This window comes from Canis lupus, chromosome 17, assembly GCF_048164855.1.
Source record: "Canis lupus baileyi chromosome 17, mCanLup2.hap1, whole genome shotgun sequence".
NCBI classification, from domain to species: domain Eukaryota; kingdom Metazoa; phylum Chordata; class Mammalia; order Carnivora; family Canidae; genus Canis; species Canis lupus.
In genome coordinates, this window is record NC_132854.1 from 3444486 (window position 1) to 3516574 (window position 72089).

At 42.4% G+C, this 72089-nt stretch overlaps 1 long non-coding RNA gene across 1 annotated transcript; it reads left to right on the top strand.

The window, feature by feature from the left end:
- Positions 1-19786: 19786 nt before the first annotated feature.
- LOC140608276 (uncharacterized) lies at positions 19787-57154 on the top strand. The gene is made up of 3 exons (XR_012010300.1): positions 19787-20345; positions 51266-51340; positions 55571-57154. It is a non-coding gene; the product is annotated as an uncharacterized lncRNA (long non-coding RNA).
- The last annotated feature ends 14935 nt before the right edge of the window (positions 57155-72089 follow it).

Sequence of the window (72089 nt, forward strand, 5' to 3'; positions counted from 1 at the left end):
AGTTTATAGCTGCGATCACATTTATTAGACAAAAAAAAAAGAGCGATCAGCATGCAAATCAAGAAGCTAGAAAAAATAATAAGAACAAGCACAAAGAAACAAGAAGAGCATAAAAGTGTGCAAAATCAATAAAACTCAGAAACAGTTGGTAACATAAATATGAACAAAATTTGCTCCTCTGAAATATTAGTAAAAAAATTTGCTCTGGCAAAAGAAAATTTAAAAATACTGTTCAAAGAAAAAGAGGAAATGATAGCAGATATAATTGATTTTAAAATAAACAGAGTATTAGGGATAATACATTTTAAATCTAATTGAAAGGGAAATTTCTGGGAAAAAATCATAAAAGGTCAAGTGGTCGGAAGCAATAGAGAAGTTGAGTAGACAGATAACCCTTGAAGACATTAAAATGATAATCAAAGCCTCTCCCAGCAAAAATAGGGCCACGAATAAAGTGAGTTTCATTCAAGTCTCCAGAACAGCTCCTGTCCTCCCAAGGGGACCCCCAATGTTCAGAAGGTCAGGAGAGCTGAGAGCAAGGGCACCCACGGGAAAGGAGACTAGGAGGTGTCTTACACCCCTGGCACTGATCTCGACCCCGTCTTGCCGCGGACCTTGATCCTTAAGGTCAAAATCTACCTTCGTCATTGTCAAGAAATGCCATTCCACCTTCTTCTCAAGCCTGCGCCTGCTACCCTCTGACCACCACCTTCCCTCTTTCCAGACCCTCCCCACTGATTCCCTAAGCCCCAAGTGGTTCTTGGGTTCCACCTGCCGCCACACTCCACTGGTCTCATTTTCACCATCCCTCCATCCACTGGGGCCCCCTGTCTCCTTGTTATCCCACCTAAGTTCCACGGCCGACCATTAACCACCATGCCTTTGAGTACATTTCAGCCCCTTGCCCCTTTCTTGCTTCAAGATACTCATCAAGGGATCCCTGGGTGGTGCAGCGGTTTAGCGCCTGGTTTTGCCCAGGGCGCAATACTGGAGACCCGGGATCGAGTCCCACGTCTGGCTCCTGGTGCATGGAGCCTGCTTCTCCCTCTGCCTGTGTCTCTGTCTCTCTCTCTCTCTCTCTCTGTGGGACTATCATAAATAAAAAAAATAAAAAATAAAAAAAAAATAAAGATATTCATCAAAATCACAGATGAACCGGAACTTTCTGCCTATTCCTTGCTGGCATCAATTCAGCCTAAATTTGGATGAAGAAAAGCCAACCGCCACTCTGGTCCTATGTCAAAGGCATGGACTTCAAGGGCACCCTTAGTGCTTCTGGGGTTCATACTATATTTCTGTGGTTCATTTGCTTGTTCACCCACATGAATGACTATGTCTCACTCTGTCCTTACTCCTGAAAGGCAGCAGGTGTCCACTTCTCCTCTCAGGCTTGAAGTGATTAAACAAGTATGTTCATATACTTCCACGAATTGCTTCTACCCATATGCCAAGGTCTGTATGAAGTCCTCTGTCTTCTTACCTGCTCCCAGAGGTGACTCGTTCATGCCCCACCTAGGGCCACACTCCGTGCAGGTGCTAGTCTAGATCTCCCAGATACCGTCCCAGAGGACCCTCCTCCTTTTCATGCTCTTGAGCTTTCCTTCCCTGAGCCAGTTCCATCACCACATTGATGTCATAAGTTTCACTACTTAAAAAATAACATACAAAACACCGGGATCTCTCAGTCCTTGTAGACATGGCTTTAAAAGTAAAACTTCTCGGGGACTACTGGGTGGCTCAGCGGTTTGGCACCTGCCTTTGGCCCAGGGTGTGATCCTGGAGTCCCAGGATCGAGTCCCACGTCGGGCTCCCGGTGCATGGAGCCTGCTTCTCCCTCTGCCTTTGTCTCTGCCTCTCTCTCTCTCTATGTCTATCATAAATAAATAAATAAATCTTAAAAAAAAAGTAAAACTCCTTGAAAACAGGGTCTAAATTCATTCCCATTTTCACTGGAGCCCAATCCTACAATATAGATGCTTAGTACCCCTTCCAACTCCCCTCCCCCCAGTCACTGACAGCCGCTGGCCTCCTTCCTGCTATTTCGGTCATCAGGGGTCTTCATTCTCTTACTTTGTCTTCCAAATGTATTCAGCAAAGCACATTCCTCCACCCTCCTTGATAGATGTTATTCTTTTGTCTTCCAGGGCGGTGTACTCCATTGGCTCTCCTTCAGTCTCATTGCAGTTCCTACTCAGATCCTTTGCTAATTCCTTCTGCATTCCCAGCCTCATCTTCCTCCCCACTTCTAGTCCTCATGCACTGGTCGCATCTCCAACAATTCCAGGGACTCAGTTTCAGTTCCTTGGAGTTTCCCTATTCTCCTCTCTCACACCCCAAATTGGGTCCACCAGAAAATCTTTTGAGGTCCACTTTCAAAATATATCCGTAATCTTGTTTCTTACCACTTTAAGGCTAGTGTGTGGTCCAAACCTGATCCCTAGTCCTTCAACTAGTTACAAAACATCAAGTGGGCACCCTGCTTCCTTAGAAGGAGAGGACTCAGTTTCACTCATCCTAGAGAGCTTTCTGCGGCATTCATTAAAGGCAAGCATGCACGAATCACGAATTAGAGAAGCTCATGCAGGTCCATGTGGAGATGTGTGCAGAGTTTGTGGGAGGAGGGTTTGGAAGAAATACGGATGCCCATTACTAGGTGAACAAGTAAGCACTATGAAAACCTACGGTTGCATTTTATGTCACAGTGTGAAACAAAATTTAGCAACACGGAGAGATCTTGAAAACAAAGGATTGAGCAGGAAAGCAAAACAGGCTCTGTACCACACAATTATTTGTATGGTTTAAGATCACATTTATACTGTATGTCTTTCATAGATACATTTGTATCCAAGGACATTTAATAAACACAATGGAGTTAGTGCCTTGGTATGGAAATGATTGTGTCTGTGATGAACAATGAAACAAAATGAATAGGAGGGTCCTTGGATGGACCAGTGATTTTAGAGTGCTGTCACCTGTATCTCTTCCCTGGTGGAAGAGAGAGGAAATTAGCAAAAAGTCTTCTCAATTATCTTAACCCAGTCTCTGCTTTAAGTACACATGTATATTCATACCTGATGCTAACTGGGCTTCAGACATTCTATAGAAACTAGACACTTAAGGGAATCCAGTTGTCAAAACACCTCTTTTACAAAAAAGCAGGTTTTCTCAAATGTCCTCACCCTGAATAAGTTACAAAAAAAATACCCATTGGTCACCGCACACATAAAAACACACACACATACTCCAGAACTCTTTAAGGGCTAGGGAAAAAACCTCTGAATAAAAGGAAGCCAGAGCTGAGTGAGGTAAGCATAGGAGTCAATGTGACAAAGTCTGGTGACAAAAGCCAATGGTGACATCCTAGTTCTGGGGATTAATGGAGTCACTTGGTGGGAAGAGATTGGGCTTTGAGTATGCTTGCAAAGTGGCCTTATTGAATTCAAGCCACTACACAGAGCTAGGGCAATTGAAGGAACTGCAGCTTCAGAGAAATGGTGGAGGAGAAAAACCTGCCTACCCACCTGCAAGGAAATCCGAAGGAACATCTCTAACTCTATTCTTCTCCAAGAGGAAACAGTCTTCTCTGAGAATATGGGGTCATGAGCTCCATCTCATGTGGATCCGGAGTTTAACGGGACACAACTCTGTGTTCAAGGAACCTCCAGGCTAAGGCATCATATGAACATTCTCCAGGCAGGTGACGTCAATATATTTCAGGGGAAGCCCCCTCTGAAGCAAATAACCTTCAATCTTGTTCGGTAGGGATTTCTATACATTACATTTGGCCAAGTATTAGTTCACAATAAAAAAGAAATTACTACACCGTAAGGAAACAAGTCTCTACAAGGGAGAAGAAGCAGAAGGTACAAGTGACTTATTGCAATTCTCAAACACTTCACATACTGTAAGAATCAGACTCAAGATGTAAAATGACCAAGAAAATAGAATATGAGGGAGAGAATAAAGAAAGTCTGATAACTGAAAATTTTTCTGAACTGATTAAAATCAATGAAATCAGAAGAAAGTAGAATGATATCTTTAAAGGAATGAGAAAGGGATGCCTGGATGGCTCAGTGGTTTAACGCCTCCCTTTGGCCCAGGGTGTGATCCTGGAGTCCCAGGATCAAGTCCCACAACGGGATCTTTGCAGGGAGCCTGCTTCTCCCTCTGCCTATGTCTTTGCCTCTCTCTGTGTGTCATGAATAAATGAATAAAATCTTTGAAAAGAATAAAGGAATGAAAAAAAAAAACCCGTCAGTCTACAGTCCTATAAATGACAAAATTATCTCTCAAGATCAAGAGTGAAATAAAGAGATTTTCTGGGACAGCTTCAGAGAGAATCAAAAGCACCTCTAAAATAGTGTGCTGAGCAAGTGGCCTGGGAGCAGGTGGGCAAGTTTAGCCAATATTGGCTTATAGGACAGTAACTGAAATGTTTAATTTACTGGGATAAAATTAATACTGAGATCATATGGCAAGCAATAGCAAGTGAGCCTTGTGAGGGGTGATAGGAGAGATCCTGGGTCCTTGCCTTGTTCATGAGAAGAGTAGATATACTGAATTAACATTAGACTTGCTATTTTAAATGGAAATGTATAAAATATATATAAATAATATATATAAAATAAAATATTTGTCATGTATATGAAATAAGTGAAAGGAGAATAATAAAAAAAAAGTGATACAGAAAACAGAAGACCAAATAGAAAGCACACAGTGCAGTGGTGGAAATAATTTCAAGTATATTAGTAATCGCAAGGAATACATTTGGGAAGTAAGAGATAGAGCTTTCCAGATGGGACTTTGAAAATCAAATTATATGCCTTTTACAAGAGATAATCCTAAAGCACAAGAACATAGAAATTGCTTAGGTAATTAACCGAAAACCATGTACCAGGCAAATAACAACCAAAAGAAATCTGACACAGTCATACTAATATCAGAAAACAAAAGGTTAGGGATCCCTGGGTGGCGCAGTGGTTTAGCGCCTGCCTTTGGCCCAGGGCGCAATCCTGGAGACCCAGGATCAAATCCCACGTCGGGCTCCCGGTGCATGGAGCCTGCTTCTCCCTCTGCCTGTGTCTCTGCCTCTCTCTCTCTCTCTCTGTGTGTGACTATCATAAATAAATAAAAATTAAAAAAAAAAAAAAGAAAACAAAAGGTTAAATGGTAAAAACTATTATTACAGATGAAGAGGGTCATTATATCTTAACTTAGGTTTAAATTGCCCAGGAGGGTATAAAAATTTGAAATATTTATGAATGTAATAAAATAGCTGCAAATATAAAAACAAACAATTGATAGAGTTCCAAGGAGATGTGAGCAAAGTCGTTGACAGCCTGGGATGCACTCGCATAACTTGGTTAGCTACTGACAGGTCAGGCAGAAAATGTGTAGCTCAGACAGGGGGATTTCAACAGCACAATTAACAAGCTGGATATAATGGCCATATAATGAAAACTCTGCTCAACAATTTGAGGATGCTATTATTTTCATTACTCAAGGAACATTCACATCAATCTCGTGCACTGCGTGTGCCACAAGGTAAGTCTAAATGAATTCCAAGGAGTCAAAATAAAGCAGGCCACATTCTTGGACTTCAGTGCAACCCACTTGTAAATCAGAAAGAGGACAGGAATGTGAAGAAACAGAATATATTGAGAGGCTTTGAAAACTTCTAATTTATAGGTCAAACATCAGTTCAAGAGAAGCCAAAATGCAAAGGGAAAGGATGCAAGAAAACACTAACTAGAATAGCAGGTGTCTGGGCACACGGAGTAGCAGCAGAAGAGCTCACGGATAACTTCAGGACATTATAGTAGAAGAGAAAATTAATGAATTATTAATAAGCCAAGCTCCTTTCAAGAATTTAAGAAAAGCAAAACAATAGAAAGTAGAAGGGAAGACAAGACAAATTAAGAAGAAAGAAATGAAATAGGCAGAGTCAACGATGTCAAAAACTGGTTGTCAGAAACAATGGCAAATAAACTTCCCGCAAGATTGATCGAGATCAAATGGGGGTGGAGAGAGGCTCAAATAGTCAACAATAGGGCTGCAAAGAGGAGCATAAGTAGAGATTGGAAATGTTTTTCAAAATTATAAAAATCTAAACAGGGATACGTTCCTAGAAATATACTAAAATTGGCTTTTGAAAAATCTGAGATGATCTCTATTTGAATTAGAAGGTTTAAACAATCTCATAAGCATTAGACAAATTGAGTAAGTATTTAAAAGTCTTTCCTCAAAGAAAATCATCAGCCTCATGCAATTTTACTGATGAACTCTTCCAGATTTTCAGGGAAAATGCAATTACAGACATTTACAAACCCTTCTTGAGAATTAAAAAAAAGAGAGAGAGAGAGAATAATGTCCTCTACTCATTCTTGATATGAAAATGAAACATAAGGATAAATCTCTTCTGGGAACCGAGGTGAAGTTCCTGGACATGACGGTGGTAGTAATGGCGGCACTGGTAGTTAGACCCCACTCTTCCTCCTTGTCCTGGCCAGTCTGCTTCACATCTGCGCCTCCAGGCTTCTCCACCATCACCTTTCTCCTCACTTTTCACGGTGAAGGGATGAGATCCTGGAAGATATGGAGCATCCTAATGATTGACAGTGGGAAGCTTGAAGAAGGAAGGCAGGCAGTGCCAGATCCTGTGGATAATGAGGATTTACTCACGCTCTGCTTTCCTGTCTTTGTCCTGGATTCCCTGAAGTTTTGCTGAGAACCAGCTGAAGGAGGATTGTTTTGCCTCAATCCTAACAAGGAGCAAAACAGTGTTGGTTCTTGTCTTCATGGAGCTTCTGGTCTCCTCAAAAAGACAGACAAAAATCAAGTAACCACACAAATAAATACAAATACAAGCGTGAAATGTGTGGGAAGAAGGGAAAAAATGCAGTGGCAGGGTGCTAGAAGACTACATAACAGGGAGCCTGGCTCTGCCTGGTGGCTAGTGAGGGCCACACCAAGGTTGATATTTGATTGGAAATGTAAAGAAGTGTGAAGAGTTAGCCATCAAAGTAAGGAAGAGAGGACGTATATAGGCAGAGGGAACATCTGACCCTGTGCCCTCACGTGGGTGGGAACAGGTGATCTGAAGATTCAGAGTCTAGTGAAGGAGAAGGGAGCAGCCAGGCTCAGTCAACCAAGGCTAGCAACCCCGAAACAAGAGTGGGCTTGAGCTCAGGACTTAATCCTGTTAATCACCCTAAGGGAAGGAGGACACAACCGAGTTAGTCTTTTTCTAACTCCATTTCTGACTGTGGCATAAAGACAAGAAGCATGGAGAAGCAATTAGGAGACCATTGCATTAATCCAGAGGAGAGGTGGCTGCAGCCTGGCCAAGGTCCATGGGGTTGGAGACAGGCGGAGCAAGGGGGACAGCGCTGGGATTTGGAAGATAAGCACCCAATTTGATGGGTAGGTTTGGGGAGTGAGGAAAACAAAGGCCTAAGGAGTCAGCAGATGGAGGGTGGAGGGGCCATTCACTGGTAGGAAACAGCAGAGAAGGACCAAGTAGGCGTGAGGCATGGAGAGGGTAAGACTTTGTTCAGTTGACATGCTTTTGAGACAGCCAGGTGGGGACTTCAAGTGGGAAGCCCAAGTCTGCAACCCAGAGATGAGCTCTGGGTGGAGATTGGAAGTTACTAGGCATCCATGGGCAGATGGGAGTTTGGACCCATGGGCTGTCGATGACAAGCAGTGAGAGACTACACAGAGAAGAGGACAGAGTTCAGGATCGAGGAATGCCCACACGTGGGATTTGGACCGAAGATGAAGAAGGAGCCCCAAAGAAATAGAGGGAAAAGCGTGAAGATGCAGCATCATGGAGAGCACAGAGAAGCACGCTCCAGGAAGGAAGTTATCATCAGTGGGGTTAAAGCTGCACTGGATAGTCACTAAAGAGCTGAAGGATTCGTGCTGGACCAGGCACACATGCCGTGGACATTGTGGGGCTGTTCTCAGCCCAGCTCAAGTGGTGTAGGTAAAGGTGGAAGATGAGAAATTGGAGAAGCCTGATGCCAATCCAGCCATTCTCATTCCAAATTGGTGCTTTGGATGCCATGAGGCCGTTGCCTACTCCCTGTGCCATTCATTTTCTGCTTCTTTCCCACATAGCCTTTTTGGTAACCAGTTGAGAAGAGAATTGAACATCAAAGAGAAAATATGTGATCAATATGTGATCAGAGTGACACCATGCTACAGAGCACCACCAATGTGCCAGTCAATACACTGGGGGGCTTTGCACCTGGATTTTACAATAACAAAAAAAGCATTACACCATCACTTTACTACTCGCCACCATGATCAGGAGTGGGTTCTAAGTCACGGAACTCATGTCCTACACCACAATTGCTGTGGCTTTGGTGTAGACGCCTACTCGTTATACTGTGGTTCCCTCGTACTGTTCTTTCCTTATGCTATAGGAGCATATGCTCACGCTGCTGTATGACATGTAGCCACTTGTCCAGTGCATCAGAGTTACCAGGGATTTATTAAAATGGAGTCCTTATCCCCACAAATTCTGATGTAGTGCTTTTTAGGGAACTCTGAAATCTCTCTCCAGTGTTGATGTCGTTGACCTAGGGATTACACTTAGAGAGAGCCCGCCCTGCATGTTATACTGTCATATGTGAGGTTCAAAATAACTACACTCTTTGTATGATAATTCATCATTAAACAGAGGCTAAAGGATGCCATAAGTCTTTGCTTACTAAGATCTATTCTAGAGAGGTTTACCATCAAGGATTGAAGGTGGAGCAAGATCTCGCGGCATTTGAATGGACCAGCAAACACGTTTCTCTCCTCTGTGTCCTGGAGAGCTCCTTGTCCCACCAGTGGCAGTCACAAAGGGATAAGTGGCATCCCTTGGGGAGCAGGGTGTCCGTGCTCCTCCCTTCTGCAGAGGGCCGGCAAAGGCTGCCCCTTGCCATTGGGCACCACCCCTAAGCCAGGGTGGGCCAGAACAGAGTCTATACTATAAAGAGACAAAGAAGAGATAAAATCTAAGATATAAACTGTTTTGTAATTTAGATTTTTTTTTTTTTACTTTTCTCAAATCTTTGAGGCTTCAGGCCAAATGATAGCTGAGAGAAATGAAAAGGAAAAAAAAAATGGGCATGTATGTTCAAACTCCTATTTTTAAATTGTTCATAATTTGATTATTTCTGCTAGTTCTATTAATCTTCAGAAGAGTAGCTAAATGCAAATGTAAGCATTTTAAGGCATTAAAAATTATGCAGAAAAATCTGAGTGAAATTCCAAGAATATGTATGTATATGCAACATATAAATTATAATTTAAAGGCCTTTCCAAGAACATTTGCTTAATAAATAGGAACGAGGATAGGAATTTTTGCAATGCTAATTATTACACTACTTTCTCTTTCCAGATCTCACAAGATGCTAGGACATATGTTACAGGTATTCATTTGGACAGAAAGTAATCTTTCACGTCTATTTCATGAGAAAAATGGAAGGTTCAGGAAAGTCAAAGCGTGTGGTTCAGAAAGGGTGTTCCAGAATACTGTAAATATTAAGTGGCATTTGTGTAGTAATGGAAGGAAGTCATATTTACTCAAGGATAACAAAGATCATCACAGCCCCAATCTGGGAAACAGGTTGCAGTATGTCCACATATCGTTTCAAAAATAGAATACGTAGAGGCCTGGTTTTGACCAAGATTGCTTCAACTACTGTTTCATTAGAGAAGGGGGCATCATAATAGAAGAACAAGTGTACTCAGTTACCTCTAAAGTATTTGCACTAACAGACCAATAAAGTTCTCAGCTGAAATTCGGCACGCACGGGTCGCAGGTCGGGTCTGTGGAATGTGGAGGTCACCCAGGAATCCAGACTTGTGAGCAAGCTCACATTTTTCCCACCCCTGGCACACTCTGTACCTCCTGCAGCTCTCCTCCAGTTACCTTCTCCAGAGAGGGGCAGATTTCAGCCACTTCCACAGTCCTGAGTTCAGAGACAGAGGACCGCCTACGATGGTTCAGGAAAGGTGGTAAGGAACAACCTGGTGAGCAGTGCTGGGTGCTGCTCCTTGATCAAAAAGCTTATCCCAGATCTGAGCCTGCTCGTCACTGTGACTCTTGGATGCTGGACTTCGATTTTCACAACGCGGAACACAGGGCGGTGCCGGGTGAGTTCTAACTCGAATAGGAGCCACGAAAAACCCAGAACGTGGACGTAATGTGGCCGTTGGGCAGCCCTGCTCTCTGCCCCTCAAACCCTGTGCAGGTAGATGGTGGAAAGCACCCGCTTCTCCACTGGGGTTACTGGAAAGTGCTGTGCCTGGCCAACACCTGGCTCCCGGGAGCCCACGGCCAAACGCGTTCCCACCGGGAAGCCTGCTGAGATTCTGGCTGCGAGGCCGAGCTTGTCCCAAGTTCAACCCTGGGAGCAAACATGTAAACACAAACCGATCATTGCTCCCATCTGAGAAGTCTTGTTTTCCCTTTCGAGGCGGGAGACGATGTCGAGCTTTGTTACAAATGGGAACTGCAATCCCAAGAGATTATTTAGGCACCTGACCCGACTGCCACAGGCAAGCTGAAGAGCCACCGCGTCAGGTACAGCTGGAAGTGTCCCCAGCCTCTGTGTCAGCTTCTCAGACACCTTTGTAGCCTCCCAGGGGTACTACTCGGGGAATGAGCAGGTGTAGGCTCAGCCTGAGCCCGGTCTCTGGCATGACGATAAAAGTGGAAAGTGGCTCAAGCTCCCTGGAAGGTGCTACGGTTCTCATTGTATGAAGCTCTGAGATGTGGACAGAACTGCACATTGTGAGGGGATGTGCACCCCTGGGTGCCATTATTATTTTTTAAGATTTTATTTATTTATTCATGAGAGACACAGAGAGAAGCAGAGACCCAGGCAGAGGGAGAAGCAGGCTCCATGCTGGGAGCCCAATGTGGGACTCGATCCTGGGACTCCAGGATCACGCCCTGGGCCTAAGGCAGGAGCTAAACCACTGAGCCAGCCTGGGTGCTATTGAAGTGGCGCAGGTTGATACTGGATCACAAAGTAGCCTATTTATGGGACGCCCAGGTGATTGAGCATCTGCCTTCCACTCAGGGCGTGATCCCAGATTCCTGGATCGAGCCCGCATCAGGTTCCCCACATGGAGCCTGCACCTCCCTCTGCCTGTGTCTCTGCCTCTCTCTCATGAATAAATAAATAAAATCCTTTTTTTAAAAAGTAGCCTATTTATATGTTATTTTATTTTTCTTTCTTACCTAATAGGAAAAACTATTCCTTCCCTCCCTCCTTGCTTTCCGCTTCCCCACGCTCCCTGTGCCCCCCACCCCCACCACACACACACACTCCCATTCATTGCCGCTGCTGTCACCCTGGAATACTGCAGTAGGAGGACAGAACTGTCGTCTTGCCGTGTGTTCCAGAGTGAGGCTGAAAGTGCATCCTGGCTTCTCCACTCCTCTGCTTCTCATTTTTGGAGTGCGGCGGGGGAATGGACGTCCTCCCCAAAATGATGACTCAGGAGACAGGATGGGCGAATTCTACTTGGAAGATGAGTTTCTAGGATTCCAGGCAGCAAAACAGACTTCTTCGATTTTTATATTTGTTTTTCTCTTCTGTGTTATCAATTCTGATTTCTTTTTTTTTTTTTAAGATTTTATTTATTTATTCATGAGAGATAGCGAGGCAGAGACATAGGCAGAGGGAGAAGCAAGTTCTCTGAAGGGAGCCTGATGTGGGACTCCATCCTGGGACCCTGGGATCACAACCTGAGCTGGTGGTAGATGCTCAACCACTGAGCCGCCCAGGCGTCCCTCAATTCTGATTTCTAAAAAAAATAAATAAATAACAGAATTATGTATTTGCTTTACTGTACATTATATCATAATTCTTGTCAGCAAAATAATAGCAATATTATTATTAATAATATGATTTTGAAAGGAAATTTGTGTTTTCATGTTTTGTTTTTAGTTGTTGGTTCTTTTGTCCTTACATTTCTGACACTGAGAAGGCACAGTGAAATTACTGCTTTAAAAACTCCTTGAAATAACTCTTCCATGTGTGATTACGTATGCCACCACCTCAATACACAGGCTCATCCTCTACCCACTGTACTTTAGTTTTCAGGCACTGCTTTGTAAAATTATGTATAATTAGTAAAAAAACATTTACATAGTTCCAAATTAAATCTACAAAATACAGTGTAGAGAGAAGTTCAGCTCTAGTCCTCTTGACCTTATTCTATTTTCTCTCTGTATACACACACATAGGTGTCTCACATGCACACATAAATCTAACATGTTCTGTTTGGTTATTTATTGGTTAAATTTGGTTTGATTAATTGTATTTGTTTGGTTAATAATATTTGGTTAATAATATTTATTTGGTTAATAATCCGGAATTATTGGTTATTCCTGTCAGAAGACTGAGTGAGTTGAAAGTAACGTCAATCATTTGAGAGCCTCACTTTCTGTGGTTCAGAAATTTTGTGGACCAGCTGGAGGGTGTTGCTGGACAACTGGACCGAGAGTCACTGGTGGTTATGGGCAGGGGCCACTTGGCACCACAGCAGGGGGTGGGGGGAGGTCACTGGGGGTACTGGAGCAGTTATCAAAGATCACTAGGGTCATGGAGGAAGTTGCAGGGGTCCACCCAAAGTCACCCCCACTGGCCAATGGACAATATGAGCATCAGTGATAGTAATGGCATTGAAATGTATCACATATGTTCCAATCTCTTAGTTCATAATGATCTAAAAAAAAAATAACCTCATTAACCTTCCTGCTTGTTTAGAAGATGCTAGAGAAACAGCTAGCTATTTGGAAAATTGGCAAATAGAGGAGAAAAACTCCACCATTGATGGATTCAGAACATCACCATTTCACCACCCTGAATGGAATAACGAGTTAACATTATTAGTTGACATCACAGGTACCATCAGTTTCTAGCAAATATGAGTGACAGGAAAACACATTACACAAAATTAAAGAATTCAATCAGCAAGATTCTTCAGGAAACTAATTGCAACAAACAAACAAAAAAGGGGGAAATAATATAAAAGTTAAGAGTCTTAAAAGACATAGTCAATCATTGCCGTGTGTGTTTTGTCTTGAATTCTGATTTAAGAAAACAGATAATTGGGAAAATTAAAATATTGACATTTAATAAAATTAAGAAATTAGTATTTCTATTTTTATATTATATTAATCATATTTTTATTATTTGATTTTTAAAGTCGTTAGTTTTGAGCCATTTATAATAAAGTATTTACAAATTATGTGATCTGATGACTGATGTGATCAGCTGGTGTCCGTAGGGGTGGGGAGTGTAATGGTGATCTAAATGGAGCAAAACCGGCTGAGCTAACATCACGAAGCACAGTGAATGGGCACAATGGAATGTATTATGTTATTCTCTCCACTTGGTGTATAGTATGGATTTCCCGAAATAAAAAATTTTGAATATATTACACATGTTTCTTTTCTTTTTCTATCCACACATACATATAGATATGTGTTCTTTATATAATAGGAATTATATTGTTTTATTATTTATTCTCCTAAAAATAGTCTCATTTTTTTTCCTGTTACTAAATGCAACAGGACTTTTAATGGTAGCAAATGGATACACCACCATTCTTGGATATTTATATCCATTTTTTTCATTTTCTGCCCTGCTTACCATCGTAGTTAAATCTTTGTGCACATTCTTCCATTTTCTTTCTTTTCTTTTTAAGATTTTATTTATTTTTATTCATGAGAAACACAGAGAGGAGAGAGAGAGAGGCAGAGACACAGGCAGAGAGAGAAGCAGGCTCCCTGCAGGGAGCCTGACAGGATCCAGGGTCTCCAGGATCACGCCCTGGGCTGAAGGCGGCGCTAAACCACTGAGCCCCCCCGGCTGCCCACATTCTTCCATTTTCTGAAGTCCACTTGCTGGATATGATATATACTCATTTTTAGTGTTTTTGCTACTGGTTGCGGCCTGCCCTCCCACAAAGTCTCAATATTGTTAATAGCTGGTTCAAGGTGCACTTTAGTCAATAGATTACATAATTTTTTTTTTCTTTTTGTCATTTTGATAGACAAAAATCAGTACCTCTTGTTTTGTTGCATCTCTCATGGCTTATGGTCAAAGGCATGGAGGGAAAAGGCTCAAGACTATAATACAGTTAGAATCTTTCTAGGCAAATTAGGATTGAATGCATATTTTAAAAGAAAAGGTCTATGTTTGATATTGATCACCACTAAAATCTCATGGCATAAGGAGTCATGTCACTTTCACATCTATAAGACCGTATTTCTTTCAATATCATTTCCTCAAGAGCGGCCTGTATTCAAATTAGACAATTGACTTAATTTATGAAATTTTGAAAAAGGTAAAAAAGCTAAACTATAAACATATGAAAAAGAAACATAATTCGTTGATTTTTTTCTTGTTGACTCCTCTGTATACTGATACTTGAAAATCATGCTCCTGTCCTGTGATATATGTGGATTCCAATGAGGGAGCTATTCATAATTCTTTTTCTAGAAGCAAAGGCTTTGATTTTCCTCCACGTGACAAATCCAAGTCAGCCTCCTCCAGGCAGCTAAGAAAGCCCAGGAAAATTGGGCACACCTTGTCTTTTCTCAGCAGCCCCTCCCCTGGTGACCACTGGCCCGCAGGAAAGGACCTATCTGTCATGTACTACTCAACACCTGGCTCATGTTCAGGAGCATCTTGTCACACCTGTGGCCTGCCACACACCCCACATGAAACAGCTGCCTTCTTTGGTACGTCCGTAGGAATCCTACAGAAATGAAGTGTGCTTGCCTGGCCTTAAGAAGATACCCTCTCATTTCTCTTATTTTGGTGTTGGTTTGACCTCACTTTGAGTAAGAAAACACCAATGCATTATCTTAGAAGACTGAGCTAAGAATATTGGCATGGTTCTCATCTGATCCTTGCAATGATGGGGAGTTGTCACCTCTCAAGCAGGCTGCCCTGGTGAGCAACAAGTGGTTCTATCTAAAGTCTAGCACAACTATTCCACCTTACTTTCCACCCAGAAAACACACACAAAAAATGTCTGTTAATTTTTTTTCTCACGAGACAATCATTCTTTCATGAAAATATTTCAAATTAATTAACTTTTTTCGGTCTTTAGGAGAAAATACCCCCAGTCTTCCAATTGTGACTTACACTGTGTAGTTTCAAGTTCTTTCTCCATGCTGACAATTGGGGCTATATTCTCCTTGTCTTTTGATCTATATCAAACTCACATCAGTTCCTATAGCCTAGGACACAGCCCCTGTAAACTGGCCTTAGTTGACTGTCCATGAAACCCCTGGGCTGTTTTCATGCCAACTGCTGCTAAGCTGGGCCATTCTTTCTTGGGTACATAAGGTTTTTAAAGACCCAAGTGAAGACTTAAATTTCATTTTGTTAGAGTTGACCACTGCTGCAGCCCTGTCAAATCTTCTTTACATCTTGGTTCTGACATCCATTGAAGCATCTCTAAGAACTAGTAGTGTCCAGACTGATTGGGCAGTTTAAGCCTTTCCAAGTATCATATATTAAGCACAGATAAGATGCTCCAAAGTCTGGGGCCTGGGAAGTTTCACATCTCACTCTCCAGCATCCCCCTATGGTATACTGCCTGCCCACACAGTATGGACAGGGCAGGGTGTCACTGTGCCTACCTCTGAGAAGTACCAGCTCTAACTCACCAGGTCATGGGCCACTATTCTGGGACATTCATGAACCCCAACCTTCCTGATATTAAGGTAGAATATGGACTATATACTACTTAAAGTGGAATGCTAGGTTGTAAACTCAGTAAGTGTAGATATTCTGTTTATCTTCTGTTAGCTCCTGTAGCACCTCCTAAATGAGTAGGAGCACTGTAGGCATTTAGTTACTATTTCAAGAATAATGAACAAGTGATCCAAAATTTTCACGTTCTTTGACTTTTGCAAGGAGATGTTCTACTAAAATTAGGTGAATCTTGCTGAAATTATTTTTCTTCATTATTCCAATTTGCTTCCTTCACCAATGAACTGAGGTTATTTGACACCGAGGAATATTGAGTGTGATTCCATCCAACCACAAGACTTCCTGATTGTCCATTTTTATAAATGAAAACAAGCTCTCTCAACTGCAGTATGGCCATTCCCAGGCATTGATGAGCTTTGTCTATTAGGTACATGACTCATGTACAGGAAATGCTCCTCATTCACAGATTCTGTATTTGCAAATTAGCTTATGTATTAGAGTTTTTGTGTGACACCCCCCCCCCTCAATTCAAATGCAATGGATCTCGTGTGGTCATTTGCAGACATGCACTGAGTGGCCAAATGTTTGATTTGCTCATGTTGCATGTTCCCAGCTGAGGCTGAGCAGATGGTGCTCTGCCTTCCTGTTTCAGCTCTCATGGAGTGAACAAGCATATTTTTTGCTGTCTATTTAGTGCCATGCTTTTCACATTTTTGTGCTTTTCTGTGTGTGATTGCGGTGTTTTACAATGGCCCCGGCATACTGCCGAAGTGCTGTCTATGAGGGGAAAAAAATGCAGGTGATAGATGAGCTTCTTCAGGCATGAGCTAGAGTGCTGTTGGCTCTGAGTTCAGTGTTAATGAATCAATAATATATACTAAATAAAGCATCTTTAAAGAGAAAAACACATAAGTCAAGTCTATGTATTGATCAGTTGATGAAAATATGGTGACCAGGGGCTTATAGGAACCTAACACTGTATTTCCCTTAGGAGCAGTACAACTCAAGCTAGGCCAGAACTGCCACAAATAATCGACTCTACTCCAGCCACACACCAGTATTTGTCTCCCTCTGATTCTTCCATTCCTCACATGGCCTTTTTGGGGATGTAATTATGTTCCTAGATTAAAATAACCTTCAATGGGACAACAGAGATAAATTCACAGCTGCCAATATCCAACCTAGAAGGGTAGGAAGCTGTGCCTTACACCAGAGAAGTGGAAACACAAAATAATCTGCAATTGATTGAGTGGGTGCTGTGTGACAGGCCCTGCAGAGAGCACACAGGTGCATTATCTCCTTACATGATCACATAAACCACCCTATCAGGTGGGAATCACCATCTTCAGTTTGACAATGTCAACACTTTGACGGGTTAGATAGAATTCCAGGGTGACAGGGGACATCACAATAAGATTTTAAACTCCAGATTGTCTAATTCCAAAATACATGCACTAAAGCACCCACATCCTCTGCAACGTCTGAAGAATGTACAGCAATTTTCTTCCTGGGGACAACCCCTCCCATAGGCTAATACCAGCATGTGACTAGCCTCCAGTTTGAAAGCCTAAAAATATTTTCATATAGTAATTATTTGAACATTTCAGCTTGCTTAATGGCCTGAAGTCTGTGAAGTCATATGTATGTGTGTGTGTGAATGTACGCACACGTGTATATGTGTGTGCTTGCTCTGAGTGGAACAGAACTCTAGATGCAGTATATTTGGAATGAATGATTATCATAAACAAATATGTGTCTGGTAGAACAAACACATTGAGGAGACAGCCTGCTTTAGTGCGTACCTTGAAAGAGAAAATGGAGTCAAACTTGCCCATCAACTTGCTGTTGAGCTGCCATCACTTGATCAATTTCAGCCTCAGATGGTCTGGCTGTAGACTAACCCATTTAATAATTCAGTCCTAAATATCTTAAAAGTGTGAAAAAATGTTTCATTGCTCTGGTATCTTACCTATAGAAACCTCAGTTCATTTGTGGTAGTTAGTGGCAGACGTAAGGAATTCCAGAATATTGGTGGATAATGTTATACCAATTTTCCTATGATAAATTCAGACCCACATGTAGGTATGACTTTCATGAAAAAAGAACAATATCATCTTCTCTCTTATCATCAGATAATAATCTCGTGCAGAAATATGAGGAAAAATCAATTATCTATATATTGCATCTGTAGAATAAGCAAGTAGCATAATGAATGAGAAGCAGTGACTTCCTTAGAAAAGAATAACATTATTCTGCCCATTGTGACTTTGTCATTGCCATGAGGAGATACTCTTTTAAAATAAATCATATATTAAATCATTACATAAGGATCTGTCATTAAAATGAGGAGTATTTATTACATTCAAACATAGGTAATACTATTCTCCTTTGTAATGAATGTATCTGGGACATTGCCTCCTTTCTCTACAGCATGAGTCCAGAGAAATGGAAGAGCTAAAATAAAATAACATATCAGATCCTGTACTTTATCCTTCACCCCATAGGACAAGTCCCAGATCCTACAATGAAAAAGTGTAAGATAATGTGGCCTTGTTTTTCACAAGATAGGTAAACATCACTAATGCACTAACATCCTCTTGGCAGCACGTTAGCTTTATGCTGGCTTTTAATGTTTGTGGCTAAAATCAAGTTTATATTTCTGCACAAATACAGCACTTTATGTCATCAGCTTTATACGGTAACTGACGTCAATCTGTAGCTGATTAATAGCCAGTGATTAAAAATAAATTGTTGTCAAATGGCATGCCATTAAAATAACATCTAAAATATCTCCAGAAATCATAAACAGGGTCAGCTGGTGCCAGTATCTGTCTGTGTTTGCGATGAGGCATCCCTTCGTCACCTTCCTGATCCCTAAAACCTTCTAGAAAACACAATTTCTGTGAAATCTAGGTTGTCAGCATGAAGAGAAAGTTGGCAGAACACAGAGTTCTGTTGCTAAGCGATCCCTGGCAAATGTGATACGTGTACATTATGGCATTTGATGACATCTTCAGGAGAGGAGAGAGTCCGACCTGATGGGAACGCATCATTTCCTGGAGATGGGCAAACGCCACAGGAGCCAAGGGTGGGGGTCTGTCCTGCTGCCCAGGACCCCAAGCCATCTCTATTGGGAAATAAAATTAAGTTCTATTGAATATTTAGAGTCTAAGTATTTTCTGCCTGTATCTACCCTTGCTTCACCTTTGAAAGGGAGGGAGTGATGATTCTGTTGTGTTTCCATTTATCACTGTGTCAGAAGGGGTGTTAGTCATAGCCATATGCCCAGGTGAGCACTGATTTATAGGGCTTCTTGAGTGCAAAAGAGAAGGGAAGAAATTTAATACTACTACATGTACTATGTGAAGACATCGGGTAAAATCCCAGGGGCCTGGTGATTTTAAATACAAGTTCTATCCAGTTGGACTGGAAAAGGATCAGAGATCAGCTGATTCAAGCCCCTATTCTACATCCAGAGACCAAGGTGTGGAGATGGTAAATGGAGAGCTCTCTGCAAATAAAACCTTGGCGGGGCATCCCTCAATACATGGAACTGCAGGATAAAATACAGATGCTGATCTTTGAGAATCATAGGACTTTACTTTATTATCTCTTTAATTCTAATGAAAGTTACCCTTGAAGATCCAGCAAACACATGTTCCACATTTCGAGAAGCACAAAGGAGAGATCTGATGAGAGTACTGCCAGTTTGCTTACTAGGGTTTCCACAAGTGTTCTGTTCTCTCAGTTGGCTTGGCTGTGATATTTTCTCCTGCTTTTAAGTAAATAAGTCACATTTTCTGGGCCTGTTGTTCTCAGTGAGAACTGACATCTTCATCCAGATATTCCCGATGCTTCAACCTGACAGATAAGCCCATAATAACAATATGGCTCTTGCTGAACCTTTGGTATTAACATTACATTCTGAGTTACATCTTCCCTTAAAGTGTTAGCACACTCAGGTTGTGTGATGTTCACTAGGATGATCAGGAATCAGGAAACGTGATAAGTCATCAGAAATTTGCAACCCTGATGGAAGAAAACATTTGAGAACAGTATGTTATTCTGAAGTTGAGACATTCTCTAGAACAACATGGGCCTGATGGTTAAAAATGGCTTGATGAAATGTACGTTCATACTCCACTTCATTTCAGTCGGGGCTGTTTGACCAGAAGTAAACGAATAGCATAACTAAAACTTCCTGTGTTTCTTAATCCTTCAGGAGCACCACTTGTTGAATTGTATTGTTAACAACAAGGGAGATGCCGGTGCAAGGATTTTCAAAGGCTGCATCAGAGTTGAATTCAGGAGCTTGAAGCTTGCGAGTCTGTTCTCTGGGAGCCTGAGATCTGAGTTGGAAGCCTGGCTGTTACAAGTCTGTTGGGCTAGTGACAGTCTCCACGTTTCAACCTCATCTCTGTAAAATGTGGAAGATAGAATGAATGACCTGCCTCTCAGGGTTGTTATAAGAATTAAAGGAGTTAGTGCATATAAAGTGCTTCACTCAAAAAATACTTGCTTCATTTCCGCATCTGTAGAATGAGGACAACAAAAATGCCCACCTCGGAGGGGACGCTGTGAGAACTACAGGAAGTGTTTAAGGTAAGTGCTGGAATAGGCTCAATAACCATTAGCTAAAATAGTGATGTTAATGGGCCTCCATTTTAGTGATTTGAAAAGATGATGGAGTCCACACCAATATCATAGACGTGCACCTATCATCCTCATCCTCCCTACCTAGGCTTCTGTTGATCCAGATCACGGCTTTTGTAAGAAGCCTTAAATAATAGATTTCTAGAAGAGAGATATATCTAGCTTGAAAATAAATATTCAGCAGAGTCTACCTTGTGGGGCTCCTGAGCCTTCCTAAGGCCCCAAGATCTGTTCCCCCTATACTGCCACCTGACCAAATCTAGGTGGCCGGGTTGCATAAGTATCCATTTCATATCAACAAAAAGTGTGTCGTATCTTAAGAGCATGTTGGGTCTCCTGTGGGCAGGTCAAAAGAAATTATACTGTGATATCGTTTCCATGTCAAATAGTTGACCTTCACAAAAAAAAAAAAAAAAACTGTCATTGGAATTAATTCGTTCGCCACTGCTTTCAATTCACACGTGCTATGCATTATCAAAAAGTAGAAAGATGATTTAGCTGGATTCACAGTCATCAAATGAGAAAAAGATTCTGTCTTCACAGAGATCATTTGTTTGGTGTCCTTATACACAGGGAAACAACTGTGAGGTTAGGGCTCGTTATTGCTGCTGATTTAAAATTTCACAACCAAAATCAGTAAATCCATCAGATTTGAAATCTAGTAAAATTATCATTTTTTTGCATTTTGTACAGACATTTCAAACTAGAGGTTACTCTGTTTTAAAGTACCAAAGGCTGGAATGAAGAATTATTTACATGTTTACTTAGGAGAGGTGAAGAGATAAGTCAGAAAAAGGGGCATGCGGGCTTAGGACAGGGACTCCTGTTTGTCATGAACTGTTTCCAGAGCTGGCGGGGGCAGGTTTGTATTACTGTCCTAGCCTCAAAGAATGAAATCACAAATTACTTTTAGAGGTAGGAAACAATAAAACACTGCTGTCTATAATTACCAATATTTATGCCCCCTCAAAAAAACAATTTAAACTCTAGGATAAAAATCAAAACTCAAACTGCATAATCCATAGGAAATAATGATAATAAAATGCAATCTATGGAAATCTGTGCCACACATCTGAAATAATACTCAAAGGATAATTGATAGGCCTCACTATTTATTTGTATTGATAAACAAGGTGTGCAAATCACATAGATAAACACAAAATTCAACAAATTAGAACACTACAGCTCACCTAATGCAGCATACGGAGAACAAGAATAAATATACAAATAGAAATGCATGAGTCAGAAAAAAAAAAACTAGTTGAAGCAATTGTTCAAAAACAAGAATTTCAAAAAGATTTAATACTGGATTCACCCATAACTAATTTATACATGAGGAAAAAAGGGCTAAAACACAAAGACACACATTTTTCAAGGGTCATGTCAATTATAAGAGACTACTTTGATCCAATCTATGCACACAACCTTGAGAATCAGGATAAATTGATGATTTGGAAACACTAGCAGAACTGATCCCAGATGATGAGAATAAACAGAACAGACTATCAAAAAAGAAATAACCACAGTTGACAAATCATATCTCTTAAGATGTAGCAGAGAGATTCATTGGGGATTTCTGGCAATCTTTCAATACTCCGATGACCTCCATACCCTTTGAACTGCTTCAGAGCATAGACAATAGCTTTGCATTCTTCTTTTAAGATGAGCATGGAGAGCAAAAAGAAAAAGAAAGAGAAGCCACAGATCAGTCTCACTGAGGAATAATGAAGTGGAAATACTAAACCAAATATTAGCTTACAAAATACAAATTTATATTAAAAACCACCCCATGAAGAAGTAAGGGTGTCTATTTTAAGAGATATGATTCAATATTAGAAAACCTATCAATGCAAGTTTTATATGAAAGTAGTGAAAGAAAACAACCACAAACATCTCCACTGAAGATGAAAAAGTGTTTATTAAAATTTAGCATCTATTCTTAATTGAACAGAATATCTTATCAAAATAGTAATAAACAGGTAATAACTAGGTATGAATATTTCTGTATATCAATCCAAAAGGCAGCACAGTATCATGCTTAAAAGGAAAACCTAGAAGCACTCCCATTAACACCAGCCTGATGTTCACTGTCACCAACCTGTGTAGCCCTGGTTTGGAAAAACTTGTTGTGTCATTAGATAAGAGGAAGAAATGAGAAGTGCAAATTTAGGAAAGAATAGATGAAAGAAAATAAATTCATAAACAGATTCAATATATACATGAATTTAATAAATAATAAAGATGGTATTTATACTCCTTTGGGAAAAAAAACCGATTTGATTATTTAACAAATGGTGTTGGAACAATTGGATCTCCATCTGCAGGAAAAGATAATGAAGTGAGATTCCCTTCCTCATTGGCAACACCAATATAACTTTCAGTTCCATTCAACGTTTGCTAAAATCAATAACAAAAGTAACCCATATAAACATACAAATAAAACAGGTTCCCATGAAGACTTCTGTCACAATTATTTGGGAAGGAGAAAGCTTTTTGAAGAATAAAAACTTAGGGCAACGCGGGTGGCTCAGTGGTTTAGCGCTGCCTTCAGTCCAGGGCGTGATCCTGGAGACCCGGGATCGAATCCCACATCGGGCTCCCTGCATGGAGCCTGCTTCTCCCTCTGCCTGTGTCTCTGCCTCTCTCTCTCTGTGTGTGTCTCTCATGAATAAATAAATAAATAAATAAAATCTTAAAAAAAAAAAAAGAATAAAAACTCAGAAAACTCGAAGAATGGGCTGATATACTTACTACATTATACTTTTTGAACCCTTCATTAATTTAAAAAAAATTTAAAAATAGAGCAATGACACCTTTAGAAAAAAATAACACAAATTCCAGGGCTATAAATTGAAAACATCTAGCTGACCTCTCAATTCTGTCCAGCTTTCAATTTCCACTAAACTTATTGCATTTAATATAATTCACAGGTATTATGGGCTTATCCCAGCACATAAAACCAAAGACTTGTGTTGAGGTCCTTACCCCTAAAAATATCAAGAATGCCATTGAAGTAGCAAGATAAGTACACAATATAATTAAAAGACTTTGAAAGAATGACTAACAGCCATGGTGTTGATGGTGCCAACATAGCTTTGAATTTCCCCAAGTGCCTAGGCTACAAATAGCCATTAAGTGATCAAAGAAAAAGCATCCATTGACAATTTTTATAATAAAATGAAATAACAAGGTGTGACCACCAACCTGAACACAAGTTGCTGAAACAAGCAGTCAACACCATCAAGGCCCGGATGCTCTCTACATCCATGTGGGAAGTGGTGTCAGCAGCAATAAGGACTGTGACCAGAAGAAGTACCCAACCTGCCAATAGAGGAAGTAAGGGCTGTTTGTCCTTAGTATGAAGCATCTGTGGTCAGACCTAGAGACAAGATCTAGATTCTAAGAAGCCTTGGAAATGAATTTTTGGACTGACTTTCAGGGCAAGCTCCATATTGAGGAGCAACTAGAGAAAAAAACAGAATTGAGGGCCATAATAACAATAGAGAAGAAAGAAGGAGGAGGTCCAAACGGAGGTGGGGGAGAGGACAGAGGACATGGGAGGCCAGAATGCAAGCTGCCATATTCTATAAAACTATATAGATTAGCACAAGAAGGGGCTCTTTATAAGTTGACAGACTTATCAATATATAAGTGTTATGAATAGAATATTGATAAATCTAGAGAATTTCCTTCCCTGATCCTACAGAATCTACTAAAGAACAAGCTTCAGGCAACCAAAGTGACTCCAGAAAAATTGATGTAAGACCCAGTAAAGACAATTGAGTATGAAATCACTGAGGGGTATCAGACTAAGTGAGCATTCAGAGAGCCTGGCTTGGAATGCTTAAGGTCATGATAAGACAGAGCAAAGGACGAGAAAGGACAGGGCAAAAATTGGAGGGAGAATCTGGATATATATATAAATTTTAATTATGTTTAATCATCAAAATTGGGACTGGTAGGGGCACCTGGGTGGCTCAGTTAGTGAAACATCTGCCTTCAGCTCAGGTCATGATCTCAGGGTCCTGGGATCGAGTCCCATGTTGGGGTCCCTACTCGATGGGGAGCCTGCTTCTCCCTTTTTCTCTGCCCCTCCCTTCACTGCTCATGCTCTTGCTCATGCTCTCTCTTTCTCTCTCTCTCCCTTAAATGAATAAATAAGTCTTTTTAAAAAGTCCTTTAAAAAATTGGGACTGATCTTATTGCTATTCTGAGACTCTTATTTCTGTGACATGGGAAAGCCATGAATAGTTATAGGACGATATAAGTTTTTCATCATCTGCATCTTTTAGAGCCAGGATCCTTGGCCTGAAAGAGGTAAACAGATATTTAACATAGAATAGGTAAAATATAAGCTCTTTTAGCCTGAATTTAAATTGTAAACATTGATAACATACTCAAGAAATATTTTATGATTAAGTAGATCATTAAATCATCTATCAAGTGTTTAGCTTTAAACTCCTTCTGCTGAAAAGGCCTAAAAACAATGACTTGTCAGGTAGCAATGAACACTCCTAATGCCAAGACTGTGGTCTTGTGTTGCCATTTCTCACCAAAGAAAACCAAGCTAAAAAACAACAACAACAACAACAACAACAACAACAAAAACAAAACAAAACAAAACAAAACAAAACAAAACAAGCTTCCTGGAGAAGTGGCTGATCCCAGATCTGCAGTAGGAGACTTCAGCGTCGGCTTGGAGCACCTTGCAGTACCAGACAGCAAAGAAGCTATGAACATCAGTAGGATCAGGTCAAAAGACTCAAGAGCCAATTTCAAAAGGCTTCTGCTGAGTGAAAGAGAAAAATCTGAGTTTCAAAAAGGATCAAAATTCAATTTCAATGATTTGAAACCATCAAATAGATATAAATTCTTAAGTTTGTAATGATGTTAAAAAATAATAATCAATTGAATTTTGGAGATGTCTTTGAAACTGGAGGAGTGTAAGAGGAGAACCAGAGAGGAAAGAATATTTCTTGCTTTAAAATTATTCCAAAAAAATTTTTTTTAAGATTTTATTTATTTATGAGAGACAGAGAGAGAGAGAGGCAGAGACACAGGCAGAGGGAGAAGCAGGTTCCGTGCAGGGAGCCCAATGTGGGACTTGATCCCGGGACTCCAGGATAACGCTCTGGACTGAAGGTGGTGCTAAACCACTGAGCCACCGGGACTGCCCCAAAATATTTTTTAAATGATAGAAGTGAAATATCAACATTTTGCTACTCCATTGAAGGAATGGACTTGGGCTCTGAGTATAAATGAAAGCTACCCTCTCTGATTTTTCCAGAGACGGTGACAGAACATGAGAGACTCTTAACTCTGGGAAATGAACAAAGGGTAGTGGAAGGTAAGGTGGATGGGGGGATGGGGTGACTGGGTGACAGGCACTGAGGGGGGTACCTGACGGGATGAGCGCTGGGTGTTATACTATATGTTGGCAAATTGAACTCCAATAAAAAAATATACAAAAAAAAATGATAGCTACCAGCAGAAATGAAAGACATTTCAAATATTCTGTGCCTTCTGATGAAACAGTTTGACATCACCCATGTTCCTGCCAAAGGCATCAGATGAGATTCCACCGTCAATCTGGAAAAACAAAGGACAGAGGAGCCTGTTGAGCTGCACAAAGAGAATGCAATTGTCCGAATCCAGACGGTGGGACTCTCTTGGGGCTGAATAATGTATCCCAGATCTTTGGAACAGTTTAATTTAAGGGAACTGAAGGATGGGCAAGGTAATGTGACTAGAAAGAGACTTGTGAAAAAAGAGAAGTTTGTTTTTTTGGTGGGTAAACCTCAATAACAGCATGTGGGGATGCCAGTTGGATGAGCAAACCGTAAGGAAATGCAAGGAAGTAGTTATGACAAAAGTTGAGAAGAGCGAGTCTTTCAGGGGGACAGGCCCATGGAAGGGCTTCTGCAGGGTCTGACAAAAGTCTGTTCTGTTCATGAATGGTAGTATGTGCCTTATAAATAGTTCACTAAATTGTATCTTTGTTCTGGGTGTTCTTCTGTATATAGGCTTTAATTTACAGTAATTTTTTTTTTTAAATCTACACTGCAAAACTAAAGGGAAATTTACTAGGAATCATAAACTACATTCATCCCTGTGTTTATTCGGCGAACACATGAAGAACACTTCGAATGTGCTGGCCACTGGCTCTACTCTGAATTTTGTCCAAAGGAAGCCAGAGGGGGATGGAAATGTGCAAGCCTGGGAAGTTTCAGAAATCCACGATCACATCCAGTGACATGGTTTTCTGAATCTTGCTCAGAATTCCAACCCATGTGAAAGTAAGAGGTAAAACCCTTGAAGATGTGTATCTCTGAAGTGAAGACCTGAAAGAAAGGATCGTCATTAGCAGGCTAATGAAACTAACTCCAAACCCATCCTCTGCGGAGGCCTGGCACATGAAGGGGGTGCCGTTCCAATTCCATCTCCCACTGGTCTCTAACTGGTCAAATCTCAAATTAAAAAGTAGCAGAAGATGTAAAATGGTCACAAGTCCAGCCAGAACGTTTCCTAAGAGCATTGGCAAAAAGAAAACTTTATAGGAGAGCCTCGAATCAAATCTAGATTCCTTAAACTTCTATTATGAATTAGAAAGTAGAATGCTTTGGAGACAAATCACAAAAGTAAAATCTGCCCCATTTCAGCTTGTATCCATGACATAAGACAAAAGACTGTCTTTGCAAACAGATATTAAAGGATATGTCACCTTTGGCAAAGGATTTGGTCATTGGGAAGATATCTTTATTTAGCAACACTTGATTTCTTTGTTGGAAGCTATTTCCTGTTGCATTTGTGTGCGAAAAAGGAAAGTTTCTAAGCAACCGTATTGTATGCTGACTGTCTAATCCCAGTAAAAAACGAGTTTTTTTTTTCTAGAGAAAGGCTATGTATCTATTTCATATAAACTGAATCCTTCAAGTCTATGCTGCTTGGTTATCAGAACTGTTTGGAAATTGATAATATTTTTGACATCAAAGTTTCCAGGTGAGAGAAAAGATAAAGATAAAGCCAAAGGGATAACAGACAGAGCCTAGATTGTTTTCCTCTGCCCACAAATAAGATACCTACAGCTTATTTCCATTTAATCCCTTATCTTTGCCAATAAATAGAAAAATCAAATGAGTTTTCTTTTCTACCCAGCAAACCCACTGGTGGTAAACTGATGGCGTGCATGCCATCCAGAGGGAATAATGGTTTTGAACTTTGCAACCTGCGTTCCGCCAGGAGAGAGGTTTACTCAAAGCAAAGAAATATGGCCAATTTCTGTCTACATTTGTTAATGAACAAAGCATTTTTTTAACCTAAGCCTTCCAGTGAAGCTGGGTTTATCCCTTAGCTGGGGGAGTTTATTTAGATGATTGTCTTTGCCTTTTCATACACTTTCTTCCTGATAGATAGTATCTGGTTATTTCTGACATAATAACGTTCAGCTCATTATATCATGCTTATAAAGCACCATTATAGGACAATAATTATGGACCAATAATAAACAGGGGCTCTTTTCTTAGCTCCCTAGAGTGGAGTGTTAAATGCTGAGAGGCTATATTTTTGTCGGTAAGCATGCAGACTGGCAGGATGAACTGGGTTTGTATCTTAGATCTTCCGCTCACTATGTGTGCTTCCAGGAAGGTTAGTTGGCCTCTCATTTCTTCTTTACACAACAGAGCTAATTGCATCTCTCTCAGGTTGGGACATAAATGCTCAGTTAAGTTTACCTGTTATGAGACATTCTATGTTCAGCATCACAATTTCTCCACAAAATGGATACTTACGTAGAATCAAGTGTGTTGAGGGTTTTGTTTTCTAGAATGTACTTATATTTATGGAAGGGATGGCCCATTTGAGTCTGTCTAACTTCTACTTGAGAATCAGTCTTTGATCTTATTAACATGTTCTTTGAACCACCTACTTTGAGAAAAATTTGGGAAGTGAAAAATCCTGGACCCTATTTCTGGCTTAGAGAGGGTGTGGCCGGCTTAATACGATTTTTGTATTTGGTGTGAACAAAAAAAAAAAATCTCTACTTGCATTTGCACATTTTGAGGGAGAGCGGTTTGGTTCTGGCAAGATCATACAGGGAAGTATCTCTGCTTGTCAGCATCCTTTCCACGGTGTCCCTGTCTCTCCCAGCTTCTCTTTCACTGGGACCTTCCCCACCAAGAGCAGAATAGCCAGGGAGAGAAGCAGGATGGAATACTAACTAGAGAATGGCCAGAGTGTCCAACCTGGGTTCACTGCCAGGTCAGCTGGAAGCAGGGGAGGGAAAAAAGAAGCCAAGAGAATAACGAAGCTGGAAAGTGTGGAACTTGGAACATGCGCAGCCTTGAGTGGATGCATGCCAGGGAGTGTCTGAGTGTGCACTGTGCATGCATGTGCCCCTAAGGAGGAGGAGGAAAGAAATCTCACCATGCAGTGTCCCCTGCAGAGCACTTGGGCTGCAACGGATTTCCCAGGATGCTTTGTTTACCTCTGAGTACATTCATTTCTTTAACTTGGGTGGACCCTCAGTAAGGTAGGAAATGCCCCCCCTCCTTGAGTTCCTAGCCTGTACCTCTAAGTGCAGTGTGGACATGGCCTGCCTTCTAGGGAACAGCAGGGCATGGGCAAGAGGGCGGGAGTGAGCAGGAAGCAGACACCCTCCAGACCCAGAAGAGCAGACAGAGAAGCTCCTCATGGTCAACACCACACACGTTTCCTCTGTCTCTGGGTCAGGTCCGGGGAGGACTATGGGCTTTTCCGACTTTTGCCTGTGGCATGGGGAGAGGTACACAGTCACAAATCAGTGGTGTGCTCTTAAGGCAGAGTGGAATTGGGAGGGGGTTGGGAAGGGGCAGGAAGCATGTTCTGACTGTTCCTCTGTTTCCACAACCTCCCAGGTACCCTGGGCCCTGCCTTCCTCAGCTGTCCCCTCGGCTACAATCACTCCATCCTGGGGTAATCAATGATGGCAGGAGAGAAGGCCCAATTCCACAGCTCCAGTTAATGCCTAGGGAATAAAATGGAGGCCCCGTACGGGAGAGAATCTTGAGGTGGAGGTCCCTGGATCTCCCTTTCCTCAGCTGAAGCGCTGGGGCTGGGTCCACGGGGAGCCGGCTCCTTCCCTGACCTAGAACAACTCATCGCCTGACCTCCCCTCCTCGCCCCCATCTAAGACCTACAGTTCCTGGAACAGAGAGCCCACTGCTGGGGCCCTCGGTGCCGCCAAGCCTCCTGCTCCTCCAGGACGAGCCCCCTCGCCCAGCTCTGGGTAAAAGCCACCCGAGGGCGGTGTCCATAGGCTGCTGGCCTCCCTCACGTGGGCACCCGTGTCTGCTGCTGCTCAAACACAAGTCTGCCAGGCTGTGGAGTCATTTTAGTTGGTCATGATCTTTATGGTTCCAACTGAATAAAATGGAGAAAGAGCCAGCGTCCATCACCTCTAGTGAAGATGGGCTTCACTTCCCTCCCAGGGGTGTGTGTGCTGGGGTGGGGGGATGTACACATGCACGTGGTTCTGCAGTAGGAGACGCATTCCCACGGTGCAGGAATCAAGGTGCAGTGATGAAAGGTCACGTCCAGCCTGGCACCTGTGCACACTGGTGTGGACACACGGGGGCTGGCCCATCCAGGTGCTGCAAATGAACTTGGGTTACAGCCCTCAGATCTCTTCTGGAGCACTCACTGGGAGCTTCAGGCATGTTTTCAATCCTCATTCTTTCATTTGGTGCTTGATGAACTCCTCCTGCCCTCCTGGACTCTAGTTTCTCTACTGTTTGTCTTCTCATTTCCTTGGCTCTTTTCCTCCGTCCATCCCATGATATTAGGGCAAAGCCCTTGGTGCCTTCCTCGTATCACGACAGCCACGTATGTGATCGATAGGGTCAAATGAGCATCCTTGGACTTGGGTGTTGAAAATGCTCCATTTTGGTTATGTTGTTAGTCTTCTCTTACTTGGCATGGTTTTCTGCTCATGAACATCATACCATGGGCGGACACAGTGCATGCATGTGGCTATGAGTTTTCATAGTTACGGACTTCATAAGTTCCATATACAGTATGTACACATATTTACATATAAACTTAGAAGGAGAGAGAATGGATGATACTTGCTTGTTGATACAACACACAAAAGTATGGTAAAAACACTTTGCGCAGCATATGTTTTGTGCCTGTGCACTATTTGTGATGATGCACAAGAACGCAGGTATGAGGACAATATAGAACCCTTCTTCATAGAGCCCCATTTCCAGTCAGGGAAGACTTTGCAGAAAATGACAGTTTCTGAAGCTGATGGTCAGCCAGCCTGAGGCTCTGCCTGACAACCAGACCCTCTTTGCTGGAAGGTTTCTCGTGCACCAGCATGGTTGTCTGCAATGACAATTAAAACGTATTTCCATGCAGTGTGTCCTGGTTTTGAAATCACGCACACCATCCAGAAAGCTCCAAGTCAGCCTTTTCCTGAAGGCTTCACTGTGTGTTTCTCTATGCTGCTTGTTGCTCCTAATTCTATAGCTAAATTGATCTTCTGCACCACATTCAGAAGAGGGAAATGAAGCTTTTAGAGCTTGCTATGGATTCAGAGAGCTCCTCTCCTGGGTGTTGTCTATGGTCTCAGCAATTATATTTTTTATCTAAGGCATTTTTATGTGAATAAAATAATCTCAGTTTCTTAAATGAGACAATTAAACTCCATTTTACCTTGTTTCCCCAGGGCTGTGAAGTCCTTACTCTAAGAGAATATCTTTGTTCAACTCCCTGATAGACTTTTATTCTCTTTATTGACTGACATCTATGTTCTGAATTTTTCATGCCTGTGTTACATGGACCAGACAGGGTAGGAGTTGAACCCTGCCCTACAGGTGCCTGTCTGAATAGTTGAGACCCACGTGATAATTGCCAGTGCAGAAGTGGAGGTTCCCACATTCTTTGAGTTAGTAGTGTTTCTCACTAGCCTGCACCCAGTTGGGAGCAACGACTTTGTTTCTCAGTGCCAGTTCTTGCATTTCCATATGTACCAGAGTGTTCTGCTGCTCTGTTCAGGACCTTGCAATTGGTAGCTCTGCTATCACTGGGAAAAGGTAAGGCTGAGTCAAGTCAGTGAGGTCAACAGGGAAAGCCTGTCCTCTTTGGGGTAGATTTTATTATTCAGGATATTCATTTTCCTTCCCTAGAGACATGATATTTCTCTGCCCATAGATATCAGGCTTGGCCATGGAACTGTAAGTGTTCTTTCAGATAGAAGATTTGGGAGGGGTGTGTAAGCCCAGCTCCCACCTTGCTAAGTGCATGTCACTCGTGCAGATGATAGAAAGTAAGAGGAAGAGACATGCACTGTCCTTGAGCAGAAGCTTTAGAAGCTTCCTCTTGGTCCCTCTTATCTCCCTTCCCCTTCCACGTCAAGATTGACAGTGACCCAGAGAGCAACTCCATCAGACTAGGTCCCAAACTGAAGATAACACTGAACAGAGCCAAAGCAGACCCCAGATGGACACAGAACAGGAGCAGGAAATCAGCCTGTGCTGCCCAGCCCCTGAGAGCCCAGGGCTGCTTTTTAGCCAGCAGTGCGCCTAGGCTCTCCTGACTGATACACTTCCTAGTCTGTGCGAGTGCTTTACAGTGTTCAGCCCACCACTGAACCTGGAGCTGCTACAAACCATCTGTCCTGGATAAGTATTGTGATACATACGTTTGTGTTACAAAGTTGTTCAATGACTTTTAAAGAAAGGTCTCCAGTAGAGCGGTAAGCCTGCTGGTGGAAGACACATGTCTGAGGAGAGTGGCTTAGATGGTCAGGGGAAGGGGGTGTGCACCCAGTACAGAGGCGCATGGCCAAGAAGGGGCCCCTCCTGGGGCTGAGCAGCTGCAGCTCAGTGCCAGGGGACCTGAGCTCTACTGTAGGTGTGTGGGCCTCTCAAACACAAAAGCCACAAATAGTTTGCCACTCTGTAATCCACCCAGGTTTATGTTCCATCCACCACTGTGGCCTGTATGAATTCACATCAAAGCTGGAAAGACAGAGGGGCACCTGTGTGGCTCAGTTGGTTAAGCCTCTGACTCTTAAGTTTTGGCTCAGGTGGTGATCTTGGGGCCGTGAGCTTGAGCCCTGCGTCGGGCTCCATGCTCAGCACAGAGTCTGCTTCAGATTCTCTCTCTTTCCCTAGGCCCCTCACCCACCATTCTTTCTTTCTCTCTGTAAAATAAATAAATCTTTTTAAAAAAAGAAGCTGAAAAGATAGGGAATATATCCAGAGTGAGACCACTTCTCACTACTCTTCTACCACAACTTAGATCCAAGCTAATAATAATAACATCTCTCTTACCTGGGTTGTTATCACTGCTTCTTAGTTGAGTTTCTTGCTTCCACTCGTTTTTTTTTTTAAGATTTTATTTATTCATTCATGAGAGGCACACAGAGAGAGAGAGAGAGAGAGAGAGAGGCAGAGACACAGGTAGAAGTAGAAGCAGGCTCCCCGCAGGGAGCCCGATGCAGCATTCGATCCCAGGACTGAGCCAAAGGTAAATGCTCAACCGCTGAGCCACCCCCAGGTGTCCCTTGCTTCCACTCTTGATTCTTTTTGTGAGTTGAACTGTGTCCCAAGAAAAGATATGTTAAAGTCCTAACATCAGTATCTGTAAATGTGACCTTATTTGGACATAAGGTCTTGGCAAACAAAATCAACTTAAGATGAGGTCAGATTGGGGTAAGCCCTAACCTAATGATTGGAGTCCTTATGAGAGAAAGATTTAGAGACCCTGAGACACAGGGAAGAAGGCCTTCATGTGGATGGAGATGGAGGCAGAGATTGAAGGTATGCTACCACAAGCCAAGGAACACCAAGGATCTGTTCTGCGTAGTTTTGAAGTTTTTCTGCATGGTCAGAGTCCAGGCTCTGAAGTGAGAACATCAGTTCAGTCCCAGCTCTAGTCAGTTACACCTGCTTGGGCGATTTACTACATATCTCCATGTTAGTGTTCACGTCCCTACAATGAGAGTCTTGAAAGTGCCTATCTCAAAAGACTACTTAGAGTAATAAATGAGATTATTCATCTAAGTTCTTAGAATGTAGCGTGGCACCCTGAAAGCCGTTAGTGAATTAATAACACATTATTCTATTGGATAAAATAACCAATGGATTAACAATAGATAAATAAGAGATTATTGTGAACAATCATAGATATTCTCTCTGGGTTGTTTAATTTTGTCATTATTTGATGCAGTCTTGGATGATCCTCTGCTCTACCTCCTCCATGCATTTACCTTTTGTAACTTTAGAAAAATACGTCTTGATTATTTTGATTCTTCTTCCAACCAAGATGAAGTTACAGGGACCAGATTTCTCTCCTACCTGCAACAACAGAAGAGTGAAAATTATGAAACAAGGATTTTCTGACATTGGATATCAGCCAGAACGGCACAGCGAGGCTCACAGGAAGCAAACAAGTAAGCCTATGATTGTCAGCACTGGTGCCTGGTGACAGCCCCCGGATGCAGCAGGAAGATGATTCCCCAGGAGACTGGCTCTTTCCCTGAGTGGGGGAGACGGCCCAGAGAACCCATACAGGCCGAAGGAGAGAGTTTCCCCCCCATAAGGAAACAAGGAAAGGACAACTGTGGAGAGAGAGAGAGAGAGAGAGAGAGAGAGAAAGCTCCCAAGATCAGCAGAGGGGTCCCCTCATGTCTGTGGCTGACGGTCACTGCATGCTCACTAGGAAACATCCCCTGGCAGGGGCAAGAACACCCTATAAGGCTCAAGGGGACAGTCCCTGAAGTTCACACAAAGCCAGGAGTAGAGTGTGTTCCCACCAGTCAGGGAGGAAAGAACTTGTAATTTATGGGGTATCAGCAGGGTAATGAGAAGGGTCTGTCTAAGCGGGAGGTACACTTAGTCCTGCACCGAAGGAGGCATTGGTCCCACTGAATGAAGACCTCACAGGATCAAGCTGTCCCCAAGTAACTTAGCCATCTCCTCGAACAAAGCCCAGGGATATTTACAGGGATGTAAAAACATCCATCACACAGAAAATACATCATGTCTGCCATTCAGTTAAAAAGGGTACCACTCTGAAAAGAAGTAGACACATAGACACAGACCCAAAACAGATCTGAAAATGACACAGGCTACAGAAGCAGGAGCTAAGGACACTACGACCGCTGTGTCTGTATTCAAGAGACAGCAGGACAAGCTGAGTGCGTCAGAGGCAGACCCGGGAGATGGAGAAATGAGCCAAACCACACTCCTAGTGATAGAAGCTACATTTGTCTGAGGAGGAACCTGTGACGGATCAGTAGCAGGGCAGATGTCGCAGAGGGAAAGAAGAATGAGCCTGAAGACACCGCAAGAGAGACCATCTCAGTGACACACAGCGGGGCGGGGGGGAAAGGCTGACCTGGGTGAGAGAAGCGCCACCGATCTGTGTGGCAACTTCGAGCCGCCTCATCCAAAGGCACAGAAACCCTTTTTGAAAAAACAAAGTGTGAAAATTTCCCAAATTTGGTGAAAACGATCAATTCACTGCTCGGGGCCGCTCGGCCAACCCTAGCACGAAAGAGCAGGAAGAAAATGACATCAAGACGCATGGTAATGAAATTGCACACAAAGCTTTCGTCCTCGGCCGGTCTTTCAAAGGCGGCGCGTGATGGCAAATACATGTTTTAACTTTGCTCCCCGAGGGCAGCTGGTTCCCTCCGCATATCGGGGTGCCCGTGAGGGGCCTGCGGCAGGTCCCACGACTGCGGCTTCAGCGCTCGGGGGCTGAACGCAAAGTGCCCCGGGCGCGCCCTGGGTCTCCCCCGGCTCCGGGCGCCTGGTTGGAGGTGCTGGGGCTGCCCAGGGCCTCGGCCGCGCTGCCCGGGCTCCCCTCCTCTGATCCGCCGTCTGCGTGGGTCCCTGGCGGCCGCCGAGGCCCGGCTCCTCCTTCCTTCCTTCCTTCCAGGGTCCCCCTCGGCGCGGCCCTGCCCCTGGTGCTCCTGGGGACCCCTCCTTTCTCCCGGCTGCTGATGGACGTGGAGAGTTCACGACCCCCTTCACTAGGGGGGCCCTTCGGGACCTGCTTTCCCCCTCGGACACGGAGGCTGGACACCTGCTGCTCCCGGCCCTGGAAGCGGTGGCCGTGGCCGGGCCGGGCCCCGGGCGTCCGCGCTCCTGGCCTGGTGGACCCGCCCTCCCCGACGGCCGCGGCGCGGCTGTGCACGTCCAGCACCGCGGCCCCCTGCACAGCGCGCCTCCCCCTGCGGGGCTGCTCGGAGGAAGGGGTGCTGGGCTTCCCTGTGCTCGGCGGGGGAGGCCGGGGACTGGTGTCCTGGGGCTGCCCGCAGCCCGTGAGCACAATGCCTGCAGCCTGGGGGTGAGCCCGGACGGCTGTCCTCGCGCCCCCGTGCCCCAGAGCACACTGGAGACGGCTCGGGTCGCGGTGGCACCACCAGCCGCTCGGCGCCCTGAGTCGCCCTCGGGAGGTACCGCGGGGGGCCTCTCAGCTCGGGGGACCAGGCTGCCCTGGGAGCCGCGGTGCCCACTGTGTCTTGGAGGGTTTACAAGTAAAGAAAGTTGCTTTAAAAATGAAAAGTCGGGGGGGATCCCTGGGTGGCGCAGCGGTTTGGCACCTGCCTTTGGCCCAGGGCGCGATCCTGGAGACCCGGGATCGAGTCCCGCGTCGGGCTCCCTGCATGGAGCCTGCTTCTCCCTCTGCCTGTGTCTCTGCCTCTCTCTCTCTCTCTATCATAAATAAATAAATCTTTAAAAAGAAAGGAAAAGTTAGGGATGGGACTCGTTGTTCCTGGAATTATTCCCAGGCCACACTATGTAACAGAATGAATGTGTTTATGAGTTAGATGGAAGAGCCATGAAATTCTTGGATAAAAATGGAGCATGTGTTGGTCTAAAAAAAAGGGCAAAATACCCTTTTCAGGGTGCCATAATTTTTGTATAAAAATAGATTTTAGTTGTTAGGACATACAGAAAAACATGTATTGTTAGTAAACTTAAGAAAATGCCATCAATGAAAGAAATTTTCAAAGTACGATAAGGAATGATTCTCTTACAAGGTGCAGGTAATTTGGTAATGGCAGAATGTGCTAGGTGGGTGATTTATTTTTCATTAATTAGAAGTTAGGGATTATAAAAAGACATTATGATAAACAAAGTACTACTTTAAACATAACTCAGTCGTATAACTCATTACTTAACTATAGGAAGTATTTTCATGGTACTTAGATGCTTCTGGATACAGTAGATACGTCTTTGGCTTCATACATTTTATTAGAATATTTAATCCATCAATTGTTCTGTTATCTTCAACATATAGAAATACATTGAACTATCTTGATATATTCAGGCAGTCTTCCTCCCCCAACCCAACCAAATTTGCCCTCCTCTGTAGCAAAATGATGTAAAACATTCAGATAACTTCAAAAACACTAAAGCAATCTATTTTGGAAGCAGGCGTGTGAAGGCACAGCCCTCCCTGTGGTGAGGAATTCCTTGGAGTAGAAAGGAAAACCCCAAGTGTAAAGGGGTCCATTTAACTGCATATTTAATCAGAAATAAGATCAATAGTGGTGAACGTAACAGGAAAAATGACTTATTACTTATAATTTACAAAACTGCAACAGATGCAGCACAGTCATGACTCCTAGTAAAATAATACAGAAAAACCATGAAAGAGAATTCCAGAGCCTCTGACATCCCTAATTGGTTAATCCCTGGGAGTTCAGGGCTATTTTTCCAAGTTACACAGATGAGGAAATTGAGGGATTCTGTGGCTGAAGGCCATGAAATGAGCAAATAAAAGGGTAAAACTTGTAATAAACAGTTCTGGGCCGAGACCACAGACAGAGACAGCTTCTCCAGTTTACAGAAGGCAAACTGGAAGAAATCCACTGCTGTCCCCTGGGGTGGGGGCTCCACTGACGGGCACATTTGCAGCCAGAGGACCCATCCTGCCTTCCGCGTCCTCGGTACTTGGCACAACAGGCATCTGCTAAGTCAGTGGATGAAGAGATCAACAAACAGGCTTTTGAGACAGCCCACGTGTGTGTTGTGTAAACTCGGTCACCCAATGTTCAAGCACAGGTGTAATCAGAAGCACCAGGTGAGTCCCGTGGTCCCCGCTATAATGATCCCTCTGATACAAAACCAGGAAGATGGGATGCCAGTGAACACAGCCCTGAAGTGGGCTTCTCAGTCTTCCCTACTCCTTAAAAATCATTTCACTTTGCATTTGGGCATGGAGCAGCTCTACTTGTTCAATAGCAGACATTTCTCGTTTGTTTATTTTTTTTTTCTGCCTCTTGAAAGGACACTGGCAGCCAAGAGCTCAATACTTTTCTTCACTTGTATCTATGAGTTTTGTGGTTGAGGTTGTGACATGGAAAGTTCACATAAATAGCAAAGGTTTAGTCATTAAATACACTGTTCCCTCACTCCTTTTGCCTGAACTTCCTGTCTTCTGCTTGAGCCAAGTATGTCCTGCATTTCGTAGAACGTCATTCTGTCACCAGAGTGATGAATTTGCAACACACAGCACCCATGCCCCGATGTCTCTGTCTCCAAACATTGTGTTGACCTGGTCATCTGCATCCGCTTTTGGGAGAGGAGCAGCTACTGGACTGGAAGTGAAGAGCATCCGAGGGATGCAGACCAACAGGTGCTGCCTTCGCACTTACACTTCAGAGGGTGAGACCAAGGGAATACCCAAAGGGCATCCTTCCTCAACATCTTTGCAGAAAATACTTGGAATAGGAAGATCCCGATGGTAGATTACTAGGTAGGAAAATACATGTGGAGTGAGGAGCACCACTACAAACCCCACAAAAGTGGGAATCCTCCCACTGTCTCTCACTTCCTTTATCAAGTGTGAGAGTTTTGTTAGCTATGAAGATGAAGAAGTCCTTTGGTTCCAGGTTGGTTTGGCTTCTGGAAACTGGCAAAAAGAGAAGCACTTGAGGAAGACAGCACTTTTCTGGGCTGAAAACACATATTACTGAAGGGGTTTCATTTTATTTAAAACGTTTGCCAGGTATGGGTAGGAAACTGCCAGCCCTTCAGCTCAAATTGTTCTATTTATTTACAGCAGCATTAAACTGGTACATTAGTGATTTCCATTCTTGCTTTGCAGTAACACAGTACACGTCTAATGATATTTATTGTAAACATCTCAATCTATGATAACCAAAATATATCTTCATGCACTTTAACATTTTAAAAATCCATTCGACCATGGCAGAAGAGGTTCTGCAGGGGAGAGGGTGTTGCAAGCACAGTGAGGAGATAATGCAGCCCCAAGGGCTTGTGGATCACAGTCCTGGATCTCCCCCTGAACTTTCCCCCAGAGCTTTCCCTTCATCCTCCCTGACCTCAGAAATACACTATCCTCTGTGATAAGAACTGCTTAAGAAAACCTGTCTGAAGCTCCAGCATCCCTTTGTACTGTTTTGTTCATTCTCCCTGTGATTCTACACCCCAGAATGTGCTCCTATCCTGCAAGCTCATTTAGTGAACGGGCCAATTCCAGCCCAGCCTTGGCGGGTGCATGAGGACCCCGCCAACCGCAGTCCTCGCTCTCTTTTGGTTAGATGGGCGCTGCATGTGGTAGCTCTGTCTCATGGAGGCACTCATGTTTCTACAGATCTGGGCTTGCATTTTGGCTATTCTTTCCTGGCTCCAGCCAACTTCATCAATCACCAGCAATCATTCATTACACTGAAGGCTTCTCTCTTCAGGACCAGGACTAGCAGCTGGCTATTAGTTTTTACTCCACCAAAAATGGGGTTTGGAAATAGTCTTTAGCTGCGTCAGGTCTGGAGGCAGAAGTGCCATGCAGAAATCCATGAGAAAGTCTTTCACTTATGCAGGAACAGAGTATCTGAGGCTTTTGTCTCTGGTTCTCTGGAGCTCTGAGAGACTGCCCTTGCCTCATTGTTTGATTGATTGATTGATTTTTCTGAGTACAAATTGGTTAATCTCTAAAAAATTTAAATGCTGACATGGCAAGATTTTACTTGTTGTAGATATCAGATTATCAAAGATAGTTAAAAAAAAAAAAAAGATGGGGCACCTGGGTGGTTCAGTGGTTGAGCATCTGCCTTAGGCTCAGGGTGTGATCCCGGGGTCCTGGGATCAAGTCCCTTTTCAGGCTCCCTGCTGGGAGCCTACTTCTCCCTCTGCCTCTCTCTGTGTGTCTCTCATTAATAAATAAATAAAAATCTTAAAAAAATAAAAATAAAATTTAAAAAAGTGTTTGAGCCCAAAATGTGATTTAGAGGTCCGAAAACAACATATGTTTTCTGCTTTCATAGAAATATGGAGGATACCATGGGCCATACCATGGCCATGAACCTCGGCCATGGTACCAGTTGTACCAGTTTAGTTGGAGTTTAAACATTGCAACATTTTTTGAGAACAGCCTTGGTCTCAAGATCTCTTTTTACCCTGCTTCAATTTTATGCACCATTAAAGTTCTCCCCAACAAGGCTGGGAGGAAGGAAAAGAACGTACCAAACTACTCTAGCCTACGGAAACAGAACACTGAATGGGTGTATGTGGCAGATGCCATCTGCTGAGTATCCAAAACCCAGACAAAGGGTCAGGGATTTCTGTCTGTTTTGTTTAGTGCTGTAATGCCAAAACCTATTATGGTGACTGGCATAATCAATAAAGATTTGTTGAATGGATGATATGCATTTTACAAGAGGGCAAGCAAGACTTGGGGGGTATATTTTTAAAAGCAGCACTCAATATTGCCTGAGTCTGACCTTCAGGTTAACAATGCATTAATTACTGAAGATATTCTCCTCAAATCTTTTTTTTTTTTTAAAGCAAACAAAAACTGATGCATTTTTTTTTTCTTTTTACGATTTCTATTTTCATGTTCAAGTTTGGCGTTTGGATTACCACCTGAATGAAGTCATCGTCACATTTAAAAGACAAGGTCAAATGAAGGGGAAAAACAACACGGCAATCATCATAAAAGGAAATAGCAATAATCATATCCATAAAAGCAAAGTTTAATCCAATTAACTAAAAAGAGAGTTAGAAATAAAATGACTATATTGTGGCTAATGGAGAATTCCTATCTTCATTCTTTGCTGAAAAAAAATGCATGGATGCATTCATTTTTTCCTCTCAAAAATGAAAGCAATAAAACAAATGAGAGTCCTAATCTTTATTTCAAATAAATGGAAAGAAATGGGCTGAAATCTACTTAGTTCTCTGAGAAAAAAAAATGCAAATGAGGTTTATTATGAGGCTTTCGGAAATGAATGGTCAAGAGTTAGCTGTATGAATACCCTGACAGCATATAGTTTATCAGTGAGTAGCAGAAATCTCAATCTTGTGCAATGTTTTGACTGGATTGAAAAGGATGCACTTTTGCTGCAAAGATCTGATTTTGCTGCACACCCAGTGAGAGTGTGTGTGGTCTCAGCTACGTGTGGCTTTATCCATCCCCACTCCATCTGTTTTTTGTAGACATCTCTGAGCCACCATTTTGGTTCAGTTGGACTAGCTGCTGTGAAGAAGGGTTGATATTCCTCGGGACTCTAAGTACAGAGTCCCTGTATACTCCTGTGGTATACACACAGCCTTCTTCTTCTAAATGCATGCATGTCCTCACAAGGCTGTGTGTGCAAGTCCAGGAAGGTATCAATCAGCAAATATCAAGAAAATCACAAATGAAAAGATTTGACTTAAAAGAATGTCAGACCACTATGGTCTTTGACTCGCCTCTAAAGTCTCATTGGAAAGGAAACCTTCGTTTTGGCGTACACCATTTCCTCTTCCACGCCTTCACCAGATCAAGGCTTTCCCTACCAAGAACTACAGGCAAATCGTGTTCCCAAGGATCACACTCCTCATATGCACTATTTAGTGGGATGACTATTGTGTATACAAGGAAAAGCTGTCCAACTCCATGTATCATTCACATAAGTCCCATGCTATATTTTCTTGATATCCTAAGGAAGACTTTGATTTAGAGGACTTCACGCAGCTCACATGAAAAGGGACCATTAAGGCCCATAAATGTACATGCACACACCATAATTCATAAGATGAGCATGTGCCCACCTTCTGAGACTGCCAGACATTCCTCCCTAGGAGCTGATCTCTTGATATTGTTTGCACAAAAACAGTACCTCAGTAGTTCATGTGTGCTATAATAGTCATGAATTAGAAGGTGCTGGACTAAGGTTTATCTGTAATCAGCTATTTTTAAAGTTGTTATGTAGGCAATGATTACAGAGAGAAAATTATTTAAATCCATACTATATATCATGTATGTTAAAAGAAAATTTGGCCCAGAGCTAAAAATCAAACAAGAAACTATGAAAAACCAGGAAAAAATGAAAACAAAACAAAACAAAACAAAACTTTACTAATTACAATTTTGGAAAAAGTATGCCAGATAAGAAAGGAAACTATGAAAGAAGTGGTTGACAGGTTTTTACCATAAAAATGTAAATCATATAAAATATGAAAAGCAGCCAAAATGAAAGAAATATGAATCAATAGTAGAGAAGATATTTGCATCAAATAAACCACATGAGAGAATCAATACCTATAATAAATAAAATTGTTCACAGATACAATAACACTACAAGGACTATAATAAATGAAAGAGCCCAGGAAATGAATGGAAAATGTACAATGGAACATAAATGGTGGGGATAAAATGTCTATCTTCCTAGTTATCAAAGAAATGCAAATTAAAGCAAGACTTGCAACCATTATATTCTTACTGATATTTTTTTAAAGGCTAGCATTCCACACTCTTCGGCCTGTTGGAATATTGTCATAAATAATAGGTGGCAGTATAAACCGACAGGGTTCTTTCTTGGGGAAAGCAGTTTGATAATGTCCCAATGCCATGATTTTCTCAGTCACTCTCATTCATTCAAGAAATATTTGCTAAAAAAAAAAAAAAAAGAAATATTTGCTAAGCATCTACTATGTGCCAATGATTCTACCATATGTTGGGAATTCAATCATGGACATGATAGACATATTATTGCCTTCATAGTCTTATAGCTATTCTAAGGAAACAGGTATTAAAAAATAAAATAGGGGCCCTTGGGTGGCTCAGTCAGTTAAGCATCTGCCGTCAGCTCAGGTCATGATCCCAGAGTCCTGGGATCGAGCCCCACGTTGGGCTCCCTACTCAGCAGTGCCTGCTTCTCTCTCTCTCCCTTTGCTTGCTGCTCCCCCTGCTTGTGCTCTCTCTTTTTCAAATAAATAAATAAATAAATAAATAAATAAATAAATAAATAAAATCTTAAAAAAAATAAGGTGGGTATTCTGCATTAGTGTGGTAGGATTGCTGTAAAAAAATATTACAGGCTGGACATCTTAACCAACAGAAATTTCCATCCTCGCCCCCAGAATTCTGGAGACTGGAAGCCCCAGATGGAAATGTTGGCAGGTTTCCCTGCTCAGTGGGGAGTCTACTTTTCCCTCTCTCTCTGTGCCCCCTCTTGCTCATATTCTCTCACTCTCTCATGCTCTCCCTCAGATGAATAAATAAAATCTTAAAAAAAATAAAAATAATACATATTTTCAATAGCTGGAATACTTTTGATGAAGCACAAGTAACTATGTAATTGATTGGATTATAGGTTGGAGACCAGATTAAATGAGTAAATGAGAGGATGCAGTAACCTGGATTGCCCAGATAAGTTAGAACACAGAGTTGCCTTTGTTATAGAGCATTTAACCTCTCTGGCATCTGGACAATTTTCCCAAGAAAGCAAAATTTTAGCAGAAAATCTGAATAAAACACAGCAGATAAAAAGGGAAGGAGGAAAGAACATTCTAGAAAGAAAGCAGTGAGATGTTAGGGAGGGAGCCACAGGTCCCGGGGGCTCCTCCATGGTGAATGCAGGGGAGATTGCAGAGTCCAAGAGGGTGTGGGTCCTGTGAGGCCAGTAAGTGATGCTGAGAATTTGCTTCTTGATCCCAAGAACAATGGGGAGCCAGCTGGAGAGGATTAGTGGAGCAGAGGCATGACTTCAATTTATAAAATGCCCCTCTGGCTGCAGTAAGCATAATACTGGGGGCGAGGGTGTAGGGAAGAACATGTCCACCAGGACTCCAGGAAGAATCGTGTTATGATAGCTCAGGTGAGACCTGGTGGTGACAGGTTGTCTTCACACTGAGGTATAAACACGCTGGGAGGTACACGAAGTTTCTACATGTGTTTTGGGGGCAAAGGGGAAGCTGTAAAAGACTCACTTTTAAGATCTTTGAATTCCTTATGTAATCCGTTCCAAAGCTGCCCAGCCTGGAAAAAGGCCCACAGTTTGTAGGGACCTAGTTCTCCTCTCTCACTGCCTCAGCCAAGACTATTTCTCAGAGGGGAGCTTGGCTGGGAATACTGCTGGCAGCCAGGGAAACCAGTGCCCTGCCCTGTAGTGGGGGGGTGGGGGGCAGGGGAGCGGGATAAGGAGCACGCGCTTCATCCCCCGCTGAGTGCACCCCTGCTTGCCCAATCTGTGCTCCTCGCCTCACTCCATCACCCCAATGGGAATGACTCCTCTAAGTTCTGGGTGGGCCTCTCCTTGGGAGCCTATCAAGTCAGGCTAGTGCTACCAAATCCAGATCACACACTATAGCTGGTCATAGGGTTTTGAGGGATTCAAACCACTCCACTCCTTACACTACTCACTTTAGATCTCATTCAATCCTCGCTAACATCTCTGCTGGTCCATGCAGCTTACCTGTGGATCCATTCATCTTCCCTAAAGGACCCCAGTTCCCGGTCCCCATTCTTTTTTCAGGCTATGCCTGCTGCATTTGTTCAGTTACCATCAAAATTGGACAGGGGCCTATGAAGAGATACCCCAGTGCGTCACCTGGGTACCTAATATATTTATTATCCAATTTCATTGGTAATAGGAGTCCTAGTTCCTCCTGATGATTGTGATCCATTACATTTTGAAGACAGTGACTCTTTTCCCTTATCTGCTGGTCTCTTGGCACAAGGAGCTTGAAGCTCCTGGGCAGGAGGTGTAGCTGTAGTTTAATGGGATTCTTTGTGTGTATCATGATGAGAGTGTTTCGCCTCTAAACCCACAGAGCCTAGAATTTTGGGGTCAAGAGGAATAAATTCCCTAAGCAAGTCACTGTAGGGGTAAGAGAAAATGGGGCCATTCTAATTTCCACATCTTGGTTCTTGGATGTACATATTCTACATATTAGAGACACAACATTGTATAATGGTGTTTGATTTGGGATATATGATATGTGATAGAGAACGGTGTCCCATTATCATATGGTATCACCTCCAAGATTGCACCTTACCTCTGCCTTCACGAGGCCACCCCATTGCCCTACTGGTCAGTAGTCTTGTGGAGGGTGTGTGTTGCGACAGGATAGCTGGATCCCATGGTTGTTGCTCATTCTTCAGCAGCTTTGCTGTAACATGGGGCTCTTGGTCCAACATGATGTGGTTCAGATGACTAAACTCTTGAGAGTCCTTGGGGAGTGGTGTTGGCTGAGGTCCTGCAGGGTAGGAAAGGCAAACCCATGGTGGAAATATATGTCAATGCCAGGCAAGTTAAGTTGCCATCAATTCTAGAGGAATCAACTTGCTACCAAGAGGCTAGTTGGCCTCCTCCAGTGCTGGTGCCACACCAGCGAGGCTCAGCATTCATCTTCATTGCTTTCAGGCTGGGTACTCTGCAGCAGCAGTAGTAAATTATCCATGGAGAAAGAGGAATTTTGCTGTTGGGCCCAACTAGCCTTAATCCCTGACACCCTGGTACTCCACTCAGGCAGTCATGATACCAGAGCCAAGGTAACCAGAGATTGATGCCAGCTGACATCATCTGGCCTAGCCTTTCTGTTTAAATGGCTGCTTAGTATTTCCTCCATGGTAGATGGCCTCTGGCAGACATTAATCCATGGCCCATAGTCTCTGGTGGACATTAATGCGTGATATGAAGATTTGCTCACTTTGTGACCATCCCCATAGCTGTCTCTTCTTGCATGGTCCCTGAACCCCCTTGTACACAATATTCCAGTATTTTTCTTCCAGACCCCTGACCAAGCAGCCAAGCCATTTGCCACTGCCAGTGAGTCCTGGTAAATTTTTGCCTCGCTCACTTCTCTTTCTATACAATATGGGTAACTGGATAAAATACCCGAAACTGTCCGTGGGGAGGATTTCCCTTCCTCACAGACTTCCAGTGCCAACCTGATGGGGCTGCGGTTCAGTAGCGGTTCATTGTCAGCCTGTACCCATGTGCTAAGCTGACCCATTTTCAGCCAAAACAAGTATTATAACATTTAGAAGTATTTAACATTTAGTTATTAAATGTACTTTGTTGGCCAGTTCTTTATTAACTTCATTCTTATGCATTTATTGGGCTGTGATAAAATTTCACTTCTTGAAAATTCTACAATTTGTATTTTGAACATACTTTAGTGTCTGTTATTCAATAGAGGCTTCACATTCTGTTTAAGGATGGTGCCTTCTAGTGAACTTAGGAGAAGCAAAGTGAGTTCACCCAGATATGCCTAGATGCAGACACCAGGACAGGACTACACGTACAGGGGATAGATTGTCCTGGGTGCTGGTACAGTGGGAGGGCATGTGGGCCTCGTGCGAGTCTGACACTGATGAAAGGAAGGAGGAAGGGAAGACAGCCTGGGTAGAAGGAGTCTCGGACCACAGAGCAGATCCTTCTAAGGGAGGGTTGGCCAGGAGAATGGGAAGTCTTGAACTAGAGTTGCCGGTGGCTGCGTGTTGCACATCATGGGAAGAGCCTGCCAGGCTTGGTGGCTGTCTGTGAATGACCTGTGGGAGGGGATTGTGGTCATGGACACAGGAGACAGCAGCGGGAGCCCCAGCCTTTCATGGTCCTGCAGCAGGAGGTCTGAGTGGTGCATTTTCATGGCAACCGCATCACCGCGGTGAGGTAGGACCTCTTCCTTGGTCTGCACACGGACACTGGAAGGAACAGCCGTGCTCGAGTCAGATAGCAAAAGCAGACATATCAAGGCTTTGCAGATTACAGTCATGCTTTCTTATTCTTACCAAAAAATCAAACAGGGCTATAAGATTTCATTTCAATGAGTGTAAGCTTTCAGGGAAGACTTTCTCAGAATCATGTCATGTACTACCTAGTATTAAACTTTCCCAGTGGTGTTAGTTTCCATGGATTTTTTGCCTAAACCCATATCTGCTCTGCATGACTATAAGAACTTTACTATGTCCTACCCTAGATTCTCTTCCTGAGAGCTGATCAAAGCATCCTGTGACTGGAGAAAGTTGATGCCCTGGGTTTTGTTGACTTCAAAAGGGTGAGGTTGGGTGCTAATCACTATTAAAGATTCATTATAAGTAAATACTTGTGAATGTACCTGGGCATGTAAGTTGCTATTTTTAGCCTAAACTGAGGTTGGAATATCTGTTTTTTGTGTGTGTGTGTGTGTGTGTCTATGTGTGTGTGTTTTAACTTTTCACTCAGCTACACACATTTTAAGCATGGAAAAATGGCTTTTGTGATTGATTATTCAGGAAAAAAAAAGGAGGTTTTCACATGCATTTTTTTTTTTTTTTGGAAGGGGACAGTCTGCTTCTCATACTGTGCTTTAGAGCATTTGTATTGTGCTTATAGTCTCCTATTGCTTGGCTCACAATCTTCCAGTTGATGGTAATGGAAAGTCTTCCTATGTTTTAAGTGGAAACTAAGTGCTTCCTCTGAATAGGTAATCACAGTGTAGATCGGAAAGAAGAATTATGCCTACAATAAAACACTAATAAGCCTCAGGAACTATTTGCCATTGCTTTTTCATGTTGCAATTGCCTTTTTGCATTAAATAGCTAATGGCAGGAGTACACAGCTTAAGCTTGAAATAAAAATAATAAAGGACTACAGAGTTTTATAAACATATTTAGGAAAGTCAGCATAAATTCAAACATAAAGCCAAAAATAAGTGGAACAGAAAAATAAATAAACTAGCCCCAAACTGAAGTTTCTTTACTTGAAGTTCCAGCTTCTAGTTGAACTAGGACATTTGGTGGATGCTGAAGAAATTAGCTGTGGGAAGAAGGTCCTGGCACTTTTCTAACACTTTCTATGAATTGTAACTTACACTTGAAATAATACTAAATTCTGGTGGATGTTGTGCAATGCAAATATGAAGGAGATGGTTTTTAAATCATGCAAAAAGAAATGGTGGCTTGATGAAGAGTCAGTTCACCCTATCCCTGAGGGACTCAGAACTTTCTTCCATCATAGTTCCTTGGTTCCATCCTACCTAATACCTCTTGAGTTCCTTGTGGTCAAAGCTGTGGGTGGCCTGCCTCCTCGCTGGGTCCAGTTCTCCTTCTCAAGAATGCACAGACTCTCTATAACGTGGCCACAAATTAGAGCAGCATAGATCCACCTGCAGTTCTTGGGGTGTCTCTTGCTTTACTTAAGCCAACCCAAGGGGCTGGTTTCTCTCCATAGAACTGAGTTTAGGCAAGAGCACGTGGTGCAAACACAGCCAATGATGTCAAACAGCAGATTTGCTGGGTATTTGGCAATGATTTCTTTGCTTTTACAAAACCCCTCAAGGAAGTGAAGGACAATTGCAGTCATGGTATGAAGCTCAGACTCATGCCAGCTACTTTGCAACCACGGGATATTAGAAAGAGGAGCAAAACAAAGGATGGGAAAAGCCTGAGAAGGCTATGCAAGAATAGGAAAAACAACGGTGTCCTTTTGACCTTGAAGAATTTACTAGAGTGTTAAGCTATGGTTTTCATATCAAAAGTGAGAGTCAGCACTGCAGATCAATGAACCAGACTTCGCTGAGTCCCACTACAGTGGAGATGCTTTGCTGAATCCTGATGACCAAACATCCTGGGGGGGCCCAAGATCCCACCAAGGGTGGGTGAGAGTACGAGACCAACCTTCACAGCACTAACACATCATTTGCCTTTTACTCTCCGTCTCATAAGGGTATATGTAGTAAGTGTTTTCCAAAGTTTCTATGACCTTTGATATCACAGCATAATAAATGTAGGAGCAGATATGAGAATCTGATTGCTTTTTATTCACTAAAGCATTTTCAAAAATGTCAAATGGGGGCCATCGTATGAAGAAATGTGTTTTTTGAGTTATTTTTCATAGGTATATGTTATTTATGCTACCATGTAATAGATTTCTTCTTAATTGTAAAGAAGTTCATAAATATTTAAAATTTTTTTCTGAGCTCTGATTTCTAACGCAATAAATACCAGTAGATATGGTAGACATGAACGAGAGCTTCTTGGAATTCTCAATAATTTTTAAAGTGACTTGAGACCAAAATATTTGGGTACTGCAGACCAGAAATATACTTTTTAAATGAAAAAAGAAATCTTAGAGGTCATTTACAAAAAAACACTGATAGCAAATTTAAGGCATTTGTCCAAGTTTTCCCACTATCTCAGGACCCAAAGTGTGCTGATCCAACTTCCAAGTTTGTACTCCCCTAAGTACACTGTTATTGGTGGTAAAGATGTTGGTGCTAGAGCTTCCTGCAGTTTGGGGATGTTGGTTGAATTTCATCTTATTTCCTGGTCATTTGTAGAACCTGGTGTGTCATTGTTCCAACTTCTGTGTTTTAGAACTCCAAGATTTATGGGAGTAATTTTTTTTTAAGATTTATTTATTATTTATTTATTTATTTATCTATTTGAGAGAGAAAGAGTGCAAGGGAGAGAATCTCAGACACCATGTTGAGCATGGAGTTGGTTGCAGGTTTTCGATCCCAGAATCCTGAGGGTCATGACCTGAGCTAAAGCCAAGAGTCGGAATGCTTAATGGACTGAGCCACCCAGGCATCCAAAACCTGCAGGAGTTTTGATAATTGACTTGAAGTCACTTGAATGTTCGGAATATGATGATGATTTTTTTTTTCTTTTTTTACTAAAGTTTAGCCTCCAGATTGGTCTGAATGCCATCTCAAACATTTGAGGCTACCTCAAAGATGACAGCTCTTGGAAGAAAGGAAAGCATGCCATTACCAACAGCTGCCTTCTCGAGCTAGACTTGACCTGTAACTGGCATCATTATAAAATTCATATTCATTTATTCCTAGCTATGAAGTTAATATTGAGCTGTAATTTGGATAAGTTACCTGCTATTAATTAAACTAATTACTGTGATTATGAGACTCAGTTAAAAATACTTTTTAATTTTACAACACTGTGACTTCCTATAGATTTAGGGGAAAAAGAAGGAACAAAATGATGAACACATAGAAATAAAGAAGAAGGGAAAAGGCTAGGCCCCACACACTGGTGATGATTCCACTCCCAGCCATATGCAGAGATACTATGTCTACCTACCAGTTTGCATTCCTCACTGCATACTTAGCACATCTCCACCTTTGCTGCGTATGACTGGAGAAATGGACGTTGGTAGAGAAGATTTGAGAATACAACAGATACAAGAAGTAAGAAGTGCGACCAGCATGGGAAGAAGGGCTAGACCTGATGGGACCGAGTGAATATTGGGGAAGCACAGAGTATCTCTCTGTCTGTTATCTGAGCTAGATAGTATTTGCTTTGACTATGAATATGTAAACCATGATTAGCTATTTCAGCATTGGGATCCATTATCATTCTGTTCATCTGCTCAGCTGTATTGAATACACATTAGGTATTTGAGAAACTTCTTTTGAAAGAATAAACCAATGCTAATGGTAGGCAGAATAATTGCCGACCCCTCCAAAGATATCTGCATCCCAATCTCCAAGGCCTGTGGGCTGTTACCTTAGTGGCAAAAAAGGCTTTGCAGATGTGATTAAATTAAGGGCCCTGAGATGGGGAAATTATCCCGGACTATCTAGGGTGGGTTGCCCAGTGCAATCACAAAAATCCTCATAAAAGGGAGAATTGAAAACGTAAGAGGTCAGAGTGTGATGTAAGAAGGACCCAATTCATCATTGTGGCTTTAAAAATGGAGGAAGAGAACCACAAACCATGGACTGTGGAAGCCTCTGGAAGCCACAGAGATAAGGAGACTGATTCTCTCCCAGAACCTCCCAAGAAGTACAGCCCTGCTGACACCCCAATTTTAGCCCAGGGTGTCCATGTCAGACTTCTGACTTCCAGAACCATTAGATCTTAAGTTGATGTTCATGTAAGCCACTAAGTCTGTAATAATTTGCTATAGCAGCCACAGAAAATGAATACAGTGTTCAGTAAATATTTATTGAAACTGAACTAAAAAAGCTTACAAATATGTAATGTATGATACACTAAACATACATGGAGAGAGAAGAATTTTAATGCCAGAGGTTCCAGTTGTTAAGTTCCTGAATGTAATGTTTCAGCATAGAAGATGAAAGATAGGACTCAAATTAAGATTCAGAAGGGAGAAATTGCAGCCAACCTAAAGAACCAATTTCCTTGTAGCATCTCCTGGAATAGCATTCGGAAAAGACAAAATTAAAAATTACTGCATAAAAAATTACTGCATTTCCATCACTTCAGTATCTTCTTTGAACTTGTGTTTTGGTAGCACACGAAAAAGTAGCTTGAAGCCCATTGAGTGGTGTTTCTTCTGTGCTGTGTTCCTCAGGAACCCTCATTGACTTCTCTGGTCCACAGCTCCTCTGACCTGGTGAGCCTCTGCCTTCAAGAGCTCTACATAAGAAATAGTGGTTTTTAGTAATGAAAGTATTTTGAAAAATGGAAAGCATATCTTTTCTCCCAGTTTATGTATCTGGTGAGAAAATGGAGGAACACTGCATCTTTGTTTAACCAAGATAACTTTTATCAACCTACTTCTGATATGTGGTCATAGTAACTGAAATTAACACTGAAATCCATGTTATTGCAAATGCTTTTCTTAAACTGCCAAGAATAATATATTACTAAACACCCTTCATTTTTTCTAATAGCCATATAGATATACTGCTCTCTAACTAGATTTGGAGAAATAGTACAATGCTTTCTTTCTGGAGGAAAAAAAAAAGGTATGTTCCTTCATTATCTTTTGGTTTCTAAAAATAGCTTGGAATTAAATGTCATGTACCTTTGGAATTCATTTTATAAATATACTTGGTAACTAGGAAACTCACATTGTCATTATTTATAATCTAGGAATTCTTTCCATGGTAACTGTTATAAGGTCACAATTATGAAGCCACACTGGAGGCTAAGAGGCTATTTAAGAATTCACCAAAAAAAAAAAAAAAAAAAAAAAGCCTATTCACAGGAGATGGTAATGTCTGATGATCACCAGATGAATGAGGTGAGGGCTTACATATTTAAGTGAGTGGTCACACCTGCCATTCAGCTTGGTCTTCTCTACCATGGACCTTCTTTTGGCCAAGAAATCTTGCCAGCAGTACCAACTCTCATTTTACAACCTTGGAGATTCTGTGTGCCATTTATAGCATTTTCTCCTGCTTGTGACATTAATTGTATTGGTACATAATGGGGCTGCCAAAGCCCAGGATTTAGGAGAGAAGTAGGAAGCAGCCTCTGTCTGAGGCTCAGACTACACAAGTTCAAGTATGGTCTTCCCCATGTCCCAGAGCCTTGCTAAATAGCTCTCAAGAAAACCTGGGGTAAGGCCTCAAGAAATAAGTCCCCATGGTCAGCTTTTGCTCCAATCCCACAAGAGATGGAACTGGGCCCTTGAGGAGCCACACTAATAACACTTGCTCCAAGAGATCTTCATAGTTGATTTGTCCTAATGGGGCACCCAACCTCCCATCAGGAAACTGACAACCCTTGCAGTGCCAACGTCTACCTGACCCCTCCCAGGCATGAGCAGGAGATGCCACCAGGACAGTATGGTGAGAACAGCAGTCAGCGAAGATCCAGGGGTCTAAACATGATGGGACAGTTTTGTTTTTCTTACAACCAGATTTGTTAAGGAGGACTTAACCCCCATTTTGTACATAACAGTAAGGGAAAACAGGTGTCATCAAACACTACAAAGAAAAGTGAAAAAAAAAAAAAAGAAAAGTGATATGGATGAAGAATTTAGAGTATAAAATTCACTGAAATAAAGCTCTCGTAAATGCCAGAAAGTCATACAACTTCAGAAACGTCTTCTTGGGGGTAAAGCACATGGTTCATGAGATTCATTCATACAATGCCATAAAATTGGCGATACCTACCTGATCCAGCTTGGTCCCACTAAAGTTTATGATCCAAAGGACATCAAAAAGCAATTTAAATAATTACCAATACAAAGAAAGGGAAGTAAGCAACACCTTACTCATAATTAAGTAACAACATATAGAAATGAGATGCTATGCTATTTTTTTTAGGCTTTCAGATTGGCAAAGACACTGAAAATTCAGTATTTCACAATGGGACAGCAGATGTCTTCTCTGCTATTGGTAGGAGTGAAAATTGGCAGAACCTCTTGAGAGAGCATTTGGGGAATACCCCACAAAATGAAAGACATATTTACTTTGACCTGCCAGTTTCACTTTGGGACCTTGTATCTTCTCACATCTGTATGCAAGATTTACTTTGTAGCGTTGTTTGAAATACTAAAACTGCAAACCCTATAAATGTCCATCAGTAGGGAATTGATTAGTTAAATTATGGTACCTTTAGAAAGTAGAGCTATTTTAAAAAAAGAAGATAGATAAATCTATGCAAATACAGAAATTTATTCCAGATATGCTTTTATTTTTTAAAAGATGCACAACAACATAAGGAATACATTCTCATCTGTACCATAACACAAAGAAAAGAAAATATATTTATAGATGTTCACAAACCTAGAAACTTCTGAAAGATACACAAGAAACTGCTGGTTCCTTCCGAAGATAATGAATGAGCAAAGATTGTTTTTTTCATTATAGTTCTACTTGACTCAGGGGAAAAGTATACAATATACATGTGTTTCTTTTAATTGCAAAACTAATTAGTTAAAGTAGCCCATTGACTGATTACACATGCCAGGGCATAAAGAAACAGAAAAGTTAGGAGACAGATTTCAAGACTATATATTACTTGGTGTTATTACTTTTAATAAGTAGCCAAATAAAATTATTCAGGGTATCTATATAGAGAGAACTATACATATACCCACTGAAGATTTATTTGTAACAGCACAATAATTTTATAAATAAAACAAGACAATTACTTTTGGCCATGATAAAGTAATTGGGACTAGCATAGCCCTACCAGCATAAGTGACTCCAGAACTGCACGAAATTGAAGAAGCAACTATGTTAAGCTGTCAGATGACAGGAAGTGCAAGACTGGGTTCCCTGAGAGAAGAGACACACAGCAGTTCTGGGTCAATACAGCTTTCCACGCACTCAAGGCAGGGAAATGGAGCCCCAGGGAAGCAGGATTGGAAGCTGCCAGGTGGCCTGAATTTGTGGACAGGACCCAAAGAGAGAAGGAATGTGTGCCATTAAGAGCCCTAGAAGGTGCCCAGGGTCCTTGCATGTCTGTGGGCAAATACGAAGCAGTGCTAAGTAAGGAGGGACCCCTGGCCCAGGAGAAGGCAGCTGGGAAGCTGTGAGTCAGGGGCGATGCTGGCCTATGGCAAACTGCACATGGAAAGAGGGGGCCCTGCAAGAGACCAGGCATCCGGCCACCACCCAGGAAAGGCCATGTCTTAGAAGAGGGCTGCTCTTGTCCCGTCCCAGCAAATTGTAAAGAAAACCTTGAAAGGACCAAGGTGCCAGGCAGAATCAGAGTGGGCCGTCCCGGTAGTGGCTCTCCACGCCATGTGTGGAAATGGTGCCGAAGAAGAATATTTAGTAAAGGATCCAGCCTCTGTAACAAAGTCCCATGGATTAGATGCCTTAAACAACAAACATTTAGTTCTCATGGTTCTGGAAGCTGGAAGTCGGAGATCACGGTGCCAGCGCATTCAGGTTCTGGAGAGGGAGCCCTTTGGAGTTCTGTCCTCACGTGGCCTTTCCTTGGTGCGTGCTAGCAGAGATAGCAGTCTCCTGTCTCATCTTCCTTTTACAAGGACATGAACCTCATCACTGGGCTCCATCCTCATGACCTCATCTAAACCTAATTTCCTTCCAGGGGCCTCAATTCCCAACACCATCACACTGGGAGGTTGGGCTTCAACATTAATTTTGAGAGGACATATTTGGTCCATAACAGATATCCACTATATTGATTAAATAACATGTGCGTGTCTGTGGGAGGAAGAGAGAGAGAGAGAGAGAGAGAGAGAGAGAGAAAGATCTGGAAATGTATAACTTGAAATGTTAATAATGTTTATGTTTGTATGTTCTATAAGATCGTGTATAAGAATTTTCCAAAACGCATTTTTTCCCCTTTGGGGTCTTCGTAAATATTATTTCTTATGCCTGGAGTACTAGGTCTTTGTTAGTCATTAGAAAATGCATATTAAAACCACAGTGAGATACCACCTCACAACCAATAGAAGGGCTCATTAAAAAGTCTGTCAACAGATAGTCATGAGGATGTTGATTCCCAGAAACTCATGCATTGCTGGTGGGACCATAAAAGGTAGGACCACACTGGAAAATGACTTGGCAACTTCTTCAAAGTCGAACATAACATCTACTGTATAAACCAACCATTCTATTCCCCAAAGAAAGGAAACCGATGACCACAATAAGATTTATACAAAAATATTTGTTAAAGATGTATCCATAATCATCCAACTTAGAAACGGTGCAAATACGTATCAACATCTGGAATCACATCAGTGTCCAGGGAGGGAGACTCGGGGACCTGGAGGGCTGGGGGCTCCAGGGTTTGTCATTACCTGGCTTTGCACTATTAAAATTATTTACCATGTGCACATATCTAACTTGGAAATGTTTGACTAAATATAAGTTGCCCACAACATGATGGAACATGCCAGGGCTTAAATGAGGAAAATCTTCAGTATCACAGTATGTTTGCAAGCCAACTTTGGATTCTCTTTGAATCAACAAATTTGTGTTTAGAAATGTATCTGAGGGATAACAAGAATGTCCTTTAGAGGTGGTTTAAATATCCAAAAGCTGGATCAACGACAGTGTGTCATTACAAGTGCCGCCAAGCCACCACTCAGGTAACGGTGAAGAACACTCAGCAGAACACTCAGAATACACACATGTGGTATGAGACACAAGAGGGGTATTTGTGTGTGGCGTCTGGAAGGGTGTGCTGTGAACTGCTAATAAGGAATTTGCCCTCATTTTCTAGGAGAACAAGTCTAAATTCTCTAAAAGGCTTCTTTTCTGTCTTAGTTCTTAGAAAGCTGTGGCCTGACGATGTGTGCTCACAGGACTGGCTTCTCTCCAACCTTCAAAGCCTCAGCCTTGGTTAGCTGCAGCCAGGCCTCTTTTGGATGGGCCCCCAGCCCTGCCTGCCCTCAGCACTGTTCTCAGCCGCGGCTCCGAGCACCTTACTCACATGCCATTTATCTCCGTTGCTAATCTGCGGTGATGCAGCCAGTTTGGATCCCTTCCCCACCCTCTTCAGTCTGAGGCTGGGTGTCTGTCTCGACCACTGGGACACCCAGTGTGCAGCTGCATACCTGGTACATGATAAGCACACAGCATGCACCTGCCACGTGAGGGAAGGAAGAGAAGAGAGAGCAAAGCTAGGTACAGGGCAGGTGTGGGGGGCAGGCCAGGGCTGGTCACAAAGTTACCTGCACTGAACCCACAGGTGCAGGAAATGAAACCACCTCTGTATCTCCAGTGACTCTGCCTTCCTCACAAGCTCTTACCATCTGGGCTATGGGTCTGAATGTAATCAAATTCGTTGTACTCAGTAGGGGATTTGACCACCCTCTGTTGGGCACCGAGTGCCCCTAGAATAGTGTCTGGCACATTTTTGGCATTCGCTAATCATTCTTTGAAACACTGGAATTAGGCTGTTTTGAGTAATTACTGAGTCTTTCAAGATTTCCCTCATCTTCCCCTTGCTGAGTTCCCAGGTGATGCTGGGGTGCTTGTCTTCACGCTGTCTCCTGTACAGCCCTTTGGCTTCTGCAGCAATTTCCCTTGTCCCCCCCCCCCCACACACACACACATGATGGAATCTCAATGAAGCCTGGGGCTGGCCCACTCTTGCTTTATCCTCTCACAGCTCTGGGTCCAGACAATGAGTCATCATGACCCTTGCTGGTCCTACAGAGTCCTTGGGGATCCACAGTGCAGTGCGTGAAGGTCTGTTGGGTAGCTCTTGGCTCTAGGCTTATCTGACCTCACAGCAGTCTCCTCAGGCCGAATGGACTCTTTCAATATCACCTGGCAGTACATAGGAACTTGGTTTCCTGGGAGCACTCTTGGGAGAGCCCAGCCTCTGTCTGACTGACCGACATGAGGCCTCATTGGATTATATTACTTCAACGCCTGGGACACGGTATGGAACAGCTTCAAGAGTGAAGTCCTTACAATGATACAAATCCAAGCTAGAAAGAATAGGTGTGTTGAAGGTAGAAAAACAGATGTTAGAACCTATGCTTCTTTGGCTTTGTTATGTATTAAATTTAGGTTAGAAATTCTATGTCCACACAAATTCTAGTGGCATGAAGCCTATGATAAGGTCAAGATTGCCATCTCTCTTAGGCTTAATTGTGTTAATTGTATTTGGTTAAAATGGATGGAAAGAAAGATGACTGACCTCCCCATCTTTGTGGGCATGTGCACGTGTGAGTGTGCAAGTCCAGGTGTGGGTGTGCACACGCGACTGTGCATGTATGTGTGCACGCACTTGTGCCTGTGTGCCTGTGAATGCTGTGCTATGGTTGAGACCTCCCCACAGTTATAGAACCAGATGAGAGGACATTTTAGATGTCCGCTTTTTAAAGCATTCCTTCATGAAGACCAAAAAAAAAAAAAAAAAAAAAAACCATCTGAACACAAAATATCAGGCAGCAGAAAATTAATCCAACAGGCAAGACAAATAAACCCTAACTTCTGCTTGTATTCACAGATTTAACTTATAATAATAAAACTACTTGAGAAATTAAGGCAGATGTCGTGCTGCTGTTCAGAGGTGCCTGGCTGCTTTATTTAATCAGCTTATCTAACGAAACTGAAGAAGTGGCAGGACACACAGGTAACTGATATGCTGGTGATGCTGGTGGTCAGCCAACTACGGAGATCTTCCCATGCGCCCTTGGACGGGAAGCCCGGAGCCCACCAACTCCACTCGGCCGCTCTGGCCTCCCGCACTGTGCCACCTCTGCTTGCTGGGATGGATCCACTACACGGGGGGACGGGGACTCCAGCCCAGAACAAAGATAAAGGATGGCAGTGTTTCTTTTGTTGTCTCTTCTGGACTTTCATTGCTAATCTCTGTCGGTCTGTCTGTCTGTCTCTCTCTCTCTCTCAATATGTGCCCACACATACATACATATGTCCATGTGCTACAAATACATAATTATATGCATTACATATAGCTGTATATAAAATATGTTTTATGATTCCAAAATATTTTCACATACATTGCTTATTTTATATTTTTGCAAATGCTTGACTTGGAATATTAGGCAGGTACCAATTTCTTTGTTATTTATAATTTACCAACTAGGAAGTCCAACAGCCCTCAGAGCCTATTACAAGGCATTAAAAAGTAAGTAGGAACCAGGCTGGAAAGAAGAAACACAGAATGAAAGGAAAATGAAAAATTGTATCAGATAAATAAGATTGAGAATGTGCAAAGGTTTGAATAGAAAATGTACTATCTAGGAATCTGAAGGTTTTAAAAATCTCACTGCTTAATGAGAGGAAAACATAGGAAACATTGGCTTTTGTTTTCCAGACAGCAAACTGAGACACAGGAGGACCTAGAGCTATTTTAAGGTCACATGACCAGAAGGCATCTGACTCTCAGTTCACACCTGGGTCTCTGTTGGGACATTCGTGCTCTTTCCAACAGACCCTGCAGTGAGGCTCAATGCTAAACTTACTAGCTGCTGATGTAGGCGAACCTACTCCTTAAAAAGAGCAGCCACTTGAGTCTTGATAACCTAGTGCGTCATTGCAGTAATGTAGACTGTCTTCTAGCTCGAAGAAAATCTATATGACTGAGTTACATACAATTGGGTTGGTCCAGATAATGGGTACTGCTTGCGACAATGGCCAAAATGATGGAGTTGGGACAGCCACATTCTAATTCATGGCAGATAAGTAGAGAATACACTGAGGAAAATGTAAATTTCCCAATGGCAAGAAATGTTTATCTTCTCTGGGCTTTGCTGATGTCTTAGGCATGGAAGCATTCACAAGCAGGAAGCACACAAACTGCAGACACCTGCTGGACAGACAGAGGATTTATTTGTCTGCCTAAAGCATTGTGAAACATGGCCTTAGGTAGGATGAATGTGCTGTCCCACACATGCCTGGGAAATGTCCCCATTGGAGCATGTCATTGTGTGCAGACTGGTATGGGTGGTCAGAAGCTGTGGTGTGGGGATCCCTGGGTGGCGCAGCGGTTTGGCGCCTGCCTTTGGCCCAGGGCGCGATCCTGGAGACCCAAGATCGAATCCCACGTCGGGCTCCCGGTGCATGGAGCCTGCTTCTCCCTCTGCCTGTGTCTCTACCTCCCTCTGTGTGTGTGTGTGTGTGTGTGTGTGTGTGTGTGTGACTATCATAAATAAATTAAAAAAAAAGAAAAAAGAAAAAAAAAAGAAGCTGTGGTGTGTCTGCGAGCAGAATGTTACTTTGGACATAGCCAGACACTGAAAACTTAACGCACTTGCCCAAAGGCTGACCGCTTCCAGACTGGGAAGAATTTACATCACAAAGGCAGGCTTCTGGCTCCTCTGTGCTCTGAGCACTCCATAAACCACATGTTCTCAGCTGTGTCAGGTGACAGGTGTCCATCAGGAATAATTGACGCACAGGTTCTCCCTTTGTCAAACATGCTTCCCCAAGCCCATACCAGGCAGGTCAGCCCTCCTGCTAGCTATCAGCCCTAACTGAGCCATCTTTCCAGGCTTTTCCATATCCTCCTTTTCCATAACTCCAACTCAACTCCTCCTGGAGCAGTAGACTTAAATGGATGCATAGTAGGGTCATTCTTTCTCTGAAAACACATTTTTATTCCCAGCTCACTGGAAGTGGATTCTTATTTGATTTGTTATTTTGCTCAACAAGGATAAGAAGGAGTCATTGCATGCACGAAACCAATCTGCACTGGACATGGAGCCTCTTCTTCAACAGGTAGCTTCTGTGAAGAGCTTCAGCAGCCAGTGCCATCCCCTCAGAAAGGAGTGCCTATGGCTTTAAAGCTCCCTCTTTTCATCTTTTAAGAATTCTATCATTTTTATCATCTACAGAAATTCATCGACTCATTCATTGTGTGTTTCTCTCCATGTCACTGATAGCATTGAAAATCAAATTCTCTTCCTCTTTTGTTTTACAAATACTTTAAATTTATTTTTGTAGCATGTATCGAAGCCCTTTAAAATGTCTATTTTAATGTAGCAAGAATTTGATTCAATATGTTAACATCATTTCAAATGCTAATAGCTTTATGAAAATCTGGTGTTTGTTTTCTAAGGAAAATAAGACATTCTATGGATAAAAAATATTTATACCAATTTACCCAGGATGCTCCAGGGTGATAGAATGGTCCATTACACCAGGACACATGAAAAAAGCACTAAAATGGGGGTCACAACTCTGAAAATAAAATCAGAGGAAAAAACCCAGCTGGAAATAACCCCAAACATAACCTCTGTTGTGTCATATGGTGTCAGGCATACCTGACTTGTTTTCTTTTTTTGCTTCTAATTTTTTAGTGAGAGGCTATTCTACAGTGAGAGATAAGCCTCATTAAGAATTATGCTTCATGGGGCTCCTGGGTGGCTCAGTTGGTTAGGTGGGCACCTCTTGATTTCGGCTCCCGTCGTGATCTCAGGGTCATGGGATGGAGCCCTGCATCAGGCTCTGCATTCAGCAGGGAGTCTGCTTGAGAGTCTTTCCTTCTGCCTCTTGTGCCTCCTCTCCAAATAAAATAAATAAATAAATAAATAAATAAATAAATAAATAAATAAATAAAATCTTCTAAAAAGATTATGCTTGACTTGTTATCAATGAGAGCGTGTCAGTAGTTGCAGGACAGTGTAAACTGACAATAGTGTTTGGAATATGCCTTAACTAGCATGGTTATAATTATCCAGACCACTTTATATTTTACGTTCTGCATTCACACATTTGTGTATTAGTCCTAGCACCAGCTGTCCGGGAATCAGGGACCCCAGGTTGGGTCAGCTCTCTGGCACCCCCCAAGTACCTCAGCCATACCCCAACCCAGGCAGGGACAGGAGCCTCAGACAGTCTGGCCCTGGGGGTTTCTTCCTGTCCTGAGCTTTAGTCTCCTTCTGTGTGCCCTTGTGTCCATGTGATCTTAGAAAATAAGCCCAACTGACTTCCACTGCAGAGTGGTTCACGTGTCTGAGACAACTCTCAAAACATTTTGAATTTATTCTTTCCCAGTTCCTCCCTTTCTGTAAATAGAAAGATTCAAAATTTTCCCGTTACACATTCATTTTTAATTGGAACATGCATCCTTAGAGGCTTCCACGCAGGAAACCTCCCTCTCGACTTCCACTGTAGGCAGGCAAAGGTGTGCGTGGGTGTGATTTTGTCTCTGCCAGCCTGATGTGGCTGCCTGGGGTCTGACCTGGGAGCAGAGATGGTAGGTGCTCTGTCTTTGTCCCTGCCCCTTCCTCAATGTCTCTCTTCTTCTGTCTCTCTCTGTAGAGGCTGTACCAAGTTTCCAGCAAAGAGAAGCTCTGTTAGAACTGGCCTCCTGGCCTGTTGTGGAAAGGGTTGTTTTAGAAGTTGTCCGTAAAGCTTAGCTCCAAGCCTGGACTTAAAGCTATTTCACTGGTTCTGCGAAACTCAACAATTCGCTGCCAATAAATTCATTTATTTTTATGGATATTGGCAGGAACCACTCTCTACTATTTACAATTAGGGATTCCGACCACTAATTCTCTCTACGGAAGAGCTCCCCAGACTTTCTCTGTTCATGGCACCCTAAATGCCTTACTGTTTTTCATAACATGCTGAGGCCAAGAGAAATATCTAACAGTATATATTTATTAAATACATATGTGTACTTAAAATTTATTAAACAGTCTCAAACATCTTAATGAGTATTTATATCCTGGCAATTTAGTTGTTGCTGAAAAGAAAATAATAGAGAAATATTGAAAGGAAAACTATGGACTTCACTCTTAAATAAGCATAATCCCTTGCCGAGGGAAGTGCACACCTGTTGGCCACCGCACAACTTGTTTAATCTTGGACTGGATTGAACACAGCGCCCTTTTTTCCTGCTCATATTGACGTTCTCGTACAACTTGCTTTCTTACACAAAAGCCAAAAGTCTGGCCCTACTGAGATATGATGTCATCAAATGAAGAGTAACATGAGCTAAGGTTGAGATTGAATTACTGAGCTGATAGTTCATGAGATGGACAACAGATGTGGAACATAGCTTCCCTCAAATGTGCAAAATATCCTGTGTCTCCCTGTGTTTCCTGAGGCTCACCAGAGGCCTCTCAACACACAGTTTAAGAACCATAGCTCTAGGATAACATAAGGTATCATCGAAATACATGATACAAGATAATGTACAAAGTAGGATTCCTCATGTATTCATCAGGCATGTGCAGAGTGCTGCCCTATGTCCTAGCAGCCCGGGATGTACAGATACATAGTTCTGCATTCAAGAACCTTAGAGATCACTGAGAAAATAGCCATCTGCAGAATCTGAAATACAGTCGAGTCTTTATTTTTATGGAGGTATGTAAAAAATGCATTGGGAACACAGGAAAAAAAAAAAAAAGAACCAAACTCTGCATGAGAATCAAGAAGGGATTTATCAAAAAGACAACACTTGGAAAGAGATGTAAAGAATGAGCAGAACATGTGTCAGTTGGAAAGATGGAAGGAGAGCATCCGGGATGGGGAGGAAAAGATGCAGGAAAAGGGAGTGATGTGTTCTGGGATCTCACTTGAGTCAGGGATGGAGAGGCAGCGGCACAGGCAGAGAAGAAGCAGGCTCCATGCAGGGAGCCCGACGTGGGACTTGATCCCGGGTCTCTAGGATCACACCCTGGGCTGAAGGCGGCGCTAAACCACTGGGCCACCAGGGCTGCCCCATCACAGTGGTTCTTAACTGGCATGAGTTTGTTCCCAAGAGGACTTTTGACTGTGTCTGCAGACATTTTAGCTCATCATAAAAGGGGGTGGCTGCTGAAAACTAGCAGGTAGACTCTGAAACAACCTGACATGCACAGAACACCCCTGGCAACAAGGAACTACCAGGCCCAAATTGTAACTAGTGCTGAGGCTAAGAGCCCTGGACATGGGAGAGACTAGTGTGACTCCTGAATCGTGACGATAGTCCAGAGAGGATGTGTCTGAGTTGATAATACATTGGTAGAGATTAAAAAGCAATGGCTGTATTTGCAACACTGTTTAAGGGGTAGAATCCACAAAGTTAGGATTTTTGATGAGCTCTGGGGAGAAGGCTGCCTTTAGGATCAGGCTCAGGTCTCTGAGAAGAGCTGCAGAATGAACTGTGGTGCCATTCATCATAGCAGGGAGCGCTCAGCGACAGCCTGGGACCGGGTACGAATGAAGCTGGTCCTCCTGGATTCCCTGTGCCTGGCAGGAGCTCAATATCTGCTGAATGACTCAAAATGGATTTTAGAGGTGTTTGAAAGTCCCAGGGAGAGAGATGGAGTTGCAGTGCTCTCGACATCTATCATGTCCCTTTTCTTCCTGTCCATGAATAAAGGAAAATTTCTATTTATACATTAGTTTACTCGTCTATCATTGATCTCTCCCCTCTAGAATGTAAGTTCCATAGCAGTGGGGATCTTGTCTACCTTCCTGGTTGCCCTCTCCCCAAATCCTGGAACCATGCTTATCACTGAGCAGGTGCCCCCCGTGTAACTAGGATGAACGTGTGCACGCATCCGGACACGTAGGCATGCGTGCAACTCACAGAAGAAACTGTACAGAACTTGGTCAAGTTCCAGGAAAAGAAAATAAATCCTTGAGTAGGTGTCTCACCTGCACTGGGCATGATCATCTCGGAAAAATATTAGCTCCTAAGAGGAGAACCGATCTTGGAAACCAAACCAAACTTGAGAAATAGCCAAGATTCAGCATTCCAAGTCAGAGAAAGGGAAAGTCTATAAAGGAGTTAAAGAAGGAGCAGTGAGAGATAGGGATAGAAACCCAAAACAAACAAAAGCCAGGTAGAGAGTGAGGGTGGCCAGCCGGGAAGGAGAGCAGGGCAGAGGAGTGAGCGCATCCTTAGGGAGCCGCCGCATTACAGCGCCCGGAAGGGGAGGCACCTGTTCAACCTGCCTGGTGGAGATCATCGGCCACAGGCAGAAAGGTTATTCTAAGCCTTCCACCCTCTAGTCCATCACGAGTGTCACCTGAAACCCCAACCCTACAAGACCCCGCCTGCCTGCAACCCCAGCCAGGAGCCCCTACCGGCTCTTCCCACTGGATCTTGGCCTCCTGCACCCCCAGCCCCCACCCGGCACATCCACACAGGGTCCTTCCTCTGGCTGAGGTCCCCCCTTTGCCTGTCAGTCCCTGGGGCTCCTGCAGCCATTTCTTCCCAGGGATCCCTGGCCGGTCCCCGTGGCACTGGCACGGGAGGGACTTGAGTACCGGCCAACTCTGTGACTGCCCAGAAGAGAACCCCAGATCAGGGTGGCTGAGGAAGTGAAGGCAGGAAGGAATTAGAGACCTGTAAACCATTCTTCCTGGGAGTGTGATTCTTTCAGAAAGCATAAGTGTGAAGATACTGATTCTACCAAATATGTTCTCCTGCCGTCCACATTCCTCCATCTTGTCCTCAGACAGAAGCATCGAGAAATCCTATAAAAGTGCCTACACAACCCAGATACTATTATAACCAGGGGTGAAGCACACACTGGCTGGGCACTTGCCACGAGCCGGGCCGTGAGCCCCCGTGGAAGCGCAGCCCGCATTAGAGGCTTATGGAGCATTTGTCAAAAGGAAAAACGAATGACTTTTGCAAATGAAGAGCCTGGCTTTAGAGAGATTCAGGAACTTGCCCGAGGTCTCCCAGCCACTCAGGAAAAGAGCAGCTGTGCCGCAGCTCCAGCTCCAGCTCCACCTCCGAGATGCGAGATGCGGCTCTGATTTCCTGACCCCTGCCGGTTGCGGGTGGTCCAGGCACTACTGCTGTCTGCAGAGGGGCTCGCCGGCTGCCTGGTTCGGACCGTGTTTTAGGATTTCACCCAGACTCTCCTCCCCAGCCTCCCGCTCTGGTTCTTATAGGAGATCCATATTCTGTCTGTAGGTGACATGCAAGCAACTGAACAAGAGCCGGGGAGGTCCCTCTGAAACCTGATGGGTCAGGTGCTGGGTCTTCAGGAGGAGAAACCGGACCCACCCCTTGCCCAGGCTGCCTCTTTTGTTCTTTCTCAAGAATCCCGGGATCGATAATTGAAGGAAGCCATCTCCCATGCAGCACCGGTTTTCGCCTTCTCACAGATAAGAGATTATTTCCTGGGTCTATTGATTTTGAGATTCTTGAGAACAGAGTGAGTGTCCCCGCGTGTGGGAGTGTGTATGTAGGAGAGTACACTTCAAGTACACTTGAAACTACACTCATGCACAGTGGTCTGTTTTTCATATATGCCTCACAAGCATCAACTCCATGTGAAAATTTCAGTGCTCAAACTGCTGAGATCAAAGACTCCTTGTTACTTAATAATCCCAGTAAAGCCCCTGCCCACGTGGTTAATGGAAGCACGTCATGCTACCAGCCTGTTAAAAATGATATAAACGAAGTATAGAAAATGCTCTGCAGGGAACAGTCTCAGGCTGGTCCCTTTAGAGATGATTGAGATGGACTAATAAGCCTCTTTCATGTCTAATTGATAGGAGTCTAATTATAGAGCTGCTCCATTCCAGCGGTTATCCTCATCTGCCCACGTCGCCGCGCCGAGCCTGCACCCCTGCCATCGTGCCACCCTGCCTCCACTCTCACTGTCGCCTGCGTCTTCTCTCAAACTTCAATAGCCATCCTTTTAGGAGACGTGTTGTGATTTGCAAACTTCTCCACAGAAACACTGTACATTTAACACAGAAGGAAGAAATCCGAGGGAGAACTCTTTGCGTGTGACTAGCCTAAAGGAAGCTTCGTGTGGGTAACTAGAGGGCAATGATACAGAACCTCAACGTGTGACCTCTCCACGGAATCTCTGACCCTGCTCTTTGGTCGTGCCTGGCTATGACGTATCGCAGTCACGTGAAACATCTGTGCCAACACTTAGGACTATTGTAGAGAGGATGGGGGGGGGGGTGTATTACCTAAGACTGTTGGTAGCCTTTGCCCCTACTGAAATTCACCAGATTTCACAACAATCGAGAAAAAGCCCCGCAAACCACAGAATCCTCTGGCTTGTTAGCTTTAGGCGGGCACGTGGGGAACACACCTGCAAATTCAGGGTGCTCTGGGCGGATATGCCCAGCCCCCGACGGCACACTCTGGGAGAACTTCTGGAGCCTGGGGAGTGTTTTCTTTGCTTCTTTCCAACCAAACAGCAAAGGAGATCACCTGGCAGACAGATAAAACAGCTTGGGGCAGGAGGCAGAGCTCCTAGACATCTTCGGGCAGTTGCTGGATCCCTAGGAAAGTGCTTCTCCCCATCCTGCGGAGCCCCCGGCGGAGGGGTGGCCGCACAGGGTGCCAGGGCGTCTCTCTGCACCAGGGCTGCCCTGTCCTTGTCCTGCTTTCACGTAGTGGAGTTTTGAGACCCATTGCCACAGTGACCACGTGTGTCCTTTACCTGCATTGTCTTTGTTTTCACACCAGCTCTCACCCTGTTTAATTTCCTCAAAAGATGGGAGTGGCGGTGGTAGTGGGCTGGCAGACATAAATATTCAGCCTTGAAGACGCACGCTAATCAAACAATTTCCCGATGTCGTTTGCATATTTTGGTTAGTAACAGATGAAATTAACTCACCAGGCGATGTTTACATGCGCACTTTCATCACTGGAGAATTTTTAAATAGTGCACTGAATGAGATACATTTTGTTACACAACGATGCTACATCCAGATGGGTATTTCTGTCTAAAGTGTACCCTGACCCTACTGAAAAAAGGAAAGAAAACAAAACACTCCCGCAAAATAGTTTTAAGTGTGTTTTAAGTGTGGCGTGACTCCTTGGGCCTATTAAAGCAGTCTATCTCCTCAACAAAAGATGGAATCAACACAGAACAGGATTGGAATTATGCATGTCATTTATAATGAACCTCATTATACAAGGGGGCCTCGTTCTATTATGAACCACTGCAGTTTACAATCTTATTGCTATTCAGCTTTGAACAATGACAAAGAAAAAATCCCCTACCCCATGTCAGAGCTAATCTTTTTTAATGCTCACAATTTTGTATTGTTTGCATATTTCCCTCAAAGAGAATTTCCCTGCCTTGTTCTTTCCACCCAGCAGCCTGGATCCCATACCTTACCCGGGTTTCATGTGTCTTTTACTTCTCTTAAGAAAAGCTACAGAATTCCATATACTGTTGTGCTTCTGAGAAGTAATAGCACAATGGCCACCTCCACAGTGTAATCTGACATTATATTTATAAACAATAAGGCCCATTTACCATTCCATATAAGCCTCTAATTCCGTCAGGGGTGTTTATGCGCCCTCCTGGACAGAATTATAGCTGGGTGCACATTATGTGGCCCAATGCTATGTTGTAGCTGTTTGCAAGGCTCCTAGGTTTTAATAAGACTATTCGCCATCAAACCCTTTTTCTGCACATTTTTATTACTCTGCAATAAATACAGAGGGAGATTCTGTTTGGTACACGCATATTTTGAGGCATTTTGGAGCTATTATTTTTAAGCACCAACCCATAAATTCCAGAATATTGTTTTAAATGCCTGAGCATTTCCTCCTGGCGTGGTACTCATTTCTAATGTAACACCCTGGAGACGACACATGTCTACTCGGAGCTGTTTACCTGGGGTATTTGTCAACATCATGTATTTACCTGCACTGAGAAGTGTCATGTCAGGGTTTGTGAAGAGATTAGCAAAAAAAAAAAAAAAAAAAAAAGAAACAATCATCCTTGTTCTAGAAGAGGTATTTGTCTGTAAAGTGGCTGAAGAACTGCCTGTCCCTATCATGCAAGAAACTGAGTGTTCACAGCACCCATGTTCAGGAGCTGAAGAGATGGGGCGAGGAGTAGGTGGGAGTAGACACAAGGTTTCCTCTGTTGTGATGAGGAAGACTAGCTGTTAGGGTTGCACAACCCTGTGACTTTACTGAAACCCACAAATGGTATAGTTCAGGGGAGTGGAGTTTAGAGAATGGGAATTATATCTCAATAAACATTTTGCAGAAAACAGGTATCAGATAGAGCAGGGCCAAGTTCAGAATTCTGAGGTTCTTTACTAGGCATCCTTTCAGGGTTTGATAATTAATGAATTAGTGGTTTCCTTGTGGGTGTGGGATTTATTCAACAGAAATAAATCCAAATAGCACCCAGTGTGTGCACACGCGAGATGTGAGGCTACAGTATTTCTAAAATTGTGGAAAGTGTCTGCTAATCTAAAGCTAATCTGTTTCTGCTGTGGAAATGTGAGTGAAATCTGCGATTGGAGATGCTCCTCTCAGAAGTGGCCCTTCACCCTTATTTGCCACCAAAAAGCTCCAAGTAAAGCAAGACATCTAAATAAAGAATACTGAGATTGGGATCCCTGGGTGGCGCAGCGGCTTGGCGCCTGCCTTTGGCCCAGGGTGTGATCCTGGAGACCCGGGATCGAATCCCACGTCGGGCTCCCGGTGCATGGAGCCTGCTTCTCCCTCTGCCTGTGTCTCTGCCTCTCTCTCTCTCTTTGTGTGTGTGTGACTATCATAAATAAATAAAAATTAAAAAAAATCTTAAGATAGCATCATGAATCATTTTGATACCATCAAGTATTAGGAAAATAAAAACTGCTGAACATTCATATCAAAAATGTGTCGATAGGGGATCCCTGGGTGACTCCGTGGTTTAGCACCTGCCTTCAGCCCAGGGCATGATCCTGGAGTCCCGGGATCAAGTCCCACATCGGGCTCCCTGCATGGAGCCTGCTTCTCCCTCTGCCTGTGACTCTGCCTGTGACTCTGCCTCTCTCTCTCTCTGTGTCTCTCATGGATAAATAAATAAAATCTTAAAAAAAGAAAAAATGTTGATAAAACATGAAAATATTTAGAATGAGCCACCAGAATTTTAAGCAATATTTAACAGTTAGACATTATTGAGTATTTTAGATGCTTAATGTTAAATAGAACTTAAAAAAATTAATTTCAATGAGAGTCTCTTATTATGAGGCCTGTCACCCACAACACTTTTTGCTATTCAAATAAGATAGCACCATTTTTGGAAAAATATAAATATCAAAGCAGTAACATTTCAATTATTATTGATGAAAAAGGTTTCATGCAAAACTGTTTTAATAATTTCATGTGAAATTCAATATTTTTGATCTTAGTGATGTTTACTGGTGATGTTAGGCAGCTGCGAGGAATGTCATCTGAAAAAAAACAAATCAAACCTCATTCCTGGTACATGGGAAATTTTTAAATAGAAAGATTTACAATAAAATCTTAGTGGATTTTGTACAGATGCTATCAAGATTAATCTATGGAGAAAATCTGAAGTTGCAGCCAAAATTTAGAAACATTTATACACATTTAAATTTGCAACATCAAAGCCATGATAAGATAACTACTTCCGGGAGTGTTATAAAAGATACAAATTAAGTAAGCATTTCACTGCTAGCTCAGATAATCTCATGTCGGTACTGTGCACCAAATAAACACCAGGGAAATTATATAATGTATCTGAGAAGATAGGGATTCAATTAAGGATAATTGGAAGACTGTTTGGGTGTCACTTGTAGCCTGGGAGTGCTGGAGTGGCAAAAGCAGTTTGAAAATTACGTCAAAATTTGTCCATGGACTTTAATAGCAATTGAATGCAGAAACAGGTAAACATTAGAAAAATAAGTCCCTTCGCACCTGACTTTAATGAAACTCATTCTAAAAAAGCTCTTTCTCTCTTTGGCTTGACAATTCGAACTATCTTCAGTTAGTGAGGCTGCTGACCTGTTCCTGAAAATCTCCTTGTATTGAAAATGAGCTGATTAATTATGTCAACAAATAAATAGGACATGCCAATAAATGATGTTTGTGACTTTGACAACAGAGAAACCAAGGAGTTAAAAACGATTTGGAATTTGCTGTGTGTGCAAAAAAGTTCATTCAAGAGCAGGCTGAAAACGTGGCAGAGGATATAAATTGTCTACTTGATCGGACTGCAAGTTATCTAGTGACACTCATTCCAGTAGGGAGTAAAGACTTTGGAAGACTCTGGAAGACTTTGAGGCAGCTGCCTATCTCAGTGCTGACATCGGCTGGGTCTTCATTTACATGGTGAAGGCAATGTTAAAAATACCACAGAAACAATTTCTAAGTGATCTGCAAATAATTTGGAAGGTCCTCTGATGATTTTAGAGAAAGCTATGCTAAACATTATCACATGGTAAACATTTGAAAATATAGGTAGTTTAATTCAATTGGTTAATGCCCAAAGAAGGACATATTTTTGTTGTTTAGCCCACATACTGATTCATAGGTACTTATATTTTCATAGCTGTTGTTAAACTTTTTAAAATCATAAAACTATCATTTTCCCCAAAGGTACATAAAAATAAATTTTATTCAGGAAATTGAATAAAAATATTTTTCCTCCTCTCTAAATTAGCTTATGTTGTAGATTTAGTGTAATTCCAATCAAAATCCCTGTGGTAAATTTTTAGAGGTAGAGGTTATAGGCACAGTCTTTCAGAATTATCAGGAATATTATCCATAAGAAATTGAAGAGTAGAAATTTTGAGAAAGAAAAGTAATGAGAGGCCTTTTTTATGGACATAAAGTCTTGATAGACAAATCACTCTGGTCCTGGTGAGTAGATCGATGAGTTAAATAGATAAATTAGAAGCACACTGACATATTGCAAGAACAGTAAATAATAATAAGAGCATCATGAAGTTATGAAAAACAGAAGGATTCCATATTACATTTTTATGAAGCAATGTATTATTCTTTGAAAAAAAAAACAACAAAAACACATGAGGGCCTATGATCACATATGGTAGAAAATGCAGAGGAATATTTTTCTGTTCTCAAGATGGTGACGAATTTTATCATCGTCAAAGTGATGGAAGTAATCAATACAGTCAACTACATAAAAAAACTTCACAGTTTCATAAATCAGCATAAATAATATTAAAAAGCAAACGACAACCTAGGAAGAATCTCAACAAATACAGCAAACAATAGATTAATGTCCTTTGTGCAGGAAAACAGGGCATAAATCAACAGATGAGACAGTAACACAATGAGGAGAGAAGTTTTCAGAGAACATGAATGGCCAGTTTACTATAACCAGCATATGGTACAACATATTATATTTCCTTTCAAATTAAACAACTTTTTAATATTGTATTAATGACATTTTTTCCCTTGGGAATGCTTATGAAATTATGTTGTGGTTAGCTATGTTTTTCCATCATAAGGTTACCTTTTTCTTTCTTTGTAATTAATGAGTATCACATAGATAATTTGAGATTATGTAAAGACCTTGTTTCTCATCATATTTTGGGTACTACTTTTAGCATCCAGTGACGATTTTTTGCCTGAAACAATGTTTACAGAGGTGTTTGCCAAATGGGATTTTTCTATGTTCATCATTCTTTCTATATTTATTAATTGGAATGCTACTGAATTCTCCACCAATGGAGAAACCTGGCAGACACCACCACCTATGGTGTCTACCAAATGGTGATTTTCTATTTTTGTCTTTTCTTCAACACATATTAATTGGGAATCTACTGTGAAGACAGATTTTTCCATCAGTGGAGAAACCAGGGAGAAGTCACGTTAACCAAATGATCCAAGTTAACGTCATCAGTAATAGGGCAAATCGCCTTGTGTTTCTAGGTGTGACACACCAAGAACATAATATCTCTTCTGTCAAGAACACAAAAGTGGAATTTAGTTGTGAGGAAATACCAGACAACTCAAAACGGAAAGACATTATATAAAGTAACTGGCTAGTAATCCTCCAAAGTCAGGGTCTTAAAACACAGGCTGAGGGTAGATTCAGATTAAAAGAAATTCACAAAACATGGCAGCATGTGCAACCAATGTGTAATCTTGAGAGGATATCCTGGACCGGAAAATGGAAGTCAGTGGGATAATTGGTGAAATTTGAATGAAATGTACAAGTTAGATAACAGTACTGTGCCAGTGTTATTTTTTTCCTAATTTTTATATCTTGCTATGGCTACTCAAGATGTGATCATGGGCAGAATTGGGGTGAAGGATATGCAGGTATTCTTAGTAGTATTTTTGCAACTTTTAAAGTCATCAATTTTCTTCTAAATGGGGAGTTACAAATAAACAAAAAATTAAAGTGGAGAAGGATGAATATTTTGGGTATGATCCTGGGCCCTTTTTGAAAGCCATTTATTGGTATACTTCAAGACAACATGTCACCGTTCCCCCCCTGTACATCTGGATAACAAGTCTAAAGAAATAATCAGAATTACAGGCAAAAAAAAGAGAAATGTAATACAAAAATTTCATGACATTTTAGTTTTCATACATATGCAATATATTTATATAAAGACTACTGTAGAAGCAACAAAACACTTGTTTAAATATCATCTG